General features: G+C 43.5%; 2 protein-coding genes across 2 annotated transcripts in view; both read right to left on the minus strand.

The window, feature by feature from the left end:
• Positions 1-2,971, minus strand: part of mlst8 (MTOR associated protein, LST8 homolog (S. cerevisiae)) — an 8,210-nt gene extending 5,239 nt beyond the window's left edge. The window contains exons 1-5 of the mRNA XM_020460967.2: positions 2,839-2,971; positions 2,199-2,355; positions 1,862-1,913; positions 1,611-1,773; positions 1,443-1,518 (exon numbers count right to left, since the gene is read on the minus strand). Of these exons, the coding sequence (XP_020316556.1) occupies positions 1,443-1,518; positions 1,611-1,773; positions 1,862-1,913; positions 2,199-2,333 (426 nt within the window). The 5' untranslated portion in view covers positions 2,334-2,355; positions 2,839-2,971. The remainder of the gene's footprint in view (positions 1-1,442; positions 1,519-1,610; positions 1,774-1,861; positions 1,914-2,198; positions 2,356-2,838) is intronic.
• Positions 2,972-26,376: 23,405 nt separating this feature from the next.
• Positions 26,377-46,299, minus strand: LOC109870378 (heparan sulfate glucosamine 3-O-sulfotransferase 6). The gene is made up of 2 exons (XM_020460867.2): positions 45,457-46,299; positions 26,377-27,686 (listed from the first exon to the last, which is right to left on the minus strand). Exons 1-2 carry the CDS (start codon positions 45,960-45,962, stop codon positions 27,068-27,070), a joined length of 1,125 nt encoding a protein of 374 aa, XP_020316456.1. The 5' UTR covers positions 45,963-46,299; the 3' UTR covers positions 26,377-27,067.
• Between the last annotated feature and the right edge of the window lie 21,846 nt (positions 46,300-68,145).

Below are 68,145 nucleotides of genomic sequence, written 5' to 3' on the forward strand. Positions count from 1 at the left end.
TACATCAAAGCTGGCACAGAGAGACTGAAAAACAGCTTCTATCTCAAGGCCATGAGACTGTTAAATCGCCATCACTAGCCAGCTACCACCCCGTTACTCAACCCTGCACCTTAGCGGCTGCTATCCTATATACATAGACTTGGAATCACTGGCCACTTTAATAATGGCACACTAGTCACTTTAATGATGTTTACATACTGCTTTATTCTACTGTATTATAGTCAATGCCACTCCGTCATTGCTCGTCCTAAAATGTATGTATCTTTTAATTTTACCCCCTTTTCCGTGGTATCCATTTGTTAGTAGTTACTATCTTGTCTCATCGCTACAACTCCCGTACGGGCTCGGGAGAGACAAAGGACGAGAGCCATCCGTCCTCCGAAACACAACCCAACCAAGCCGCACTGCTTCTTAACACAGCGCGCATCCAACCCGGAAGCCAGCTGCACCAATGTGTCAGAGGAAACACTGTGCACCTAGCGACCTGGTCAGAGTGTACTGCGCCCGGCCCGCCACAGGAGTCGCTAGTGCGCGATGAGACAAGGATATCCCTGCCGGCCAAACCCTCCCTAACCCGGACGACACTAGGCAATTATGCATCGCCCCATGGACCTCCCGGTCGCGGCTAGCTGCGACAAAGCCTGGGCCCGAACCCAGAGTCTCTGGTGGCACAGCTAGCACTGCGATGCAGTACCTTAGACCACTGCATCACCCGGGAGGCCTAATATTTATGTTTCTTAATTCCATTCTTTTAGATGTGTGTATTGTTATATACTACAGCACTGTTAGAGCTAAGAACACAAGCATTGCTACACCCGCAATAATATCACCATGTGACCAATAACGTTTGATTTGAGTACGCTTTGTTTTTGTTTCAACTGCTGATTGCCACTTTAAAGAAGGCAAGGATTAACCTAGGTGTTTATCAACAGTTACAGTACAACCACAGAGTTTCTGAACTCAGAGGCGCAACATTGCAAGACTTCCGAGAACACTTGCGAAACAAACCAGCCTGGGGTTTGAGAAGTCAATGTTGTTCATTTTCTCAAAATCTAAAGGGGCAACCTAGATTTTAGCCAATGTCTTAAAGTAATTGAACAGGTTACTACGCCGACCTCATGAAAGTGACAAACTGAGATTTTCATTTTCGTCAAAACAACTTATATATCGAAGGAGTGCCTTTGATTTGACGGCCTCCACATGCGCAGTTTGGCGCGAGACGACAGTTAGAAACACGTCATTGGGTCTACGCATGAGCCTAGCTAACCAACGTCGCTATGACTTCGCCTACACTTGTGATCATGGATTTATTTTGGAGAAGCAGTTTTAGCCTACCTTCATACTGTATCGTCTTTGGTACAACTCAGACAGTACTGTATCAGTCACAGTGCTCCCTCTAGTGGTGGCATATTTCATTAATCGCTTTTGAGACACTGACTTACCTGGTTGGGATGAAGGCATACACAGTTGATGGGAGCATTGACCTGAAAGATCCTCTGACATTGCAGGTTCCTTGACCTAGGACCAGAGCAATATATGTAGCTTGGTGAGAATTCCATAGCAGGCAGAAACACAGCAGGAAGCGACAGTCGCCATATTATCAAGAGTACCTCAGGTCCCAGATGCGAGCCATGCAGTCCTCTCCTCCTGTGTACATCCAGCGGCCGTCCTCATGGAAGCCCACTGACGTAATGTTCTTACTGACGCCATCATAGTTTATGACCGGGTTTGGGTTGTTGGAATTTAGATCATACATACGAATGTGTTGATAACCTTTGGAATAGAAGAAAAGATACACAGTCAAGTAACATGTTAATGATTATGATGAGTATGGGTGTGAATATCTTATTTCTGCACAAACCTGCAGCAGCAATCATACTTCTGTCGGGAGTAACTTCGAGGGAGTTCACTTGCTGAAAGTATTGGTTAAGAAAATAATTAAAGGCAGCTAAGCTATAATGATTGTGCAATAACAGCCTTAGGATCAAAATACTATTTTTGTTTGAAAATATGTTATCAACATATTGTGCTCACTAGGGGATGTTGTTTATTTAAAAAAAGATCTCTAATCAAGGAGTTGGAGCCTTTCTAAGTTGTTACAATCAACAATGACATGGGATCTTGAAACGAAATAAAGGCAAAACCAGCAAGCAATGTCTCTCTTGATAGATGTGTGAAGCAGGCGAAGGTAAGGATACAGAGTCCTGGTGCTGGACTGTCCTGGTGCATATGCCGCTGTGGGCCTGCCAGAACCGCACTGTGTGGTCATATCCAGCGGTGGCCAGAATCACCGGGTCACTTCCCACTGTCCCCTGACCCTGGTTCACGTTCATGTTCGAGTGCTGTATGTTGTCACTGCAAAACGAGCCGTAAAACAGTGTCAAATATTAGAGGCATTGAAGAGCAATAATGCCAGTGAACAATAACTTTGTCACTGTTACTTAGCTATCAAGTGTTTCTGACAGCACGTCAACAACTTGCCAGACGTAAGCCGAGCTATCCTTTAGTAGCTCTGGTCCATGCGCATGATATGGTGTCAACCAGAGCTACATTTAGTGTTTCTCAAGCACAGTAGTAACATTTTTACTTTGGTGAGTTTCTAAAATATATTAAAGTCAGTCATTTAAAAAATATTCAAACCTCTATGAAATAATCAATTTAACGTGCCAGAGAGCAAGGGCAACTCGTATTGTCATCGCGCGATGGACTAGAGAAAAGTTATCTAGCTATGCTAGCTAGTCGCCTTGTCTATTTAGTTTGTTAAACCATTTGGTGACATGGTTGACATCTAAACAAATCGTGTGCAAATGGCACTAGCTATGAAAAATATTATCTTACCTCCAAGATATGTAATATTTTAATGACAAAAGTGATGTGAAAGCTGTAAATAGCCTTGCTTATGTTTTTTTCCGGAAATACTGTAGGGCGTCTGACTAATAGTTCCCTCACTACAATAAGTACTTTACGCTAGGTTCCGGGATCAAATTATATTGGTTCCGGTTAGCTTCTTCCTTACTGGTTTATTACCACCGCCTACTGGCTTCATATACGAAAATGTGTCTGATAGCTAGGTAGCTCGATATCTTTGTTTATTTTATTTGTTTAAGTAACAATATAATATAGACAAAGGGTGCGTTCGTAAATTCAATCTGGAGTGCCAGAGTCCGCGTTTGTAAATTCAGAGCCACATTGGACGCTCTGACGGAGGAGTAGGGTTGATCCGAGCGTTCTGACCTCACAACGGCAGTCAAGCACCCAGCTAACTGGCTGATGGTGGCTAGTTGGCTAGCTGCTTCCAGACACAAATGAGAGAACACCGCACAATTGGTGGCTGACTAAATACTCTCCCCCCCCCCCCCCCCCCCCCCTCCCCCAAAGCTTGTTCTTTCTCTGTGAATGTAAACAAACACTGTGTAGCCTCATAACATGGTTAAAACAATCATGTTGATAGGTTAGATGTACTTGCATCCTTGTCAATTAATCTGAGAGTGGTTACATTTCTCCAGGCCCATCCCCCAGCTTTTTACCAAAACAGAGGTGGGGCAACTGTTTTGTTATTGTTTCATCTGTGGATTTGCCCTTTAAACAGCTGAATATTATCAAGATATCAAAGTGTCACTGACAAACAGTTAAACAATAGGCCTATAGCAAATGCAGCATATGGCATTCATTTTTCACATGTAAATATCACTTTTTTTGAAATAAAAGGTTAAATATATTAAATGCAGTAGTGCTCAAAGCATGCCATTCCATAAACAACAGAGTAGGGCTGGCAAATAAGTTCTTTGTTTTGGGGTTATGTCCAGGTAAAACAATTTGGCTCATCTATACTTCCATATAAGTCTTATTCTTGAAAATCAAGGGCTATAACATTTATTGGAATTTCTGGAATTCTGATAGACTTTGGTTTTCAATGTAAATATATAATTTAATCTTATTATTATATGTAGAAGAAAGTGATGGGTTAGAAGCCTACATAACCAACCCATAAAGTAAAATGTAACATCCATATGGCCTGCTGTATAAACTTTAACATTGATTTATCCTGCAATAGATGTGGTTCAATTGGTAACATACATTTTTGTCTTATTCTAATGCCTCTTAAGGGGAAAGTAATCTAAAAGTAACTGAATGAATCAGATTACATTACTTAGTTTGGTTAATCCAAAAGTTGTGTTACTGATTACAATTTTGGACAGGTAACTAGTAACTGTAACAGAATACATTTAGAAAGTAACCTACCCAACCCTGCCTAGATGTACATATTACCTCAATTACCTTGTACCCCTGAACATTGACTTGGTACTGACTCCTGTATATAGCCTCATTATTGTTATTTTAATGTGTTACTATTTCCGCTACATTTTTTAAATCTTATTTCCTTATTTTTTTTACTCTGCATAGTTGCGAAAGGACTCCTAAGTAAGCAATTCACAGTGAATTCTACACCTGTTGTATTCGGCGCATGTAATAAAATCATATAAATAAATATAAATAAATAAAATCATGATTGCAAAGTCTCAAATGTAGGATAATACTAATACAGTCATAGTTGTTACATACCAGGCACATCTCCAGACCTGTCATCCTCATCCAAAAGATTCAGAGACCTCGTTGGCATAGCTGAACAGAAGGCTGGCTTCCTTCGTATCTTATGTATCTCAAACATAATCACATTAATTACAGTAGTAGGTACTGCATAAAATGAATAATGTGAACATTAAAATATGCTCTTAAAAAACAATTATCTGCTGTTTCTCAATGCAGAAAAGGCACGTGTTGTAAACAGATATGATCAGTCCAGATGAAGTGATATCCTTACCTGGGTTGACAGTGATTATGGCTTTAGAATTGACTGTAGCTGTCATGCAGTTCCGGAAGCTGTCAAAACCAATCCTGGTATCCGAGATAAAGAGCACTTGGAAGTACAGAGAAAAGTCTAATTCAGTCCAAAACCTTTTAAACAAACAAAAAAACTCACACATTTCCATTGAACAAGTAACAGAGAATAAGTGCCCACTGTATACCAACCTGTTTCTCTTACTGGGGCTCTCTCATGCCGTCCCTGGAAGGGGTGCGTCACCTGAGTGGGTTGATTCACTGATGTGGTCATCCTGTCTGGGTTGGCGCCCCCCCTTGGGTTGTGCCATGGCGGAGATCTTTGTGGGCTATACTCGGCCCTGTCTCAGGATGGTAAGTTGGTGGTTGAAGATATCCCTCTAGTGGTGTGGGGGCTGTGCTTTGGCAAAGTGGGTGGGGTTATATCCTTCCTGTTTGGCCCTGTCCGGGGGTGTCCTTGGATGGGTCCACAGTGTCTCCTGAGCCCTCCTGTCTCAGCCTCCAGTATTTATGCTGCAGTAGTTTATGTGTCGGGGGGCTGGGGTCAGTTTGTTATATCTGGAGTACTTCTCCTGTCCTATTCGGTGTCCTGTGTGAATCTAAGTGTGCGTTCTCTAATTCTCTCCTTCTCTCTCTCGGAGGACCTGAGCCCTAGGACCATGCCCCAGGATTACCTGACATGATGACTCCTTGCTGTCCCCAGTCCACCTGGCCGTGCTGCTGCTCCAGTTTCAACTGTTCTGCCTTCTTATTATTCGAACATGCTGATAATTTATGAACATTTGAACATCTTGGCCATGTTCTGTTATAATCTCCACCCGGCACAGCCAGAAGAGGACTGGCCACCCCACATAGCCTGGTTCCTCTCTAGGTTTCATCCTAGGAGGTTTTGGCCTTTCTAGGGAGTTTTTCCTAGCCACCGTGCTTCTACACCTGCATTGCTTGCGGTTTGGGGTTTTAGGCTGGGTTTCTGTACAGCACTTTGAGATATCAGCTGATGTACGAAGGGCTATATAAATACATTTGATTTGATTTGATTTGGTATCAGTCTAAACTAGCTGAATCGCCTCTCTGTCCCAGCCGTGTGATACAGAGGTTGTTATGGTTACTCAGGGGAGAGGATGGGGATATTGAAGAAGGGGTACAGTGGTACATCTTAGTTCCTATCATACTAAGGGAAAAGATGTGACAGAATCATCAAAAAGCTTCACTTCCAGCCTCTGCCCTTTGTGTCCATCGGCTGTGGTGAAATACTTTGGCTCTGCAATCTAGAGGGCAGAAATAGTGGTTTGGAAAATATTTACAACACTTCTCTTTTTCTTGCTGAATGCTTTTAGTGTTTCTATTACATATGGTACTTATACTGCTGGACATGTGATGACAGGGCCTACACAACCCTACCAGATAGTACCCTACTCAAGACCTACTTTACTCGATGCACTCTCAGATCTTACCGACTGAACGGCAGCAAGTATGTCAATGACATTCCCGTTCAGGCTCTGTCCGTTGGCCACGAATGTCTCCCAGAGAGTCAAAGTCCCTGGAGTTCTTCACAAGCAGGTGGAACAGAGGCAGCATTCTGTTTGTAATTTCTATGTCAGAGCATATTGATAGCTGGGAGTGAGCTTCACTTACCAGCAACCTGTAGAAGCTGAGACAGAGAAACTGGTTTGTTACTTATATTACTTTGAGTATAGTAATGTTTACTACAGTACCTAGGAGTTGAGGGGCAGAATCTGTCCTCTTTCTCAGGATCTTTGGTAGCAACTAAATGATTTTCTATAATAACTTAAGGGGGATCAAATACAGATACATTATTGTAATTATAAATGTCTTAGAAATATCATAAAGACTGACACATTGTATTTGTACATGATCTATAATCTATCTTCATAGCGATATAATTAAATTGAATGTATAATCTCCCCATAGTCTCCTACGCTGAAAGTATTAGACAGTCCATTGATGTATTCATCATTGCCCCACAAGGAGACATTAATGAAATAGTCTGGCGAGTCCTTGATTGTGAAGACAAAAGTGAATCTGTCAAAACCAGTGGCGATTTTAGCATGTAGGTCTTGGTGGGGGGAAAGTGGGATGCATGCCAGCAAAGCCACTACATAACGCTAAACAATACATTCATTCTGCCCTAACAAGCAAAAAGGCAGTAACTGCTCATTTGGTCAAAAATTAGTTTTGGGCATTTTTTGCTACATTAATTACATGCTTAATCATGTGGACAAGTATCCTGCCTCTATTGTATTGTGTTTTGGAGAAAATGGGGGTCATGTTAGCAGTAACTGCATAAAGCTACTGTGAAACAAAGGTAAATAAAATCAATATTTCTCAGTTCCACGCTATGAGCAGTTACTGCCTTTTTGTTGGGTAGGACAGAATTGCACTAGAACGGTGACAAACGGTGCCCACAAAATGTTAGGGCCTATATAAAGCTGTCCCAACAGCAGTCCCAAAATCTTACCACTGCTACACCTGGCTATCAGCAGAGTCTTGTAAGGTAGCGAAATAGTTCCTTCAGCCTCATTTACTGCCTTAAAAAAAAACATAGCTGATGTGGCCGACTTGCTTAAAGAAATGTGGTTTCTAATGGCAATTGAGATGTTCAAACTATGGCATAAGGGGACAACAAGTGGATAAGAGCTAGGACAGATGTAGTCAATATAACTATTTGTTTAGATCTTTTGAAATGTATAGCGTGTAACACCCTGATCTGTTTCCTCTGTGCTTGTCTCCACCCCCTCCAGGTGTCAACCATCTTCCCCATTAACCCCTGGGTATTTAAACCTGTGTTTTGTGTCTGTCTGTGCCAGTTTGTCTTGAATGTTCCAAGTCAACCAGTGTGTTTTCCCCGTGTGCCCGCTTGTTCTATTCTCTTTACTAGTCCTCCCGGTTTCGACCCTTGCATGTTTTCTGGACTCTGTACCCGCCTGCCTGACCATTCTGCCTGCCCTGACCTCGAGCCTGCCTGCCACGCTGTACCTCCTGTACTCTGAACCAGTTTTGACCTTTTGCCTGTCCACAACCATTCTCTTGCCTACTCCTTTTGGATTATTAATAAATATCAAAGACTCAAACCATCTGTCTCCTGTATCTGCATCTTGGTGTCGCACTGTGCCCTTATAAGCGACAAAATTCAGAACTGTGAGTCATTCTTAGTGTTCTCCCTGTACACCAAGTCCAAACCATAGGATAAATAAAGGGGGCATATACGCAGACAATGAAAGCTCTTACAATATTATATGATTACATTTCACTGAAACAGGCCATAGGCTACATGTGCACCACCAAGTCAGAACAGTAGTTAAAATTAAGATGGTAAATATACCAAATTATTAGGGTGAGGCACATGGGCTACTAACATCTCACTACACAACATACACTTAGTATTATTTTCTTAGCTATAGTATATATATCTCCCTGGCATATTGCATCATTTATGCAGCAGTATACAATACATTTTTGGACTCACCTTGTTGTGCTGTGCTCACTTGAACAGGAAGGTGGCGCAGCGGTCCTGCCAGGCCAAATTATGTCATCAAAGTCTGACATTCTCTGGATTTATGGTGCTTTCAAAACAAATGGGAACTCGGAAAGAAAACAAGGTTGAATCATGATGATGTCATTGATCTTCCGGTTGTAGCTCTAGAAAGAGGCCGGATTTACATTCTGAGTTGGATGACCGTTCAAAGCGTATTTTCTCAGTCGTAGCTTGTTTATTCCCGACTTCCCAGTTGTCTTGAACTCACTGAAGTAAAGTTTACAGTTTACAGTTGTTATGAGCGCGGCACAAATCATGCTTCATTGACAGCATGACCAATGTTGAATGTTTATCATTTTAAACTTGGAAAAGAGCCCCTTAATCTCATATTTGGGACCACACAGCCACTGTCACTGATTTCTTCCAAACCACTCACTGTTGAATTTGCGATTTCCAACTTGTTGTGTAATGTTTGTCCAATGGCCGATGAGCACCGCTACATTTTATCTTTAATTTCTCTTCATTATTTCTCTTCATATGACAAGGATTAAAAAGGATTTGCTAGTAGATTGTTGACTTGATTCATGATGATGACTGCTAGCTAAGATTTTGAAAGTAGGATTTTTACATGATCAGTCTAATCAAAGCTACTGTACATATAATGTGATTTGATGTCATTTTATCTGTGGCCAATGATCTTGAGCCTTCTTGGATGGGCACTTCTAATGTAACTCTATGACAGCACCAAAGGGCGAGAATTTTTTAGGTCTACCCTTAGACTTGGTGGTGACGTAGTGTCCCCATGAGTGACAGAACACGAAGGAAATCATGGCGCAACGCTTCGTATTTTCTGCTGGCTTGCCCCACCACCACAGAAAGCACTGAGCTAGGCTGAAACACCTGCATTCTGGAGCTGCCTTCCTTAAAAAAAAAATTACGTTGTTTGCAAATTGATATGTGACACGTATTAATGCCAAAATAACATGACAAGCAGGCAAGCCCCGCCAAAAATAAATGTCTATTTGTATAAATGTTTTTGCTAAAAATTTTGGGCTTTGCCTCACCTGCCATGAATGACGGGTCGCCACTGGTCAAAACCAAAACCTGAAATGATGAGAAAGGAGAGAGTTCAGTTTAGAAACCTGCCAGAAGAGGATACCAGTGAGCAAGTAATAAACTTGAGCACAGTAGACTACAGTGCAGGCATGCCTTGGAGAAAGTCTATGCTTGGGGAGGACAGACAGAGTCAAGAGGCCTCACTGTATTTGATATCAATCATGAATACTTGAAAATGTATATAGACTATTAGATCCCAGTATTCCCCAGTATTAAATTATGGGGTAAATATAATGAAATTGAATCCTCAACTTTTCCTGTCGGGATGGCTTTTGATATCAGTTTTTCCAGCCATGCTCTGAAAAACACAATAGATATTTCAACATTTTGTAAGCTTTAAAATATTTAGCCAAATCAATACAACAGTCACAATTCAAAATTATTGATGTAGTCTTGACAGTTTATTTCACTTCAAGGTATTGATTTTGTTTATGACAATGAGTCCACACAACTTAGGCTACTGTATCAATTGTATCATATCACATATTTTTTTAAATTTAACTAGGCAAGTCAGTTAAGAACAAATTCTTATTTACCCTGACAGCCTAGGAACAGTGGGTTAACTGCCTTGTTCAGGGGCAGAATGACAGATTTTTACCTTGGGGATTTTTTTCAGCTTGGGGATTCAATCTAGCAACCTTTCGGTTACTGGCCCAATGCTCTAACCACCAGGTGACCTGCCACCTGAAACTATGTCTTGTGTTTTGATGTAAGTCAGAAATGGCAACAAACTACTGAGCTTGCCCGTTGTATGCCATTTAAAAAATGTGTATCCTGTTCTAAGGTGGAGAAGCTGCTGAAATAAGATGAAAGGAAAACACACCTGTCTGATATCCAACATGTGTGAGTTAGTAAATAATTACTGGAAAATGTGACATTATTGGCCAAGCTAGCTAACTGCTCTGGCAACTGCTTCCTGCCAGATTACCTACCACGACTCACCTTTGCAGGCTAAAAGCCAGGTGAGGCAAACATTTTCTTGAAGATCAATGAACAAACTATGTCAAATAAACTCAGCAAAAAAAGAAATGTCCTCTCACTGTCAACTGCGTTTATTTTCAGCAAACTTAACATGTGTAAATATTTGTATGAACGTAACAAGATTCAACAACTGAGACATAAACTGAACAAGTTTCACAGACGTGGTTTTCCCCCTGGAATTCTACACATTTTGCCATGGTCGTAGAGAAAATGTTGCAGTTGTAAAGCAAGTTTGCTGCAATTGTACACATTTTATCATGGGGCACTTTAGAAGATTTAGCCATTTTATAACACGTTTCATGGAATTCTACTCATTTTGCCATATGATGGAGAGAAACACTTGCAGTTTTACAGCTAATTTCCTGCAATTCTACACAGTTTTGCATAGAGTGGGGAGAAATGTTAGTATTTTTTAATATGATATCTGAGTGTTAGTGACTAACAAAATCAATGGGAGCCCCCCAGACGGTATTTCGACAATGATTGCTACAATTTTAGATAGCTGGCTATAATTTACTAATCAAAATGTTTTTGCTGATATGGGTGAGTGACTGTCAATGACTGACATAACAATAAAAAAACTACTGATGGACAACCACATGTTGACATTTTGCCCAACCCTGACTTATTTGATAAAACTGTTCCTTGGACACAACTTCCTCTCTGTAATGCTCTTCTCCACCACCCACTTTTCTTGGCATTCATTTAAAAAACAGATAAACATTTATCAGCCGCATCCAAGGACTTCTCACTCCTTATTGAAAGGATTTATGACTTGTGGTTGAGGATTAATACATTCCCTTGGCTACAGACCTAGTCCTTGACATGGAGAATGGGTCTACTGCAGTAGGCTGCTACGTCAATCCAGACCCTTTTGAGACATGACCTTACTGAACTGTCATGATGTAAACCAGCCGGTTTACACATGTAGACTTTAGGCTACCTCAGTAGTAAGTACAGTGTACTTTGTAATAGCCAGACATTACATTACATTACACTATCATAGAGGCCCTAGAGCAGTTTATAGCCAGAGAGCAGTTTATAGCCAGAGCATTAAAAGAAATGGGCTCTATCTTTTTTTACGAGGTAAATACATCTCAATCACTGTCCTGTGTTTTGCAAGCAGCCCAATCCTTATAGACTATGGGCAAACCAAATATGTGAAGGCTATGCCTCTCCATCTTTGACTCACTCAGTTTGAGATTTTATTCTAAATGTTATACTGTAGATCTAGCCACAGTAAGATTCTGGCTAGAATTAAGCTTTAACTTTCAGGTGCAACCATGTTTAATAAACCTTCCAAAGAACGGCCATGCAGAGCAGGCAGCTGTACAAACACAAAACCTACACGAACAATGACGAAACTGGCGATGATGCACAGGTGCGATCTACAAGTAGAATAGTCTGGCACGGCCTGGCTGTTCTGTTCCGTAGCATTGCCATTTGAGATGTTGTCATTACAAAGAGGGGATAACAGCAGTGCCACAGGCTATGGTATTGTCCCTGTTTTGAGACCTAAGATGATCGTACTTGCCTCTCAGTCGTTGGTGTCTGTATTTGATGAGACAGCTGTGACAGCTCCTCCCTTCACCAAATGGTGGGAGCTGCTTTGATACACTAAGCTGGAGCTGGAACACAATACAGTGTGTTTCACAGCTGAATGGATAACAAAAGGTGTAATTGGAATCCACATTGTCAAGTTCCTTACTGTAATCCTTTTCGCTGTGTGTTGTGTTTTTGGATCAGATACTGACTGGTGGTGATTTTCATATGCCGAACTATGTTTTCTGTTTTTAGTTCACGTCGTATTTGAAATCAGGATGTCATACAAGATACGGTGCATTCGGAAAGTATTCAGACCCCTTAACTTTTTTCACATTTTGTAGTGTTCCAGATTTATCATTAAATGGATAAAAAAAAAAAGCCTCATCAATCTACACCCAATACCCCATAATGACAAAGACAAAACAGGTTTTTGAAAATGTATAAAAACAAACAGAAATACCTTATTTACATAAGTATTCGGACCCTTTGCTATAAGAATCGAAATTGAGCTCAGGTGCATCCTGTTTCCATCGATCATCCTTGAGATGTTTATACATCTTAATTAGAGTACACCTGTCGTACATTCAATTGATTGGACATAATTTGGCAAGGCAAACACCTGTCTATATAAGGTCCTACAGTTGACAGTGAATGTCAGAGCAAAAACCAAACCGAGGTCGAAGGAATTGTCCATAGAACTCCGAGACAGGATTGTGTCGAGGCACAGATTGTGGAAGGGTACCAAAAAATGTCTGCTGCATTGAAGGTTCCCAAGAACACAGTGGCCTCCATCATTCTTAAATGGAAGAAGTTTCTCTGGTCTGATGAAACCCACATTGAACTCTTTGGCCTGAATGCCAAGCGTCACGTCTGGAGGAAACCTGGCACAATCCCTACGGTGAAGCATAGTGGTGGCAGCATCATGTTATGGGGATGTTTTTCAGGGGCAGGGACTGGGAGACTAGTCAGGATCGAGGGAAAGATGAATGGAGCAAAGTACAGAGAGATCCTTGATGAAAACCTGCTCCAGAGCGCTCAAGACCTCAGATTGGGGTGAAGGTTCACCTTCCAACAGGGACAACCCTAAGCCCACAGCCAATGTAACCGGTGTGAAATGGCTAGCTAGTTGGCGGGATGCGCGCTAATAGCGTTTCAATCGGTGATGTCACTCGCTCTGAGACCTTGAAGTAGTTGTTTCCCTTGCTCTCCAAGGGCCGCAGCTTTTTTGGAGCGATAGGTAACGATGCTTCGAGGGTGTCAGTTGTTGATGTGTGCAGAGGGTCCCTGGTTCGAGCCCAGGTAGGGGCGAGGAGAGGGACGAAAGCAAAACTGTTACACCAAGACAATGCAGGAGTGGCTTCGGGACAAGTCTCTGTATGTCCAGTGGCCCAGCCAGAGCCCGGACTTGAACCCGATCGAACATCTCTGGAGAGAAAATAGCTGTGCAGCGACTCTCCCCCATCCAACCTGACAGAGCTTGAGAGTATCTGCTGAGAAGAATGGGTGAAACTCCCCAAATACAGGTGTGCCAAGATTTTAGCATCATACCAAAGAAGACTCGAGGCTGTAATCGCTGCCAACAGGTGCTTCAAGAAAGTACTGAGTAAAAATTTGCAATAATTTCAAAAAAACTGTTTTTGCTTTGTCGTTATGGAGTGTAGATTGATGATTGAAAAAAAATGATTTAATTAATCCATTTTAGAATAAGGCTGTAATGTAACAATATGTGGTAAAAGTCAAGGGGTCTGAATACTTTCCAAATGCACTGTATACATAGGCTACTTAAGAGCCTTATGTTATAAATGGCAACATGTATGCTAAAACACCTGTATGTTGTTATATAACAATATGCTATACTATATATCAAATATAGTTTGACAGCTTTGAAGTAATGTTGATAGTAGCAGTGATCAACATTATAATTCCATGCAAAGGCATGTAGGCCGAGAGTCATTTAGGTATTCAATTATCATATTACAAATGAAAACTTCATTAGGCATTTCCTAACAGGGTTTGTGATTCCATTGACTGCACCGAATACTACATTACACAAAAAATAAGTATGTTAAATCTACATGTATGCTAACGTACTATTATTTTGTATTCAACATAATGGAGAATCAACGTTTACTACTATACACTTTAATTCATAATTTGTATGAATTTAGAAATCACATTTATCAACTATTGGATGCTTTGGAATGCTACTTGTGACATTGCTTACATGTTTCATTCTGAGTCAAGCAGGAAATACATAGGCTTTCAAACAGAGGCACTGATGGAATGCTCTGTGATTGGCTGGCCCCTCATCTGAGGGTCGTCTGACTCGGTTCCCATGAGTCCACACCAAGGAGGACTGGAGTGGTCTGCTGGCCCCTGACTATTGACCGTTCACCCTCCTGAACTATTAATCAAACCAGTTAACCTATTTCAGTGGCCTAGAGGGCAGCCATGTTACACCTGACCTGTGACTCTGACCAGCCCAGAGCCAGGTCCATGTTATCCACTGGGACTACAGCAGTCTCTATGGTAAGGCAGAGTCAGAGTTGTCCTCACTCAACCCTCCAGTGAAAGCATTTTATAGTAGGCACAATCTGATGACTTTTGAACACTTTTCCAATGTACTTTTTATCTTGGTTATATGAGTAATGCTGTTATCTGTTATCTGTCACTCCATATACCCAAACAGGGGGAGAGAAACAAAGTTATGGTACAGTCATGTGCCATTTGGAAACTGGAGGGAGAGCTAACTACTTCACATTTCCAGGGGTTAGGTTACAGGTGGAGCAAATAGTTAGAATCCACAGACTAACAATGGAACTATTGTCAAGAGTCAAATCAGTGGTGCAAAATGGTAATACACTGACCACTACATCGATGCTGTAGAGTTCAAATCAGTGGTGCAAAATGGTAATACACTGACCACTACATCGATGCTGTAGAGTTCAAATCAGTGGTGCAAAATGGTAATACACTGACCACTACATCGATGCTGTAGAGTTCAAATCAGTGGTGCAAAATGGTAATACACTGACCACTACATCGATGCTGTAGAGTTCAAATCAAAGCAGAAAATCTAGCATTTTACAAGCTAGAATGGGTGTGTGTTTCTAAAGTGGAAAAAGTCTCAAGTACAATAGAGGTACTCTATGTATACTTCTCTCCAATATTCCTAACACCTGTGCAACTGCTTTTCTTTAAGCCTACAGTAGCCATTTGGGCCTACAGTATAGTATGTAGCCATTTGGGCCTACAGTATAGTATGTAGCCATTTGGGCCTACAGTATAGTATGTAGCCATTTGGGCCTACACTATAGTATGTAGCCATTTGGGCCTACAGTATAGTATGTAGCCATTTGGGCCTACAGTATAGTATGTAGCCATTTGGGCCTACAGTATAGTATGTAGCCATTTGGGCCTACAGTATAGTATGTAGCCATTTGGGCCTACACTATAGTATGTAGCCATTTGGGCCTACACTATAGTATGTAGCCATTTGGGCCTACAGTATAGTATGTAGCCATTTGGGCCTACACTATAGTATGTAGCCTTTTGGGCCAACATTATAGTATGTAGCCATTTGGGCCTACAGTATAGTATGTAGCCATTTGGGCCTACAGTATAGTATGTAGCCATTTGGGCCTACAGTATAGTATGTAGCCATTTGGGCCTAATCCAGCTGAGAGCTTTAGTAGAACAGTGCTCTCTGTCTGTCGTCTATCAGGTTCAATAGACCTGGTATTATTTTGGCGGAGGCCTTATTAATCATCTTCATAAGGTGCTGAAGAAAACCAGTGCGGAGGTAGAGAGCAGTGACATTACGCTGCATGATGTCAGCAATCAGCACATCAATGCTGAGACCTTAGCTGGTCTACTTTTAGTGAGTGTGCTTGTGCATTTTGCATTATGCATGAGTTTAAACCAGTTTAAACCAGTTTAAACCAGTTTAAACTGCTTTCACCTCACTCAATATAAAACTCCAGCTTGAAATGCAGTGACTGCCTCTCAGAGATTTACCTAGAGATTTCTCATCTGTTTTCGTCTTTACTCTGGAAAGACCCAGTGCAGTATTTCACCAGCATCAAAGGTTCACCCGGTCTCTATCTGAGATGCATTCAGAGTCAGAACAGATCATGTTTAGGTTTGTTCTCCTCAGAATCGGCCTTGACAGACAGAACTATCTTGCTCCGAGTTTGACCCCAGAGTTCTTCATTTTCTCAATAAAACAAGCCTTTGAAGTGCCAAATCAGAAGGAACACACATTTGTTAAATTATATTTGTGAGAACATTTTAAACAGAAGCTGCATGTGCTCCGCTGAACAATGAGTCCATTTAGTTTTCGAACACAAAAAGGGGGGTATGAAGTGGGACATGGTGAGTTCAGTTTCATGGTGAGTTGGGCTCTTACAATAATTACACCGTTTATGAGCTGATTCGATATGCTAGCGTCAGTATGTAACATGTTTGAAAATAAGATTTTTTACGTGAATCATATTTGTGTTATTGTGCATTAAGCTGCATAAGCAAAATCATGTGTAAGCCACTCTAAACTGAGGCAAGATGCACCCAGACATTGTGTTGACGCCCACATAGGGTTAAATACATAATGATATGAAGGTCCCTTAACCTATTGGTATTCAGTATTTCTAGCATAATCTGTCAATCACCCGAGCAACGCTATGGAGGGTTTTTCTCTGCATTTACTATAGATCTCTGCTGCCTGTCAACCTCAGGGGAAGATGTGCTCCTCAGGGGTTGGTTAGGTGGAGTCATTCAGTTTCACTGTTGATGTATCACACCAGCCCAAAACACCATGAATCTCCCAAGGATATCACATCTTTAGTCCCGGCTATCCATCCAGGTCTCAAGTGGCTTATTGAAGGTGGACGGTATCGGATTCTGTGGTACACTGGAATTAATCCTGAGAGAGCATCTGTGAATCTGTTACTGGTAAGGTTGTGAAAATGATGGTAAAATATGGAATCCTGTAGTAGCATCGATATGTCCCTCCTCCAAGAACTAAATGTCTCACTAATTCGCCCTTTTCAATGACACATTGGCTTCTTTCAAATCCAACTCTGCTATTAGACCGAAAGGGTCGGGCTCACCCGTCTCTTTCAGTTAATCTCCTGCTGGATGGTATGCTGGTACTGGTCATTATGTCACATATGGTAGCAATCACATTCTGTTATAGGCAACCCTTCATGAAGCATTAATAACAGTGTGGCTTGGGTTTTAATAAAAAAGTGTGGAACGAATTATGGACTTATCCCATTGAAGTAGAGCACAAGTGTGGCCAAAAGCCATTCCAGGGATTGGAGAGATGACAGAGTGCAGGAATTTGACTGGTGGAAGAGCAAGGCTTCCCAGTAATTACTGAGCAGGCCCTTGGGATTCGTACAGTGGTTGGGGGGAGAACACACAGCAAGTCTATCGACATCACAGACACAGAACTGACAGCGAGTCTACAGACGTCACAACCCCTACTACTGCAGCAACACACAGCATATCTACAGACATCAGAAACACGGAACACACAGCGAGTCTACAGACACCACAGACCCTAGACAGGCTCCTCAGAATATAACAGGCCCCTCAGAATATAACAGCCCCTCAGAATATAACAGGCCCCTCAGAATATAACAGGCCCCTCAGAATATAACAGGCTTCTCAGAATATAACAGGCCCCTCAGAATATAACAGCTCCTCAGAATATAACAGGCCCCTCAGAATATAACAGGCCCCTCAGAATATAACAGGCCCCTCAGAATATAACAGGCCCCTCAGAATGTAACAGGCCCCTCAGAATATAACGGCCCCTCAGAATATAACGGCCCCTCAGAATATAACAGGCTCCTCAGAATATAACAGGCCCCTCAGAATATAACAGGCCCCTCAGAATATAACAGCCCCTCAGAATATAACAGCCCCTCAGAATATAACGGTAAGCGGTGACAAGTGAAACCAAATTTGTGGGTGGGAAGAGAAGACCTGACCCCTGTCCCTAGAGCGAGTGACGTCTCTGTCTTTCAATAAGCCCCTACACACACATACCACCCCTACTCACTGTGCCAGTGAAAGTGAGGTTTCTAGTGGGTTGGCAGAGAAGCGGCTGCCCCTGGACACCTCTGTCCTTAAATCAGCATCCATTATGTGAGGTGACAGGTTAGATGTACAGCACGGTAGGCTGGGGCCCTGGCTCCGCTATCCCTCATAGACTGTCTACATCATCTTGTATTTGGTCCCTAAATGTAGTATTTATGTCTTGCTAAGTGTCACATCATAGTTGGTTTCCAAATTGACCTTCATGCCACCCTGGCTGTATGGATCCTTGATGCCAGTATGTTATTGCTTTAGACAACTTCTAGTTTCCTAACCAAATAAGGCAAAAATATGTTGCTCATTTTATTGTCACGTTATTAGATAACGTATCACCAGGCGTGTAGTCACAGTTAAATCTATTGAAGTGAAGGACTATAGTGAATCTACTGTGAATTACTTACTGTGATGCTTGTCTTCCATTACACTGTAATGACGGCAATTTAGCACTTCTGATGAGCTATCCCATTACTCAGATGGGGCTGTGGCTACTGTTCGGTCTTACCAACTGGTTCGTCTTGAGTAAGAGCAAATGCACTGCTCTTATTAACAGCACACTCTCTGTCTCATTGATTTCCATTAGTCTGAACACACCAATACGTCAGCTTGATCAACTCAGGCAAGATGCAACAGAGTATGCAGTGGTTAGAAATACATGGGAATGCCAGCCTGTGTGAAGATACATTTATATGGTTAGAATACACACACACACACACACACACACACACACACACACACACACACACACACACACACACACACACACACACACACACACACACACACACACACACACACACACACACACACACACACACCATCCCTTCTCCATATCCCCTTATCATCGGGAGCCCATCAATATCACATTACCTGTTCTTTTAGTTGTGTATTGATCCCAGCAGGCCCTGAGCCTGGCCATGTGTGGATTAGGACATGCTCTATTACCTGAACCTGACTGTCAGATAGTGGCCTGGACACTGGACAGCATCATGGTCACAGGCTGCTAGCTGCTGATCGATCGCTGGGAGTGTGAAAGGTCTCTGATTGCAGTGTGTCTCGTCTCCATGGTGTAGATGGTTACCTATTGTCTCTGGAGGAGTTCTCTAAAACCCCTTGGCACTAGTCAGTGTTTTACAGTGGGCTGATGTAGTTTTAAGATACTCCATAGTCAGGGTTCTAGGTAGCTAGCCTATATGCACATTGCAAATGCGGCCATAGCGTAATGCCAGAGTTTAATGTCAGTTTAAACAGTCTGTTTACAATTTTGTGTGGTGAAAGGATGTCATTGCAATTGTCTGTCTTTGGGCATCTGGAGTGATAGTTAAAATATTGGGCAATTAGTATTCATATATTCAGTTTTTTGTCTTTGTCAATGTCTGGTTTTTCTCATCCCTCAAATCACAGAATGTCAGAGTGATCTATTGTCTTTAGGGAACAGTTGGCCTAAGGCTGACTTTATTTCCAAAGTATGACAATGGCAGACAGAATGGTAGACAGAAAGACATGAATAATAATTAATTGTACCCTCGGTTCTCTTGTCATTTTCTTGACATCACAAACTGTTTAATGGTGAAGCCAATTGTTTCTGATCCTGATGGTTGTTGATGATGTCTATGAACATTATCATTAGGCGTGTGTGTGTGTGTGTGTGTGTGTGTGTGTGTGTGTGTGTGTGTGTGTGTGTGTGTGTGTGTGTGTGTGTGTGTGTGTGTGTGTGTGTGTGTTTGTGTCTGTCTGTCTGTCTGTCTGTCTGTATTTGACAGTGTGTGGTACAAATCTATGAAGTCTACTTTCCTCAATCCAGTGTCCCCCTCTCCAGAGATGATGATACACACACACACACACACACACACACACACACACACACACACACACACACACACACACACACACACACACACACACACACACACACACACACACACACACACACACACACACACACACACACACACACACACACACACACACACACACACACACACACACACACACACACACACACACATACACACACACACACACACACACACAGACACAGACACACAGACAGGCAGGCAGCAAATCCACTGCTCCAAGGCCATATGTGACACGGGTCTTATTGAATATCGTCATAAAACTCTGACCCCCAATCAGCCTCTCACACAAGCACTTTAATATTAAATAATGAGAGTTGGGTAGGTGTTCTCTGCTATAGTTCAGGCCCTGGGGGCTAGAGGTACAATATATTGCCTGTCTTTTTCTTGACCTAGAGATGTGGTAATGAACCGAAGCCAAGGAATGCCCACAGGAAGTGGACATTGTCTCAGATTTAGTCACTAATCACTGGAGAAAATACTTATTCAATGTGAGCAGAGTGTCAGCATTTTGAATGGGCCTGCCCATTTTGTCTGGCGATCTGTGAGGATAAATATGTCGTATATTTAAAAAAAACATGATAAAATTAACATACACAGGAGAAGACATTTTGAATGAATCATCTTTGACTTCTACACCATCTAGTGAATCTAGTAAATTGAAAACACTTAAGTTTATACAACTGGCACTGAAGTGACCTCACTGTGTTGTGAATTAGTTTAAACATGCCCCTATGTCAGATCCCCAGTGTTCTGCTTCATCCACTGAATGACCTAGGGGGCTCCCTCTCTCCTTTCCTCCTCTCTCCTCACTTAGATGGAAATGAAGTGGCGGATAGCTGATCAGGCACCATGTCTCCCTCCTAAGAGAGAACAATAGAGAGGCCATCCCATCCAGACCATAGAACGTTAGTCTGAGGCATCACCTTCCATCCACTAGACCAGAGGAGATCTGACTCCCTCTCCAAGGAACATTGAACATCTGTTAAGTGGCATTGGATCTAATTTACTTTTTGGAGGGTGACCAGTTTTGAAAGGGGAGAGGGAAAGGGGGTGAGGGAGCCCCTTGTTCCCTCTGAGCAGTGCAGGGGGTTTGTAGTGGGCAGAGTACAGGACAGGTGGTGAGCGTAGGCTTCGGAAACATCCATATAATCACAGGCTGAACACAGAGACGGAGGATAGTAATAATAGGTACTATAGGGAAGTGAAGCCACTCAACCGTTCTAATGAACAGACATTGTCCTCCTAGCTTACACACACACACACACACACACACACACACACACACACACACACACACACACACACACACACACACACACACACACACACACACACACACACACACACACACACACACACACACACACACACACACACACACACACACACACACAAGGCAATCTGTCTCTGGGCATTAGTTTTGCTGTAGTTTCAGATGGAGAGGGCAGAGATCTTTAAAATGCACTGAAGAGGTCAGAGGTCACTCATGAATATCCACTCAGGGGTAAGCTTCATTTACCGTTAATGACTCTCCCTGAGGGCGAGCTGGCTGCTCCACTCTCTCTCTCTCCCTGCTTCATCTCATCAAGGTTTGAATCAGCTTTTATCATCAATTAACTCAGATCCTCCTCTTGTCTGATGATCTGTTGATCCCTGTGCTGATATTTCTCCGTAGCTCTTACTTCCTCTTTCTCATGTCATTGATTCCTCTTTTAACGGTCAGTGAAGTAACCAGGCAGGCTGATATCATGGTCATGAAACCCCAATGTCCACTGCTCAACATATGGACAAATCAATGAGAGGCCTTTTCATTAGACAAGCTGTCATCAGGGAGCCAATAACAGCGGAAATGGCAACGGCAGTGCAGGATTCAGTTGTTTCTTTCTTGGTTGATTTATAATTACAGCAGATGTTTGACTGACTTTCTGCTTTTGATCAGCTAATTATAAAGGAAACACGGGTGCTAAATAATATTCTGTTGCATGAAGGAATGTGATCTTAAGTTTCCACCAGCCTTAATGTTGTAATTATAGACTGGAGTCTTCAATGGAGAGAAGGAACCCTCATAATAAACACATCATCAGAGAGACATATTTGTTTGACATCTGCTCAGACTGCCATGTTCTTGCATCTGGAAGGGTACACGTCTTGAGGCCAGTTTCGATCTGGCCTACTTGTCTGGGTGCTCTGAATGTGGCTCTTCTTGTCCATAGTACATTTGACCTGTGTCTTAAAACACTTCACACATTGGCCATAACTAACCATAAACACCTCCAAAAGAGATAGAATACCTGACATGTTTACAATGTGGTATGTGTTTAGGATAGAGAGGATGTCGAACATATCCATTATAGTACAGGTATGTCTGTCTGACGGGGACTACTCATGACACTGCACAGATGTTAAAGAGCAACAGTTGACTCAGAAACACTGTACATCTAATTAGCATGATCCTTAAAATGAAATGTAGTTGACCTCATGTCCTGTATTCTATTCATTTCTACGACATGTACAGTGGGGCAAAAAATAATTTGCAAATAAATTCATAAAAAATCCTACAATGTGATTTTCTGGATATTTTTCTTCTCATTTTGTCTGTCATAGTTGAAGTGTACCTATGATGAAAATTACAGGCCTCTCTCATCTTTTTAAGTGGGAGAACTTGCACAATTGGTGGCTGACTAAATACTGTTTTGCCCCACTGTATGTTCCTGTAGCACATGTGGAAACCGGTGAAAGAATACCAGAATGCTTTACAGTAATGTTCAACAGCCTACACAAAAATATCACATTCAGCCATAATATATTAGAAAAATTTATCTCCCTCCAATTCCTAACCCTCAATATTTCAGACAATTAATCAGACTGCATAGTCCAGAACATTCTCAAGATATTTGTCACTTCCTCCCTGTCTCTCTGAGAATAGCCTGGCCCGTAGAGGGTATATGGGTCAGAGAGGTGACTTGATGGTGGAATGCACTCTCCCCATGAACTCCAGGCTCCAGGGTCACCAGGGCCAGATCAGACTCCCACAGAGAGGGCTCTATCCTGGACCAGGAGAGACCGAGGAGTGGGCAGATGCTCTAGTCAGTTGAGGGGTGAAGAGTGAAGACTGTGTATGGCAACTCAACCAGGGAAAAATAATAGATTTGACCTATAGTATGTGGACACAATGATATATGCCCCTATATTGAAGGCTGCTATAGATGGTGAATACTGTTATTGAGATGAGTTTAATTAACATGAATTTCCATGACTGAACAAACCCTAAACAAACCTCTAGTCCAGTACCTGTCTTGGTGACGGTGACATGAATTTTGACCAGTTGGTCACAGTTTGGAACCATTGGGCTGGCATTGTAGTGGCCTCTGAACAGTAATAATAGTCTTGCCAAATGCCCCTTCCTGCTACAACAGCTGCTCTAGAAGACTGATGTAAGCTAAACAGTGTCCATAACAGGCAGGCAGGCACTCCGGAAGTGAAGAATGAGGATTGGATTAGCAGCCCTTTGTGATGTCTGCCACCTATTACAATTCATACGAATTTCCAACAGAGGAGGACAGCATTCTTCTGTCTGTTCCTTATAATGTCTTGTGTTGAGGCAGAGTGTCCATGGCAGGCAGACAGGCAGGCTGGCCTGAATTGGCAGCTACTTGACCTCCACTGCAGCTACTTGACCTCCACTGCAATGGTCACTAATCACTTTCATCTGAGGTGATCTGAGGGCTGGGGTGACTTCCAGGCTCCAGCATTATTCGTGTTGGCTTAATCCCTGGAACATGGGCCTTATTCACAGACTATGGCTAAACAGTAGTTAGGCGTTCACAGGGAACACTAGTGAGATGTATGGGGAGAGGTGTATGAGGAGACATCTCAGGACCTGCCTATAAAAGCGTGCTCTACGTACCTTGCGTTGAGCCTGTCTGGCTGTTTGCATATTAATATGTCCGAGCCTCAATGCAATGTATCCAGTCAACTGGTGAATAGATGGCTATCTGCTTTCAGGGCTCTAGTACTGAAACATAAAGGGAGCTTTTAGCTGGGGGAACTCTCAAATACATTCCCCTTTTTCTCTTCTCTCCTCTTTCATGAATGGAATCCTCTGACCTTCAACATTCTATACCCAAAGAGCAACAAGCCACTATTGTTGCTGGTTTTAGTTGTTGTATTGTTATCATTATTTTTTTTTTACCTTGTTCCCCTCTTGTTCATTCCCCCTCTTCATCCCCCACTTTTACATTGTTGAACCTTGGCCTGCCCATTCTAATCACCAGGCTCTCCTTTTTAGTACAACCAATGATCGAAAAGGGGATTGTCAAGGCAATTTTATCATGTATCAGATACCTTAAATCCAGTAAATTCACAGTGTTATGAGATAACTAGATTATAGAAATAGAGGGACTGATGGCAATGAAATGAACATAGTGTTCACAGTGTAGTATGACGTTGTGTACATCAGTGGAGGCTGCTGAGGGGAGGAATGTTCATAATAATGGCTGGAACAGAATTAATGGAATGTTATCAAACACATGAAAACCTGTCACACCCTGATCAGTTTTCACCTGTCCTTGTTATTGTCTCCACCCCCTCCAGGTGTCGCTTGTTATCCCTGGTGTATTTATCCTTGTGTTTTCTGTCTCTCTGTGCCAGTTCATCTTGTATGTTCCAAGACAACCAGCTTGTTTTTCCCATGCGCCTGCCTGTTCTATTCTCTTTACTAGTCCTCCCGGTTTTGACCATTGCCAGTTTTCTGGACTCTGTACCCGCCTGCCTGACCATTCTGCCTGCCCTGACCTCGAACCTGCCTGCCACGCTGTACCTCCCGGACTCTGAACTGGATTTGACTTTATGCCTGTCCACGACCATTCTCTTGCCTACCCCTTTTGGATATAATAAATATCAAAGACTCAAACCATCTGCCTCCCATGTCTGCATCTGGGTCTCGCCTTGTGCCCTTATAAAAACCATGTGTTTGATACCATTCCATTCACTTCATTCCAGCCATTATTATGAGCAGGACTCCCCTAAGCAGCCTCCACTGGTGTACATACTGTACAGTATGTGGGTTGTGTTAATTCTGTGTCTATATCTTGTCAGTATATTCTGTTTATTGTGGTAGCACTATTTCACTGAGTCAAATTCCTGTACATGCAAATGTATTTGTTGAATAAAGGTGATTCTGATTGAAATAAGTTCTTCATGACTCCATAAATTAGACACCAAATGAATGAAGTATAAACCACAAACAGTCAGTAAGTATATTCGTATGTAGGCCAGTAGAGATAAGGCTCCAAATCACAGGACAAAATCATATCCTCATACATTTCTACTTAGGCCCTACATCGATTAGATGTGTATGAGCGATAAATCACAAGTTAAATAATACTTTACAAATGTGTGACAGCGTCCTGTGTCCGACCCTGGCCTAAATCACTGTGACAAGGGGACATGGTACGTATAAGCACATATTCCATAGTCTATAAACTAAACAGGCAGTTATTGATTCAGCTCCCTTCAGCCCGGGTCCCGGAGGTTGAGCTTGCAATATTAACGGATCCTCTAAAATAAGGAGTATATCCCAAATGGCATCCTATCCCCTATATAGTGCACTACTTTTGGCCAGAGCCCATATAGTGCACTATATTGGGAAGCACCCAGGGAGTACGGCTGGGCCTGGGCGGCTCCACTGGCCAACGCCGTAGCACTGGGGTGGTCAGCAGTTTATGGAGGCGAGGCATACAGGTCAACAGAGCGTCAGGGGTCAAAGATTGCCATCCCAAAGGTCTCCAATGACCCCGGCCAATTGATTGCTTACACATGAGAAAGCTTCCTTGCTGCGTTAACTTCAAATTTTGCCCTGGAGGCTACAGGGCCGTATGACCACCACCTACAGGGCCGTATGACCACCACCTACAGGGCCGTATGACCACCACCTACAGGGCCGTATGACCACCACCTACAGGGCCGTATGACCACCACCTACAGGGCCGTATGACCACCACCTACACACACCACCCTATCATGGCCTTTTTTGCCTTTACCTCCCTTCTCACCTCATTTGCTCACATTGTATATAGACTTGTTTATACTGCATTATTGACTGTATGTTTGTTTTTACTCCATGTGTAACTCTGTGTCGTTTTATCTGTCGAACTGCTTTGCTTTATCTTGGCCAGGTCGCAATTGTAAATGAGAACTTGTTCTCAACTTGCCTACCTGGTTAAATAAAGGTAAAATTAAAATTAAAATAAATAAATAAATCGGCCTTCCCTCTCTGTGGTCTGGTGTGACTGAACAGTGTATCATATGGTGTGGATATTTCATCGAAAGGCATTTCATACTGAAATGTTGATTTATATGATGATAAAAGGATGTCTATTTTAGAATAAAGGCTTTAGTAATATCAGCATCTTTAAATACAAAAGTAGTAGATAAAACATCTCAAACATTGTCATTTTAATAAATTATGCTTCCAGAAATGTACAGTCAAGGAGGGGTACAGTTTATGAGTTTGGTATGAAACAAACAATGAAGAAAGATAAGGGATACAGATATAGCATATACCACAATTCTCAATAGCATAACACTTGCAACATAAATAATAGCAATTTTACAGCACACAGAGTAAATCAGTAATATATTTTGTTAACAAAAAAATAGTACATAGTCCAGCATTTATACCAGCAATAGTCTTCTGCATTGTTAAAAATAATGTCACCTAAACATCTTTGAGATTGCATTTTCAAACATGAGAATGGGATAACAGTAAAAATGATCTGTCATTAACAAAATTATTTTAGAAATGCACTTGTTTTATTGTAGTCTAGTTTATTGAAATAGTATTAGCATATTTGGGATGAATATTTGGCTCGTGGAGCAGTTTTGTCAGAATATCAATTTTTTATTACATTGCAGCGACACAACAATCATACTAGGAAAATCACATCTGTTTATACAAGGAGATTTAAACCCTCTCTTTAAAAACCAAAATATACTAGTCTGTCTGTTTCCACCAGTCCCAGCCGAAGTCACGAGGACCTTTCATTTGGCAAAACCTCAGGTTAAGTGGACATTACAAGGCCTGTAGATCCTCTGGAGACACATGTCTATGCTCTATCCCATCCCATTTCCATCAGTCCCAGCCAAAGTCATGGCCTGTCATTTGGTAAAACTTCATGTTGAATGGCCTATAGAACTCCCTGAGCCTGAGCAGCACCTCTGGAGAGATCTGTGGATGAGGCCTTCCCTTAGACTTCCCCAGACAGCGTGGCCTGCTGCTCCCCTCAGGCTTCTTCAGGCAGGGGAAACCCTTGGTCTGGTTGAAGTAGAAGTGTTTGTCCGTGACCAACCTCTTCAGCCCCAGGAAGTCCTGCACCCTGCCCATCTCCCCGGCCGGGTCCGTCACCAGCCGCTCCCCGCTGACGAAGAGGAACTTCGAGAGGGGGAAGTAGCGCAGCCAGTTCTCCAGGTGCTTGGCGTAGATCCCGATGCGCACGGCGCTCCAGGAGGTGTCGATGAGGCCCGTGGTGGAGTTCCGGAAGGTCAGGCTCTGGAAAGACGGAAGGCCGGGTTGTTTGGACAGCGTCTGGGTGTAGTCGGACACGGCCCGGGTCACGGGGTCTCGGACCACCACGATCAGCTTGGTATGACGACTCAGGGCGAAGAGACGCCGAGGAGCCTCCTTGGTGACGAAGTAGCTTGGTGTCTTCTCCATGGTGATCTGGCTTTCCAACGTCCGGGGCATCAAGTTTCTGAGAGGAGAGGAGAGGAGAGAAGAGGAAAGATTTGATTAGTGGTTCCCAAACATTTGGTAAACTGACATACTAACAGCTTCTGGGAATGCAACAAACTTTAAGACCTTTGGAACCTGGTTTGTGTGTCATAAACACGACCAGATCTGTTTCCACATGTTTAATATTGCAACATTTTATGGAATATGGATATTCCATGCGTCATTGGAGGGTTCCAACAGTCCCCTTTGATGCTCCCCAGCCTTGAGGGCTTCTGATTTAGCTTTGTAATTAGTTGGTTAGGTCTGTGATTACATCAATATAAACATCTACATTAGACGCTGGCCTCGCTGAAATGCATGTCAGATGGAGAGGAAGTCAATGAGTGGGTGCTTAAGGGAAACCACAAAACCATAATAACCAGTGAAAAGTCATTTCCACAGGACTTCCTCCTCCTTCACAAGCCTGTCAGAGCATCTCTGAGAGCTAGGCTGAGAGCTAGGCTGAGAGGTAGGCTGAGAGGTAGGCTGAGAGCTGGGCTGAGAGGTAGGCTGAGAGCTGGGCTGAGAGCTAGGCTGAGAGCTAGGCTGAGAGCTAGGCTGAGAGCTAGGCTGAGAGGTAGGCTGAGAGCTGGGCTGAGAGCTGGGCTGAGCCCAGGCTGCCTGGACAAATAACAGTGCATTCGAAAAGTATTCTTACCCCTTGACTTTTTCCACATTTTGTTACGTTATGTTTTTTTTTAATCCCTCATCAATCTACACACAATATCCCATAATGACAAAGCGAAAACAGGTTTTTAGAATGATTTACAGAAGTATTCAGACCCTTTGTTATGAGACTCGAAATTGAGCTCAGGTGAATCCTGTTTCCATTGATCATCCTTGAGATGTGTCTACAACTTGACTGGAGTCCACCTGTGGTAAATTAAATTGATTGGACATGATTTGGAAAGTCATCATTGAGGGAAAGATTAACGGAGCAAAGTACAGAGAGATCCTTGATGAAAACCTGCTCTAGAGCGCTCAGGACCTCAGACTGGGGCGAAGGTTCACCTTCCAACAGGATAATGACCCTAAGCACACAGCCAAGACAATGCAGAAGTGGCTTCAGGACAAGACTCTGAATGTCCTTGAGTGTCCCAGTCAGAGCCTGGACTTGAACCCAGGCTCAAGTCCAGGCTCTGACTGGGCCACTCAAGGACATTCAGAGTCTTGTCCTGAAGCCACTTCTGCATTGTCTTGGCTGTTCGAACATCTCTGGGGAGTCTTGAAAATAACTGTGCAGCGAGGCTCCCCATCCAACCTGACAGAGTTTGAGAAGAATGGGAGAAACTCGCCAAATACAAGTGTGTTAAGCTTGTAGCCAAGAAGACTCTAGGCTGTAATCAACAAAGTATTGAGTAAAGGGTCTGAATATTTTGTATTTTTAATACATTTGCAAAAATGTCTAAAAACTTGATTTTGCTTTGCCATTGTGGGGTATTGTGGGGTATTGTGGGGTATTGTGGGGTATTGTGGGGTATTGTGTGTAGATTGATGAGGGGGAAACAACTATATAATCAATTTAAGAATAAAGTTGTAATGCAACAAAATGTGGAAAAAGTCAAGGGGTCTGAATACTTTCCGAATGCACTGTATACCATACCATGCACTGCCTATCGTATACCACGGACACTGCAATAAACTCCCCAACAGACCAGCACCAGTCTGACTCTACTTTAGCCAACAAATGAGAAATAGACCTGCACCCAGATTAGCAGTAAAGAATCTGATGATGAGCTAAAGAGATGAAAGACAGTTAATAGTCTTCAAATTGTTTTATTTAAATTTTATTGAACCATTATTTAACCTTTAAAAACATGTCCTTTAGCAGCTGGAACCTAATGTTGGAACACTATTTAAAGTGGAATCCCAGAAGTTCCATTTTAGAATCCTAAGGACACAAAACAGGAATCCTTCCAACTCTCCTCAGAAAAGGACCACCTTCATTTAATTTAAAATGAGGGGATTCAAATCTCACGGCGGGTTTATGTTTTAGAAATCCAAGCATGAAGGAACGTTCCAACTCCTCAGAAAATCCCTCATTTAATTTCCACGGATGGTTCCCCCCGTAGCATAGCCATGTGGTAGAGACTGAGGTTGAGTCTCAAATGGCATCCTATTCACTATAGTACGGTGCACTAGGGCTCTGAACGGAATTTGTGCAATCTATAAGGAATAGGGTGCCATTTGAGACGCATTCCAAAAGCTGTCATCAACGTGGTTGGTCTCTGGTCTCTAAATGCAGGGCTCTGGCCTGAGCTGTGTGGGGAACATACTCCTCTCTGATCCAAATCTGACATCCCCACCACGAATGTGCCATGAAGCTAATCCTGAAAACATGGCTTATGTTTTTACAACAGACCGCCTCTTTTTTTTTTACTACAGACTGGGTATGAGTGGATATGAGGATCAGGTATACAGACAACACTCATACCACAGTAACGGAATCTGTTAGGTGTTAGGTTTTTAGAGAGGATCTACCTCAATTGGATCTCCTGGTTCAATAAGTAAGAGTAATAAATAAGTAAGAGAAAAAGGAAATCCTGTAGATAACGTTCCATTGGCTCACCCCAACTAGGCCTATAGCATGTTGATATTAATATTACAATGTAAGAGGTCAAATAGTAACACAGAAAACCTCCTTTCAAGAGCAACAACTCCACTGGGATTCAGCTTTAGAGGGACATATCTCTACACATTCTCTCCTGTCTTCCTCTGTTCTGAACAACTCCCACGGTGGCTGATCAGTTACATAGGACAGCATTGTGCTATAATTCTATCACTTCATAACTCTGTTCATTTCAAGATATAAAGGAGACCCTTTTCTTTACAACTACCACTACAACTAAATAATTATACTTATTTAATTTGATACTTCTTTTGCTCTCTTTTGCTCTCTCTAATTATTTTGGCCTGCCATACGGAGGTGACAGTCTGTTTGTGTAGTGTGTACTCAACAGCAACTGAATGTTTAATTCTGACCAAACAGGCTAATGGCATCCATGCTGGACTGTCCCGGCTTCCATTGCCATCATGTTTAAATTCTTTATTTAAATGTTTTATTTATTTAACTAGGTAAGTCAGTTAAGAACAAATTCTTATTTACAAGGATGGCCTACCCCGGGCCAAACCCAGACGACGCTGGGCCAATTGTGTGCCGCCCTATGGGACTCCCAAACACAGCCAGTTGTGATACATCGAACCAGGGTCTGTAGTGACGCCTCTAGCACTGAGATGCAGTGTCTTAGACCACCGCGCCACCCGGGAACCCCCAAAACACTGTCCTGTAATCACGAAACTCTCTGGCTACAACACAAACCCAAGTGGGAGGGAGGGAGAGACACACATTAACCTAGCCAGCCTTATCTCACAGTATTAAAGTGAGACCCATATACTAGAGTATATACCTATTCAACTGCTGTTGTGGTTCTTTGTCAAATGTTGTTGCTCTCTGTATGGTTTCCAACGGCAGCCAGATTAGCGGAGACTAGCTAAGTGATCTGCTGTTTGTTTTAATCACACCTTAGCCTAGTGGTAGCACTGTTAGCATCTGGAGCAAGAATGCAGGTCAGAGGGTCCACAGATGTGTGTTTATCTCTATAGACCTGCTGTACTCACCGTCTGGGTGGCCCTCAGCTCTATTAGGCCCTGTTGTAAAATACCTCAGGTTGATAGGCTACTGTTTATGACCGTATTGTAGGGACTGAACTAAGTACACCAACCTGAGTGTGTGTCAATGTCATCTCAAAAACAAGGGGAAAAGACAAGCTACACACTAATTGTGGAAACTATAATGTTGACAAATATTGACTTGATCGTTTTTGTACTAAGTAGGTGAGCTCGCTCGTAAAACGCAGCATCTGGGCATTAGCATGCGTGTGTGTGTAGGGGCGTCATGCATCTCCAACATCTGAGGGAGCACAAAGTACGTGTGGATGGCTGTGGGGTGGAAGAGAATTTTAGCATTTTTCAAACACCTCAAACAGATTGACACACGCACACGCACGCACACCCACACACACGCGCACATGCACACACACACACACACACACACACACACACACACACACACACACACACACACACACACACACACACACACACACACACACACACACACACACACACACACACACACACACACACACAAAGTGCTCCAACCTGGGCTTCTAACTCTTATTTGCCTTCCCAGTGTTAGCTCTCCTCTCCCCTGTGTGTCATACAGTAAGAACCCATGTGTGTAAACATAGGACAGGAGCTTTGATTTAAAAGTTGGCCACACTCTCAGAAGAACACACCTAGACACACCCACCCACCCACCCAACGCACACACAAACACAAACATATGGGCATGCACGCACACACCCTTATGCCCTTATGCAGGAGCAGCAAACACTCTGCACTGTTACCAGCAGGACAGGCTGAGGTTCTCTGTGTGTGTGTCTGTGTCTGTCTCTGTGTGTGTCTGTGTGAATGCTCATGCATGCAAATGTTTGTACCAGCATGAGCGCGTGTGTGAAATGCAGTAGAAGATATAAAGAGTTGTTGCTGGGTAGGAAGGGTTTTCCCTGTTGGTCCCCGGACTCAGACCCTGTATGCTGTGATCTATCTTGACTCTGTGTAACTTTACTCTGTGACCCCCGCCAGACCCCTCTGGGAGAGGACTTTGTCCTTTCCACCCTGAAGGTCAGAAGCAGACACTTGTGATTCAGTGTGTGAGACCATCGGGCCCACGGGGGATGCTTATAACGCAAGATGTCTTCAGCTCAGCATCTCTCTCTCCCTCTCTCTACTTGTTTTATCAGGGATACTTCCATAGGACATTGCAAGTTACATTATGAGTACACACAGTGTGCAGGAATGTTGAGAAGACATTTTGTCAACCAATTCCCATCACTGGGGGACTGCATTTCTGTCACTACAAGTTAAATGTCATCTGGAGGCTTAAACACAGGGCATGTTGCCTCTGAGAGCTGAGACATGCCTTTGACTCTTTGTCCCCTGCGTTAGACTCAGTACTCTGCAGAGAGAGAGGCTTGTCATTCCTGGGAGAAGAAAATGGAGGCCTCAGGAGTTAGTGAAGAGTAATTAGAAGTCAAAGTCAGCAGGAAACAACAAAGAGACCAATAAAATGTGTGTGTGTGTGTGTGTGTTTGTGTGTGTGTGTGTGTGTGTGTGCTCGCGCGGTACAGTAGCATAGCATAGTAGAGTCTAATGTTGTAACGTACACACCAAGGCTGTCGGACTACACTCCCACGCTGGTTTCATACAGCAGCCAGAGAGTGGTGAGAGTTCTATTTGTTGAGGAGGTTTAGGCCTACATCAGTGAGGTAGGTCGGTAAGAAAGACCTAAAGAATGTGTCTACGAGGGGGAAAAGTGAACATGACTGTTAATACAGAGATTATTACAGCAGGCAACTTTGAGAAGAGTCAGTGGGAAGCGGTCTCACAGTTTCCTCGGGAGAGATAATGACAGTGTAGAGAGAGACAGAAAGAGAGAGAGAGATGACAGTGTAGAGAGACAGAAAGAGAGAGAGACAGAGAGAGAGAGACAGAGACAGAGCGAGAGAGACAGACAGACAGAGACAGACAGAGAGAGAGAGAGAGAGAGAGAGAGAGAGAGAGAGACAGACAGACAGACAGACAGACAGACAGACAGACAGACAGACAGACAGACAGACAGACAGACAGACAGACAGACAGACAGACAGACAGACAGACAGACAGACAGACAGACAGACAGACAGACAGACAGACAGACAGACAGACAGACAGACAGACAGACAGACAGACAGACAGACAGAAAGGGGGAAACAGCTCAAGCCTCCAGACTGTCTACTGCAGGATAAAGCCTGACATTCCAACTCCAGAATTAAAAAGAGAGAGAGAATTGGAGAGATAATAGGGTGAGAGAGCAAGAGACGGGAGACTATGTGTGAGAGAGAAAGACAGAAAAAAAGTGTGTTCCTTGCTGTAATTGCACCCCTCCGTCTTATCGAATGGGAAAATCAGCCTGTGTTCCTGCCTGGCCCACAGTGGGTTAGCTGTTAGCTGTGCAACTTTATCAGTGGGTGACCATGGGCCAGGGGCCCACACCCTGAGATGAACAGATGAACAGACAGACAAGAGGAGGAGGAAGAGAGAGATGGACAGATAACTGGAGGGTCTCTTCCTTCCTCCTTCCTCCCTCAGCCTGTGTAGTTGTGTAGTTACTGTAATAATTAGATTGGTTAACTTACTTAGAGGGTTTCAGTGTGAAAGCATGCACTGCACTGTAGTCATTCTTTACAAAGAACTACAGAAACCCTGTTTTTAAGAGAACCTCCACCTTTAAAACAGTACTGTACTTCTTGTTCTGAATGAATATTTCACAAGGGCTTCTAATGATTCTCTGAGCCAGGTTGAAGTGTGTTTTTCTGTGCACTTCATAAAAGAAAAGCCCTTTGAACCAAAGTTAAACATTATCATCTAATACTATACATCAAATCAAATCACATTTTATTGGTCACATACACAGGGTTAGCAGATGTTAATGCGAGTGTAGAGAAATGCTTGTGCTTCTAGTTCCGAACATGCAGTAATATCTAACAAGTAATCTAACAATTTCACAACAACTACCTTATACACAGAAGTGTAAAGGAATGAATAGAATATGTACATATAAATATATGGATGAGTGATGGCCGAACGGCATAGGCAAGATGCAGTAAGTGGTATAAAGTACAGTTTATACATATGAGATGAGTAATGGGTATGTAAACATTATATAAAAGTGGCATTGTTTAAAGTGACTAGTGATACATTTACTACATCCAATTTTTTATTCTTAAGTGGCTAGAGATTTGAGTCAGTATGTTGGCAGCAGCCCCTCAATGTTAGTGATGGCTGTTTAACAGTCTGATGACCTTGAGATAGAAGCTGTTTTTCAGTCTCTCAGTACCCTCTGGAGAGCCTTACGGTTGTGGGCGGGGCAGTTGCCATACCAGGCGGTGATACAGCCCGACAGGATGCTCTCGATTGTGCATCTGTAAAAGTTTGAGTGTTTTTGGTGACAAGCCACATTTTTTCAGCTTCCTGAGGTTGAAGAGACGCTGTTGCTGTTGTGACTTCTTCACCACGCTGTCAGTGTGGGTGGACCATTTCAGTTTGTCCGTGATGTGTACGCCAAGGAACTTAAAACTTTCCACCTTCTCCACTACTGTCCCGTCGATGTGGATAGGGGGGTGCTCCCTCTGCTGTTTCCTGAAGTCCACGATCATCTCCTTTGTTTTGTTTACGTTGAGCGTGAGGTTATTTTCCTGACACCAAACTCTGAGGGCCCTCACCTCCTCCCTGTAGGCCATCTCGTCAATGTTGGTAATCAAGCCTACCACTGTAGTGTCATCTGTAAACTTGATGATTGAGTTGGAGGTGTGCATGGCCACGCAGTCATGAGTGAACAGGGAATTCAGGAGAGGGCTGAGAACACAGTGTTGAGGATCAGCGAAGTGGAGATGTTGTTACCTACCCTCACCACCTGGGGGCATCCTGTCAGAAAGTCCAGGACCCAGTTGCACAGGGTGTGGTCGGGAACCAGGGTCTCAAGCTTAATGACGAGTTTGGAGGGTACTATGGTGTTAAATGCTGAGCTGTAGTCGATGAACAACGTTCTTACACAGGTATTCCTCTTGTCCAGATGGGTTAGGGCAGTGTGCAGTGTGACTGCGATTGCGTCGTCTGTGGACCTATTGGGGCAGTAAGCAAATTGGAGTGGGTCTAGGGTGTCAGGTAGGGTGGAGGTGATATGTTCCTTGACTAGTCTCTCAAAGCACTTCATGATGACGGAATTGAGTGCTACGGGCGATAGTAGTTTAGCTCAGTTACCTTAGCTTTCTTGGGAACAGGAACAATAGTGGCCCTCTTGAAGCATGTGGGAACAGCAGACTGGGATAGGGATTGATTGAATATGTCCATAAACACACCAGCCAGCTGGTCTGCGCAGGCTCTGAGGACGCAGCTAGGGATGCCGTCTGGGCCAGCAGCCTTGCGAGAATTAACAAGTTTAAATGTTTTACTCACGTTGGCTGCGGTGAAGGAAAGCCCGCAGGTTTTGGTAGCGGGCCGTGTCGGTGGCACTGTATATTCCTCAAAGTGAGCAAAGAAGCTGTTCAGTTTGTCTGGGAGCAAGACATTGGGGACCGCGACGGGGTCCACGTGCCAGTCCACGTGATCGAAGCAATCTTGAAGCGTGGAATCAGATTGGTCAGATCAGAGTTGAACAGACCTGAGCACGGCGTTTCCTGTTTTAGTTTCTGTCTATGAGAGGGAGCAACAACATGTAGTCGTGGTCTGATGTGCCGAAAGGAGAGCGAGAGAGGGCTTTGTATGCGTCGATGAAGTTAGAGTAACAATGATCCAGGATGTTGCCAGCCCGGGTCGCGCATTCGATATGCTGATAAAAATTAGGGAGCCTTGTTTTCAGATTAGCCTTCTAAAAATCCCCAGTTACAATAAATGCAGCCTTGGGATATGTGGTTTCTAGTTTACATTGAGTCCAATGAAGTTATTTCAGGGCCGTCGAGGTGTCCGCTTGGTGGGGATATACACGACTGTGATAATAATCAAAGAGAATTCTAGGTCAGGTGAACAAAAGGACTTGAGTTCCTGTATGTTGTTATGATCACACCATGACTCATTAATCATAAGGCATACACCCCCACACTTCTTACCAGAGAGATGTTTGTTTCTGTCGGCGCGATGCGTGAAGAAACCAGGTGGCTGTACCGACTCTGATGACGTATCCTGAGTGAGCCATGTTTCCGTGAAGCAGAGAATGTTGCTTTCTCTGATATCTCTCTGGAAGGCAACCCTTGCTCGGATTTTGTTGTCAAGAGACTGGACATTGGCTAGTAATATACTCGGGAGCGGTGGGCGATGTGCCCGTCTACGGAGCCTGACCAGAAGACCGCTCCGTCTACCCCTTCTGCGGCGTCGTTGTTTTGGGTCGCCTGCTGGGATCCAATCCATTGTCCTGGGTGGTGGACCAAACAGAGGATCCGATTCGGGAAAGTCGCATTCCTGGTCATAATGTTGGTAAGTTGACTTTGCTCTTATATCCAATAGTTCCTCCCGGCTGTATGTAATAAGACTTCAGATTTCCTGGGGTAACAGTGTTAGAAATAATACATTAAAAAACTAAATATTGCAGTTTCCGAAGAACGCGAAGCGAGGCAGCCATCTCTGTCGGCAATGGAGGTGGATAGCAGGAGGTTGGTGGCACCTTAATTGGGGAGGATGGGCTTGTGGTAATGGCTGGAGCGGAATTGGTGGAATGGTATCAAATACATCAAACATATGGTTTCCATGTGTTTGATGCCATTCCATTTGATCCGTTCCAGCCATTATAATGAGCCGTCCTCCCCTCAGCAGCCTCCACTGCTATACATCATGCTGCATTCCTCTTTCCCCAGCGTCTGCTACCGTAACACTGTTGGTGAGGGAAAAATAATAATAATAATAATAATAATTTTTCCCATGAATTACCTACCTTTTCCAAATGAATTGAAATTACAAGTACACCTCAGAACTCTCTAATGGACTTCAACCATTGGCCATCTGGTGTCTAACCAACTCTAGACCAATGAGAAGACTCAATACTGGACTGCAGTGAATGCCACTTCCTAAATTGTTAAATGTCCCACTCCTTGTGGTTGTAGCCCATCCTTGACTTGTTTTAACTGAGGAATGGGATTACAGTTGGCAGAACACAGGGCCTGCAGCTGCTGGGAAAGATAGTGTTTGTCATTAAGGGGCCAATCCTGACCCAGTAAATTGTGTGTGTGTTTTTGTGTGTAAGAGAAAGAGAGTCTCTAAAATACACAGCACAACAGAGAGAGAGAGTCTCTAAAACACACAGCACAACAGAGAGAGAGTATCTAAAACACACAGCACAACAGAGAAAGAGAGAGAGAGAGAGAGAGAGAGAGAGAGAGAGAGAGAGAGAGAGAGAGAGAGAGAGAGAGAGAGAGAGAGAGCGATGTCGGCATGTGAGAAAGCATTTATTTGGTTTTCAGATTTCTTTTTTTGAACTTCCTAGATAATGTTCACATTCCGAACTGAAAAGGACAGAGTTCTCCTTCAGACAGATTTCTCATTTTAATCAGTCACATTTCCTCACAATTAAACATAACTATTGTCCAGGAAACCAATTTGTGTTACATTATTAAAGACAACCCATAAAATGTTTCCTTATCTGCTTTTCATAACAAAGGAAGGTGTGTTCCTATGATTCCTGTAGCGAGTCTACTCGCTACTCACGCTCTCTCCACTTCACCCTCACCCTTCTGCCCTCCTTACCCTCTTACCCACCCAGCCAGACGGTCAGTCGGTCAGTCAGTTATTAAACAGAGATGGTCAGGCAGGGCAGAAGGCAGAGGCCACGGCTGAGACAACAATACACACTGAGCTGTCAATGATTTACCAGCCTCTCCAGACAGGCTAAAACAGAAGATGGTATGCTGGGTGATGTGGGTAGAGGGTCAACCTAAAGGGTCCTGGGTAAAATTATGCGCCAGACAGCTCCTGGATGAATTATAATCCAAAACTGCCCTTGTTGATAGACTAGAGCAAATAAGCAGACTCTGATTGGGACTGGGCCCTGGTTAAGATAAGTTTAGACAGTTTGAAGTGTAGGGATTCATCCCTTGTGTAACTAAACAGAGCAACTCTGGTGTTGGTGCAAAAACAAAGCTGCCCTTTTCAACTGTCACACTTGTATCACTATCCTACAGTCGCTACAATGACTAGGCCTACTACAGTCTCTGATAACTAAAATGTCATTAGTCCACAAATTTATAATCACAGCTTTACAGAAAACAGAAGACATTTCCCTCTGGTTTTCGGCGCTGACTGGGGGTGTATTATGATTCCAAAAAGGTGTAGTGCTATGTGAGGTTGTTATAGCTGTGACATCCATCTTGCTGTGACAGGGACATGGGAGGATGAGGTCGGGAGGGACGGAGTGGGGGATCATTTTTTACACTCCACCAAACATAAACCCTAATCAGTCACTGTAACCTGGGAGTCGTGTTAGAGACCTGCAGGCTGACAGGAACCCAGGCTACTGGATCAATACTGTCATAGTTCTGTTGCTCTATCTGGTTCAAATTGATTAGTTTATAATGAGGGGAAAGAAGGTAGACTAGTGAAAACATCCCTGGGTTAGTCTTACATTATTATAGTAAATGAGCATCCAAGTAGCCTACATCTGCTAGTTAAAAAATAAACATGCCTTTTTGTCACACTGAGCTTAGAAATCTCCACAACAATATTAATATACAGTATGTGCGAATGCTGCGGAAATTGGTCAACTGTATAGGGAGCACCGTTTTAACTAAGTCCTTTTGAACTAATACATTGCCATGTAGTTCTATTCACTGAGCAAATGATCAGTTAGCTAATCATGTATATAGACCTAATTAGGTTAGGCATCTGGCTATTGAGGACATTGATTTGGAATAGGCAGTCCCTTGTTCTATCACACTAAGAGGGTTGGAAAGGAAGTCCGATGGACTTTTTCATTCGTCCAATACTAAATACTCATATTGTTATCATTTTCACATCTCCTATACATGTCCCTTTATTTCATTAACTATCATCTGATTGGATAGGGCATAACATACGGAAGGTGAAAGATCGTCCAATGACGAGCTGTCAAAATATTGAGTTGGGCGATTAGGTTTTTCTCCAGATTGAAAAGCCATACCCATCCCAAACCGATTGATCAAATCATGTTTGATTATTCAGTTATATTTTCCCCATTTCTTTTTGCATATTGACATCCGTCTTGAAGACATTCCTTTGGTGTCTTGAAAGCATGCCATGCATGTACACCGCCATAGCCTGAAATAATGACACAGACTAGCCGACCAGTGGACCTTGTCAGGGAAACAAAGTCTCCTTTGTTCAGTCCAATTCTATATATTTGATTTATTTCAGAGACACTTTGACCATGAAAGGCCCTCCCAAAATCTTTTCGTTGGGCCAAAGAACTCTCTCTCTCTCTCTCTGTCTCTAACACTACTTCAAAACTTTAAAAATGTGCCTGGGAATTCGGCAGTTAAGAAATAAGAGCTGGACATTCCTGTCTGCATACTGTGACCAATGCTACACTGAATTATGCAAGAAAATATACTTCTGAAGAACCTTGTCCCCCCAATCCCCACACGTTTCAAAGTCTTCACAGTATGTATAGGGTATAAATGTCGGTGGTTGAAGGATCAACGACACCTTGTCAACAAGATTGAATATTCAGCAGTTAAGGAACCTCCCCTGCAGTGCCCTGGTAAAGGTACCAACAGCTGAATCAATAGGAAACTCTAGTTTAACAGATCAATATTGGAAATGACATCTACAGTATGTCTAATGGATATTCATGGTGTCATGAAAAGGTGTGGTTTAATGGTGGATCGCAGAGTAGAATGGGGAGAGGGAGATGTGACACTTGACTGGGTTGGATCTCAAATGCTTAGGCTACTTGCACACACGCAATGGAAACACACACACACACACACACACACACACACACACACACACACACACACACACACACACACACACACACACACACACACACACACACACACACACACACACACACACACACACACACACACACACACAGAGAGAGAGAAAGAGTAGAAAGAGCTAAACCCTTTAAACATGTTCTCTCCCACAAAGCCACATAACCATTTCCAAATGCATCGAGAGGCCAAGTTTTTTCCACATATAAGCATTTCTTCTAAAACAATTTTCCAAATGCTTCTTTTTAACATGTCCATGTGTTTTATTTGGTAACTAACTGAAGACAGAGGACAGTGTTCCTTTTCAAACTCAAAGCAGTGTAACAATACACTTTGAAATTAAGAGCTCTGTCAAATTACATAATGTTTAAGTGATACTTTCAATGTCCAGTCTAAATGCTTTATGCTGCTGTCTTAAATGGTGCCTGGAGTGGTTCCAGTCCAGATATGAATGTATATCCAATGGGTTTTTACTTAATTCTATGTCAATGTGAATAGCAACACTTTATAAAATTGTCCTTATGCCACAGAGTTACTTTATAACTGATTTGGTAACCAGAATATTATTGGTCAGCCGCACACATAAAACAGCGATTGAATTGCCTTGAAAGGTCCGATTCTGTTTCCTATCAGTTACTAGTATAGTTACTGTGTAGTTACACAAGTTATTATACAAGACATCACAATCCCTTGCGTAATACCTTGGTTAAAATCAAAGACCCCATCAATTATGATACAAGGCCTTTCACACAAAGGAGAGAAGAGTGGAGGGAGGTGAGAGGGCGGAGCTGGTAATGATAAGGGATTAGACTGACTGATCTGGGTGCTTTGACACTAGTCTCATTACTCCAACACAGCACTACATACTTCGACTTAGATAAGAACCAATAAACCATCACACACTTAGGCACAGATCTAGGATCAGCTTTCCCTCCCCAAATCCTAACCTTTACCATTAGTGGAAAATACCCAATACTGACTTTAGATCAGAGCCTTGGCTTGGGGCAACTTCACCCTACACTGACAAGCTGGTACTCCACAACGTGATGTCATCTCTGTTTCCCTGAGCTGTCTGAGCTAATGCCTGACCTGTCATTACAGCAGGCCAATCCACACAGTGTTGACAATGCCTGTCGTCAGATTAGGAAAGACTAAAACCACATTTGTGAGACAGAAGAGAGACTAGAGAGCTGCTGTGCAGCTGCAACAAAGCACTACATGGACTGTGACGGTGTTAAAAGATGTGTTAGAAGGTCACTGGTCTCTCAACACCATCAAAGGCTGTAGCCAGTAACTGTTGTAGTGCCACAATGTAGGCTACTACCTAATCATCTGCCTGGCCTCACAAACTACACTGAATAAAAAATATAAACACAAAATGCAACAATTTCTAAGATTTTACTGAGTTACAGTTCATATAAGGAAATCAGTCAATTGAAATAAATTCATTAAACCCTAATCTATGGATTTCACATGACTGGGAATACAGATATGCATCTGTTGGTCACAGACACCTTAAAAAAAGGTAGGGGCGTGGATCCAAAAACAATGCATCGCAACACATCTCCTTCGCGTAGAGTTAATCAGGCTGTTGACTGTGGCCTCTGGAATGTTGTCCCACTCCTCTTCAATGGCTGTGCAAAGTTGCTGGATATTGGCGGGAACTTGAACACGCTGTCGTACACGTCGATCTAGAGCAGTGGTTCCCAAACTTTCATAGTTGAGTACAATCAAACAATCAACCTCCGGGTGTGTATCCCCTCTAGCAATTTCGATGAGGCTCTCTTGTTCAGATATCGGTAAGTGGACTGGAGGCAGGGCATGAAAGGGATAACGAATCCAGTTGTTTGTGTCGCCATTTAAGGAAAGTACCTGCGTAATTGCGCACCTAGCTCACTAAGGTGCTTCGCTATATCACATGTGACATTGTCTGTAAGCTTGAGTTCCTTTACACACAAAAAATCAGACAATGATGGAAAGACCTGTGTGTTGTCCTTGTTAATGCAGACAGAATAGAGCTCCAACTTGTGAAAATTATGGTCAGTTAAGAAAACTTTAAGCTCGTCTCTCAGTTTAAAAGAAAATGTGTCAATACTTTGCCCCTTGATAACCAGTGGACTTCTATGTTGTAAAAGCGTTACATGGTCGCTGCCCATATCATTGCATAATGCAGAAAATACCCAAGAGTTCAGGGGTCTTGCTTTAACAAAGTTAACCATTTTAACTGTAGTGTCCAAAACATCTTTCAAGCTGTCAGGCATTCCCTTGGCAGCAAGAGTCTCTCGGTGGATGCTGCAGTGTACCCAAGTGGTGTTGGGAGCAACTGCTTGCAAGCGTGTTACCACTCCACTATGTCTCCCTGTCATGGCTTTTGCGCCATCAGTACAGATACCAACACATCTTGACCACGAAGTCCATTTGATGTCACAAAGCTGTCCAGTACTTTGTACTGTCCAGTACTTTCCTTGTTTCCAGAGATTTGCAGAAGAGGATGTCTTCCTTAATTGACCCCCCATAAATGTAACAGACATACCATGAGCTGTGCCAGACACGCCAAATCTGTTCACTCATCCAACTGTAATGCATATAATTCACTGGCTATAATTCACTTTCGAAACATCTCCTGCCATGTCACTGATGCATCATGAAAAGTGATGTTTGATGAAGGCATTGTCTGTATAGTTTTGTGGGCCTTTTCCGCCAGGATTCTCCCAGGCATATCCGCAACAGCAGGAAAAATGAAGTACTCTACAATAGTATGGGGATTGCCTGTCCTAGCCACTCAGAAGCTCACGATATGAAACACTTCTGACAGGCCGCCCCCAGGTGGTGAGGGTAGGTAGCAACACATCTGCCACGCTGATCCTTAACACTGGAGCTCCCCAGATGTGCGTGCTCAGTCCCCTCCTGTACTCACTGTTCACCCATAACTGCATGGCCAGGCACGACTCCAACACCATCATCACCGACAACGATGAGAGAGCCTGTAGGGAGGGGGTCAGAGACCTGTCTGGGTGGTGCCAGAATAACAACCTATCCCTCAATGTAACCAAGACTAAGGAGATGATTGTGGACTACAGGAAAAGGAGCACCGAGCACGTCCCCATTTTCATCGACAGGGCTATAGTGGAGCAGGTTGAGAGCTTCAAATTCCTTGGTGTCCACATCAACAACAAACTAGATTGGTCCAAACACACCAATACAGTCGTACGGCCCAGTGTATCCGGTCAACGTACCAGACTGCCCATACGTCTCCTCCCTCCAGTGATGATCCATGGCACGAAGCCTCCAGTGATGATCCATGGCAAGAAGCCTCCAGTGATGATCCATGGCACGAAGCCTCCAGCGACGTCCTCCAGTCCGGAGCCTCCAGCGACGTTCTCCAGTCCGGAGCCTCCAACGACGTTCTCCAGTCCGGAGCCACCAGGGACGTTCTTCAGTCCGGAGCCTCCAGCAACGAAGGTCTCCAGTCCGAAAGCAGTATATCAATTGCGTCAGGCTCATTAGAATCTGCCAGGATTCTGCCAGTCCGTGGTGAGTAATCGCAGTCCTGATGTCCAGAAGTTATTTTCAGTCATAAGAGATGGTAGCGGCAACATTATGTACAAACTAAGTAAAAAAATGAGTTACAAACAACGCAAATAAACAAACAAAAAAACACAATCGGTTGGGAGAACGTAAAACGTCTGCCTTCTTCTCCGGCTTCTTCTCACCAGGTCAAGACCCAGGTGAGAACGAAGAGCTCGCAGATGAGCTTCCCTGAGACGGCTTCTGATAGTTTGTGCAGAAACTCTTTGGTTGTGCAAACCTACAGTTGCATCAACTATCTGGGTGGCTGGTCTTAGACGATCACACAGGTGAAGAAGTAGGATGTGGATGTCCTGGTCTGGCGGGATTGCACATGGTCTGCGGTTGTGAGGTGCTGCCAAATTCTCTAAAACAACGTTGGAGGCGGCTTATGGCAGAGAAATTAACATTCAATTCTCTGGCAGCAGCTCTGGTGGACATCACAATTGCATACTCTCTCAAAACTTGAAATATCTGTGGCATTGTGTTGTGACAAAACTGCACATCTTATAGTGGCCTTTTATTGTCCCCAGCACAAGGTGCACCTGTGTAATGATTATGCTGTTTAATCAGATTCTTGATATGCCACACCTGTCAGGTGGATGGATTCTCTTGGCAAAGGAGAAATGCTCACTAACAGGGATGTAAACAAAGTTGTGCACAACATTTGAGAGAAATAAGCTTTTTGTGCGTATGGAACATGAAACATGGGACCAACATTTTATATGTTGTGTTTTATATTTTTGTTCAATAGATAGTAATTATAGTGAAAAACAGTACAGTCAGGTAACTTGCATTAGACGTATGTTACACTGCCAATGCTTAGGAAGAGTACTGTACATCATTATAGGCATTTTTCTGTGTAATCCTTAGTAAAAAAAAATAATAGGTGTATGCTTGGAGACTTTCATCCCTCCATTGATGCTGTTTCCATTTGTACCCAACGTCTGCAATATTCATGAACAGACTGTATTGATTTCTCCCTCTTCTTGGCTCTGTGTCACATCCTTATGTGCTCTCTTGCCTTCTTCCTAACCAGGTGATATGGGTGACATGTGAGGGCTCCCCAGGGACACACACAGGGACAAACACTTAGAAATGCAGCACATCACGTCAACAAACAGCATTTTATTGGCAGGGAACTGAATACCCCGTCGAACCAAGGGGCTCTGAGAGAGGATCCTTATTTGGCGTTAGGGGATATTAATGAAGTGACACTGAAGTAAGCAGGGGAAGATAGGAGCCTGTTCAGGAGAGTTGATCAATGGCAAAAATAAGGCACCAAAATATACACCTGATATACAGTAAATCCACAGAATATTGTTCTCTTTTGGTGGCTGTGATGACAGGCAGTTTCACACAATATTTTGGGATGAATTATAACTAAATTATGACTTGTGATTTACCAAGCACCTATGTCACAGTGCAATAACATGATTTTACCTGGGTATCAGGTCATCTGCATTGACTGATTCAAGTGAAATATTAGGCTATTTATTATAGAAAATCATATCTCTTTCCATTTTTTGGCCATGTTCAATATGTTTTCACTACTGTAAATGAAAGCATACAAGAAAAAAACAGATTGAATTCAAATTCAAAACAGCCCTTACTCTCCCTTACCTGTACCATTCCAATCCGTTATCATAGAACCTGTCGAAGAAGTGGGGTTCGGCGCCCACAGCTCTGACATCCGGGTGAATGCGCAGAAACTCCAGAAGCGCGCGCGTGCCTCCTTTCTTTACTCCGATGATGATTGCCTGAGGAAAAGTTTTACTACCATAGTTATTGGCTATAGAGATGTTGTTATCCGGTCGCAGTTCGTTATCATTGCCCTGCATGAGTGAGTCAACACTGTCAAAGCCGGGGAGTTCGCGAACAACCGAACCGGGAGAACTGTTCTTGTGCGGGTCGAGCTTTTGTTGCTTCAGTTCATCATTTAGGCCTAAGATTTTGTTGATAAAAGTTGTCTGTTGGTCGTATACAGGTCTAGGTAAGGATTCTCTGTACCCAGAGAGACAGTAAAATAAGTAAGTGAAAATGATGATCATGGTAAGGAAGACGGAAAGTTTGGACTGCGCCTTCAGGTGTCCAAAGTTGAACACAGCTCTCCATTTGCTACATCCCATGAGTCGCTATACTGAGCAGGAGGGTAACACGCAGAAAACATGCCTTTTAAAATTAGATAAGTTCAATGCGTTTTAAAATAAAGATTAGGCCTGGTTTTTCTTTATAAAGTTACCCATAAAAACATCGTTCTTGATGAAGTCGTGCCATTACGCACTTAAAAAAAATCCATGAATATGTTTGATCATCCACTTCATAACACATAACTCTAGTTTAAATAAATATTTGTAGGCCTAACTGTGTCAATGTCAACTTGTCCAAAGTGCACAGTGCTCAGAGAAACGGAGTTTGTCCCCTCTTGCTCCCTGCTCCTCTCCCTTGGCTCGCGCGAAGCCCTCTGGCCCCCATCACCAGACTACAGACACACCCCTTTCCTTCTGGGTGTGAATCCACGCCCTGTTGGTCAAATTCCCTCCTTTACATTTTCAGCCATGATTCTGAAAATAACATGAATAACTGGCACACTGAGATAAATCACAAATAATAATGTGATTGAATAGCTTTTTAAATTACTATGTAGGCTAATTCAAGAATATATAGGTATCTTCCAAGAAATAATCATTTGTTTAGAAATATGGTGTTATGCCATTTAAATGTAAAAAGGATCATTAAAAAATCTCTAGATTTGTCTATGTGAAGTGTTGTTTAAAGCCCTCTGTTTGGGGCTTACTGCGGTCAATGTGTCTGTGTGGACTGTGGGGTAGGGGTTACCCCCTGTCCCCACCCAGGGCTGTAAAAGGGGCTATACCCTATGGAGCCACCTGTCTGTCTGCTAGCCCTCCTTGGCCACACACCCTATGGAGCCAGCCTGCCCAGCCATGACACACAAATGAACCTCTTCCTGCTATAACAGGGCCAGACAGGTGCAGTCAGTGGTCAGCTGGAGGTCTGTGTGTGACCAGCATGCTGTATAAACAAACCTTCTATCTCTCTTCAGGAGACAATGGTGAAAATGCAGACAGACAACCATCAGTTTCTCTCAGGTCAACTTTCTCACGTCAGCGGCCTACAGCCAGAGCAGTGTAGCTAGACTACAAGATGCTGATGATCATACTCGGCAGTAATTTTAATCTGTGGTATTACATATTCTTTCATCAGGTAGAATGCAGTAAGTATTGGAGGAAATCAAAGTACTCGAAACCCAGCCCAGCTGCTGCTGATAAAAGCAACAAGGAAGTAAATGAGTAAAGAAAACAAGTGGAGTAAAGGACTCCTGAAACTGGATCTCTACTACAATAAAGACGTTTAGTCAAAGGGCTAGGGTTTCCTCTGTTACCTGAGTAAGGCTGGAGGATGGGCCAGTAAAGTTGATATTACCACAGACATTACCAATCAGCATGGTTGAAACTGAACACACACATACACACACACAGTTAATAAGATGCAGACTTGATAGTTAGTGAACTTAGAGGGGGGGGGGGGGGGGGGGGGGCGGACTCTAATACATGTTTAAGAAAGGAACAGCAATTAATGACACATTTATTTAAAGGCGGAAATAATGCTTGAACATTCATATATTTTTGCCTGTCCTTGTTCAATCTGTGCTCCTTGTGTCTGACTGGAGCCCATCAGTCCATAGTCAACTCTACTGTGTTGTATTGGAGGCATGCTGTAGTGATAATCAGACTTGTGGAAGCCCATTTCAGACTGATCTGGACAGCCCATTTCAGACTGATCTGGACAGCCCATTTCATTTGAATGCTTCCTTTCAGACTCAGTTTTCTCTTCATCAGCTACCAATGTCATACATCCAGTTCAGATAGAAGATGAGACAGGGATGTTTAGTGTATTTTGTAACTCATTGATGTATAAAAGCGAGCCGAGATCTCAGAGAGGAGACCGATAGTACGCTGTATGAAACATTTTACTTATGATGTAGCCCCCCGAAAACAATTACTGTTAACATAATGTGTGAGAACTAATCATCAGCACATCTGTTATCGGCAGAAGACTGTGGTGTTGTTGGGTCTACCATGTGAGCAGAGTGGAAAACAAGCCTCTGGTGAAACAGTCTGACATGACAAAATGAATTATTGTATTAACTGATAGGTGTAGCACATGCCAATGCAAAAATGGTGTTGTTATAGAATGTTAAAGTTCAGCAACATCCTTTTGGGATTTCAAAAAGAGGAGATAGGGTCAGGGATTCACTGATGTCAGGTAGTGAAGACTTTGACCTGTTGGTTGGAAGACAAATGAGTCCCTACATGACAGCCCATCTACACTGAGTGGACAAAACATTAGGAAAGCTACACACATGATACACACATATACCTGTGTGTATCAAGAATGGTCTACCACACCCAAAGGACATCCAGCCAACTTGAGTCAACATGGGCCAGCATCCCGGTGTAACGCTTTCAACACCTTGTAGAGTCCACGCCCTGATGAATTGAGGCTGTTCTGAGGGCAAAAGGAAACATTGCATGCACAGTTTGAGCTACTCTAGGAAGTGACGTTGCAGGCTAGCTCAGTGCTGCCCCCTCTCATGGAGTAGCTGAAGTTTAAGGCCGACTGAGGTACTGCAGACTGCCATTAGCCACAAATTATCCTTCTAACTTTGTCTGTGTGTGATTTGAAAGGAATCGGTTCAAGGACATACATCTGGTGAAATAGAAGCAATTATTGGTACCATGATTGTGTTTTACATTTTTTTTATATCCACGAATATTGACTACGAAGATTGAGATTTCCCCATTCACTATAATGGGGGATCCTGTTTTTCTGGAAACAATGCCTGCAGTACCGTGGTCAGTCTTTAACTGGAAATCCTCAATGCGAGGGGGCAGTCATTCTCCCCTGATTGACCTGTTACTCTTACCTAAATGATTTAGCTCACTGACTCTTTGAGTACTCTTCCATATTGATCTGTTTTGAATGTTGAAAAACAGCAAGATTTGCTTCTCTGTTCTTTGGTCAAACTGATAAATAATACTCAAATTAAAATATGTTTTATGGTCAGGTCAATTGCACACACGCACACACACATGCACGCACACGCATGCACGCACACTCACGCACACACACAGTGATACCTCCCGTGTTGAATTCCTACCGACCTGTGTAAGGTGCTAGGTGTGGGAAAGAAAACGGCTGCTTGGCAGCAGATTATTATGGTCTGTCGTCCTGGGTAAGTACCTATGACGATCTGCCCTGGCTCTTCAAAGAGAGGATCCATTTCAACCGTCTCCTCGGCTCAGATCCCCTCAGGCTTAAAGAGGATAGACACAACTAGAGACTTGTTTTATGATCATACTGACGTGTTATTGTTTACAGAAATATAAACGTTATCGCTTGTCGTGTCATGAGGAGCCAGAATCCTCTTTCATCCAAGCTGAAAGTGACATTGAGTTGGAATGTATGGATCAGGGCTTGGGAAGGAGGTGGCAGACTACCAAAAGGTTCCTTTTTGTGATGGAAAAATACTTTTCTGTTTCAGCATAATAGCTTTTGTAACGATCGTCGTAGGTGGAAGAAGGTGAAGACCAAGGTGCAGCGTGGTACGTGCTCATAATATTTTAATAGAACACTGAAAAATACAAAAAACCAACAACGTGAACGAACGAAACCGAAACAGTTCTGTCTGGTACAGATACGAAACAGAAAACAGCTACCCACAACTCAAGGGTGAAACCAGGCTGCCTAAGTATGGTTCTCAATCAGAGACAACGATTGACAGCTGCCTCTGATTGGGAACCATACCAGGCCAAACACATAGAAATACAAACGTAAAACAAAACATAGCATGCCCACCCCAACTCACGCCCTGACGAACCTAAAATAGAGACATAAAAAAAGGAACTAAGGTCAGGACGTGACAGCTTTGTTCAATGCTTTAAAGCTTTACACAATGGTTTTAGCACTTCACTGTCTCTGGTGAGACTGTATGAGCAACACTTCTCAAGTTTAACGTTTTGAAGAGGATGACAGATAGTGAGCTGGTACAGTTGTCCCGTAGGAGAAAGACAGTATTGTGTCTATATAATACAGGACTACAGGAGATACAATGCATGGGGCTATCTGCTGAAGAGGTGCTCTTGAAACCTATTGAGTCACCTGGAAACCTATTGAGTCACCTGGATGGAAGGTCTGTGCTGGCCTCACTCTGAGGGACAGTAATCACATGCGCGCGCACACACACATACACCTAGTGAGCCCTTCTGTCACAAGGGATCATACACAGGCACCACAGGACAAAAGGGCCCATGACACATCATGCTGAACCCGACAGCTCATCCCTTTCAAGGAACCGGAGCCTGCTGTAATGAAGGAAGAGATCTGGCTGCTCCCTGGCTGTTTATCCAGCAGAGAAAAGACAGTTGTTGAAAGGTGCAGCCGTGTCCTATCAGCTTCCCCTGTTCTCACAGTCCTCTTTAGAAAACATCAAATCAATATCATCACCCCCCTGAGGTGCCGATGGCAAGGGCTGCACCGAATACAGTGAAACCAGAGGGAAATATCCTTGTGGTAACACCTAAGTGAACTTTAGTGTGTCTCTATAAACTTTAGTGTCTTTCCAATCTCTGAAAGATGTTGTTTTCATTCAGCTTTAACAGTAGGCCTATGTAGATTTCATCTATAATGTCATGTAGAGCAGACTTGCCAACCATGTTTGATCAAAACAGCTGAATAGCAAACGAACAAACTGCCTCTAAACTAACGAGTCTCTTCTAATTATGGAGGGGAGGTACTGAAGATCCCAGCATCCTCTCTCTCTCTCTCGCTCTCTCACTCTCTCTCAGCCCTAACTGCAGGGCAAAGTAGTGCGGTTAGCTGGCTAAGTATAGTTATCGCAGGGCTAGCAGGCAAGCAGCGCAAAAATGCTTCCAAACGAGAGCAGCTTTCAGGGTATAAGTAAGTGCCAGGCATGCCCATGCAGGAACATATTCCTGCAAGATGTGAGAATTTTTGGAATAATAACAAATGTTTATCAGCCTGTGAAATTATAAAAGATGACAAAGAGGCCGTGGAGGCAGCTGCTGTGGGGAGAGCCAAGCTGATGCCTGACCAACCACCATTAATGGCTTTACTGCACTGCATTGTGGTTATGTACCCTCATTGTCTCTAGTAAAAGGAGAAGGGGTGAAGTTGCCCCCTGAGATGTTCCCGTTTACTTCTGGTCTGATTGTTTCACCGTACTCATTATTCACTGTAAACTAATATGTATAAACTTAATGTAAACTGTTTGAGATCAGGCTTTAGGTTTGGAAAGAGAAATAGCTGAGACCATCAGCTGGGTTATGCTGAGTGAAAACAGTCAGGGTCTCATGTTAAAACAAATACTTTGACCATGATTACTGGGTTAAGTCCTTATAAAACTGACATTCTATGTAGGGACTGGGGGGAATGCACAGTGGTCTTAAATTCAAAGTTGAGTTTTTCTGTACCAACACCATACCGTGCTGTCAGCAGCTTGTCACAACTAGAATCTGAAATCTAACCTCATTCCTTTGATTGGGATAAGATATCCCCTCAGGTGTGATACAGTTTGGAGATCCAGACACAACATTGGGAGAGAACCACTGGAAATCTCGAGGCCTGAAGTACATCTCTACTGCTGCTGCTGCTGCTGCTAGATGGGAAAAGCAGATGAATGAGACAGAGTGGCACATTTTCAGCAGTTACAGGAAGACTATGTTGGTATTTCTATCATTAGTCCATTGTCGATATAGTCCCAACATGTTTTGCTTGTCAGCACGCAAGTTCCCAAGATATGTAACTTTCAAAATGCAGAAATCATCCCAGTATGATACATATAGCATCATATGATGCTGCGTTTTGCAACATACGGGGATGATTTCTGTATTTTGAAAGTTACATATCTTGGGAACTTGGACAACTAAATATGGACAATACGCACTCCCAGGAACGATGAAATCACGACGACAAGTCAAATACAAAAACAACCTCAGAGGTAACAGAGCATCTGGCCTTTAGTCTACAGGAGTAAGCAATTAGCCCAGCGTTGATAGGTTGTTATCTGAAAGGTGTAATTCACCGTGATAAGACCACCCGTAGCAACCTGCAGTGAACAGCATATAGACCCACATGAAGTGTGTGAAGTGTACCACGTATACTGTGTGTGTGTGTGTGTGGCTGTTTGTGTACCTGTCTGCCTGCATGCCTGTGTATGTGTGCATGCATGTATGTACACATGGGGTCGTTCTTGACCTGATATTTCCCTCCTGCAACAAATCTGACCACTTAGCCTAAGCTCAACAATACAGTGTGCATTTCATGTACATTACTGCATAGTGGGACACATACAGAGACAATCCCAAACCACTTGATGATATGATAAATGATGTCATCTATGGAATAAGGAGAGGCCTGTAATCATGCTGGTCTCTTCTTCGTCTGTGATGGCTTCCACAGAGAAAGAGAATGTATCACAAACCAGCTTATCCATAAATAAACAGAAGTGTCCATTGGTGGCTAACCCTTTCAGAGAAACTTCTAGAAACCAAAAAGCAAATAAAAATGAGGAACAAGACTGAGATTTATGTCAGTATGTTTTTCTTTGGAAAAGAGCTAATGTATCTCTATGTTTGATATTTCTAATGTGATTACGTGATCCTGATTCTGCAGGACCTTGGGTGTATGAGTTCTATGATAAAACATAAATATAAATATATTTTTTAACTATTCTGAGCCTATTCAACAGCTTGACTCAACATCTTGTCAAAGATCAGAACAGAAATAGAGCTACAAAATGTATTTCTCCTCAGTAAAACTCCCACAAACGGCACCCTATTCTCTACATAGTGCACTACTTTGGACCAGAGCCCTATGGACACTATATAGGGAATAGGGTGCCATATGGGATGCAGACATAGTTCCAGGTCCCTGCAGAGGGAAGGAGGAGATAACCTGATTAAATAGTTTCAGGGCCCGCATCGCCATGGTCTAGGACATTGTTTCTTTTGAAGTCTTCCCCTGGTTCGGTTGATGTGTTTCAAGGTTATCTCTCTCATAGGAAAGATAACACTACAGGACAGGAATCAGAGGTGATGTTTACTAACATTCACTACCACAGCCTTCCTCTAAGTAGTGATAGGATGAGGCAGCGATACAAGTCTAGCAGAAGCAACTCTGGAAACACAAGCTATTTAGTCTTGAATGCATTGAAAACTATTTGTATTTGTATTTATTATGGATCCAAGGCATCAGCTACTCTTCCTACGGTCCAGCAAAATTAAGGCAGTTATACAAAATATATATATATATTTTTACAACACATACACAGATTTCACTACACACTGTATGCCCTCAGGCCCCTACTCCAGCACTACCACATATCTACAGTACTAAATCCATGTTTATGTGTGTGTATAGTGTGTATGTTATCGTGTGTGTGTGTGTATGTATGTGTCTGTGCCTATATTTGTGTTGCTTCACAGACCCCGCTATTCCATAAGGTGTTTTTTTAGAATCTAATTGTACTGCTTGCATCATTTACTTGATGTGGAATAGAATTCCATGTAGTCATGGCTCTTTGTAGTACTGTGCACCTCCCATAGTCTGTTCTGGACATGGGGACTTTGAAGAGACCTCTGGTGGCATGTCTTGTGGGATATGCATGGGTGTCCGAGCTGTGTGCCAGTAGTTCAGACAGACAGCTCGGTGCATTCAACATGTCAATACAAGTACAAGTAGTGATGAAGTCAATCTCTCCTCCACTTTGAGCCAGGAGAGATTGGCATGCATATTATTAATATTAGCTCTCTGTGTACATCCAAGGCCCAGCTGTGCTGCCCTGTTCTGAGCCAAATGCAATTTTCCTAATTCCTTTTTTGTGGCACCTGACCGCATGACTGAACAGTAGTCCAGGTGCGACAAAACTAGGGTCTGTAGGACCTGCCTTGTTAATAGGGTTGATAAGGTAGAGAGGCGCTTTATTATGGACAGACTTCTCCCCATCTTAGCTACTGTTGTATCAATATGTTTTGACCATGACAGTTTACAGTTCAGGGTTACTCCAAGCAGGTCCAAGGATGTGCATAGTTCACCAAGCAAATAATGTGGATATATACAGTATACTGTATATATAATTAAAATGTTGATAATATATTACCTACAGCATATACTGTGCATGTTGTATATTACCTCCAACTGATCTGTGAACTGTGTCCCTAACTCACATCCTATAGAGACGAAACATCCTAAGACAAATAGACTGTCACTAATATGAAGGATCAACCACAGCCACAACCAATCTCTACCAGAGATAACAGAACTCTTTTGATCCTTCCTCCAACTTCAAGTTCCTTGACTTGCACATCACTGAGGACCTGAAGTGGTCCCACCACACCGACACCGTGGTGGAGAAGGCACAACAGCGCCTCTACAACCTCAGGCGGCTGAAGAAATTCGGCATGGCCCATTAGACCCTCACAAACTTCTAGAGATGCACCATCGAGAGCATTCCATCGGGCTGCATCACCGCCTGGTACGGCATCACATGGGGCACGCTGCCTGCCTTCCAGGAAATTTACGCCACTCGGTGTGAAAGAATGGCCAAGAAGATCATCAAGGACCTCAGCCACCCGAGCCATGGTCTGTTCACTCTGCTACCTTCTTAGCAGACAGAGACGGCACAGATGCATCAAAGCTGGGACCAAGAGACTAAAAAACAGCTTCTATCTCCAGCCAATCAGACTGTTGAACAGTCATCACTAGCTGGCTACCTGCCCGGTACACTGCCCTGTGCCTTGAGACTAATGCCCCATGTACTGTACAGAGCCATTTATTGCAGGTCAACTCATATTCTGTTTATATTCTCTTGTTTACATCAAATCAAATCAAATTTATTTATATAGCCCTTCGTACATCAGCTGATATCTCAAAGTGCTGTACAGAAACCCAGCCTAAAACCCCAAACAGCAAGCAATGCAGGTGTAGAAGCACCGTTTACATACGGTGTATGTATATACTGTATTCTCGACATAGCTCATCCTAATATACATAATGCACTACTGTACATACCATTCTCTTTTCCAAATGATATACCTTCTATACACACCACGTATTTATATTCTGGATGTATTTATATTCTGGTCCATACACACCACATATTTATATTCTGGGTGTATTTATATTCTGGTCCATGCACACCACATATTTATATTCTGGGTGTATTTATATTCTGGTCCATACACCACATATTTATATTCTGGGTGTATTTATATTCTAGTCTATACACACCACATATTTATATTCTGGGTGTATTTATATTCTGGTCCATACACACCACATATTTATATTCTGGGTGTATTTATATTCTAGTCTATACACACCACATATTTATATTCTGGGTGTATTTATATTCTGGTCCATACACACCACATATTTATATTCTGGTCCATGCACACCACATATTTATATTCTGTGTATTTATATTCTGGTCTATACACCACATATTTATATTCTGGGTGTATTTATATTCTGGTCCATGCACACCACATATTTATATTCTGAGTGTATTTATATTCTGGTCTATACACCACATATTTATATTCTGGGTGTATTTATATTCTGGGTGTATTTATATTCTGGTCTATACACACCACATATTTATATTCTGGGTGTATTTATATTCTGGTTCATGCACCACATATTTATATTCTGGGTGTATTTATATTCTGGTCTATACACACCACATATTTATATTCTGGGTGTATTTATATTCTGGTCTATACACACCACATATTTATATTCTGGGTGTATTTATATTCTGGTCCATACACCACATATTTATATTCTCGATTCTGACAAATGCTCACTCTATATCTACTCTGGATTGTTAATTGATCCCATTTGTCATTTCTTTATATAGTATCTTGTTTAGGTTTTTTGATTACTTGTGACATTTACTGCACTGTTGGAGCTAGTAACATAAGCATTTCACTGCACCTGCTATAACACATGTAAATCTGTGTAAGTGGCCAAGTGACTCCATATTTACTGTGGCCTTCATGTACTCTGCAGATGTTCAGTTACACACATAAAAGCATGATGCATTCTGTGTGAAAACACACTGGGTGCCTTTACACTAGTATGACAAGCATATTGTCAATATAAGTTCATTTGAATGTGTGAGTCTTTATATGCACACACAGTAGTAGAGTGCAGTGTACGGGCCAACTTAGCCTTCTTGTAATAAAACTATGATTAAATCCACTTCATGGACACAAAGGCGATAAATCATCTTGTTCCGTTGTCGATTTCTAACTTCATATCAAATCCGATATGGATTTGAAACATGTCAATACTATTTTCTTTGACTGTGAATTGACCATTAATCAGGCACAGCCTGTCCCCTGTATCATAGTATTTGATGCATTGCTGAGTGTGTGTGGTCTTGAGGGACTATGCGGGTTACATGGGACTATGTGGTGCGGTCTGGGGCAGCATGCAGCATGTCAGAGGATGAAGATGGATGTGGCTATACGCCAGCCACCCATTGGGGGAAATCGAGGCTAACGCAGCCCAGATGTGGTGTGATCCTGTCCCATTTGACAGGTGAGGGTCCCTGCAGGCTTAGAATGATGTGGATAGAGGGGTATTTATTTAATCCAATAACTACCCCTCTGTCCACTGTCTTGCTAATTAAAATGTTGGCGGAGTAAACATTTTCTAAAACGTTCTAGAATATTTTAGCATGTTAGTGAGATTAAAAATGACTGTAGGAATTACTAAAATTGCAGTTAGGATTTCTCTACTCAGACTGAAAGCCACCAACTGCAAATTGAGAAATCATGTGACTAAACTGAATAAAAAGAAGAAGAAACAACACTATGAAACAAAGATAAATGATATAAAGAATGATATTAAAAAGCTTTGGATCACCAAATTTTGGGCAGAAAGGCAAACTCCACTCCATCATTCATTGAATCAGATGGCTCATTCATTACAAAACCAATTGATATAGCCAACTACTTTAAATATTTTTTCATTGGCAAGATTAGCACATTTAGACATGACATGCTAGCAACAAACACTTACACAACACATCCAAGTATATCTGACCTAATTATGAAAGACAAGCATGGAAGTGTTTGGAAAAGGTGAAAAAGTGATTGTTGTCTATCAACAATTACAAGCCAGAATTATAGACTTTCAGCATGTTTATAGGGAAGGACATTCAACAAGCACAGCACTTACACAAATTACTGATGATTGGCTGAGATAAATTGATGATAAAAAGACTGTGGCAGCTGTTCTGTTAGACTTTAGTGCAGCTTTAGAGATTATCAATTATAGTCTGCTGCTGGAAAAATGTATGTGTTATGGCTTTACACCCCCTACTATATTGTGGAGAAAGAGTTACCTGTCTAACAGAACACAGAGGACATTCTTTAATGGAAGCCTCTCCAACATAATCCAGGTAGAATCAGGAATTCCCCAGGGCAGCTGTCTAGGCCCCTTCTTTTTTCAATCTTTACTAACAACATGCCACTGGCTTTCAGTAAAGCCAGTGTGTCTATGTAAGCTGATGACTCAACACTATACACGTCAGCTACTACAGCGACTGAAATGGCTGCAACACTTAAAAAGAGCTGCAGTTCGTTTTAGAATGGGTGGCAAGGAATAAGTTAGTCCTAAACATTTCAAAAACTAAAAGCAACTAAACCTCAACTAAATATTGTAATGAATAATGTGGAAATTGAGAAAGTTGGGGAAATTGAGAAAGTTGTGGTGATTAAACTGTTTGGAGTAACCCTGGATTGTAAACTGTCATGGTCAAAACATATTGATACAACAGTAGCTACTGTAAGATGAGGAGAAGTCTGTCCATAATAAAGCGTTATTCTGCCTTTTTAACAGCACTATCAATAAGGAAGGTCCTACAGGCCCTAGTTTTGTAGCACCTGGACTACTGTTCAGTCGTGTGGTCAGGTGCCACTTAGGAAAATGTAAATTGGCTCAGGACAGGACAGCACGGCTGGCACTTAGATGTACACAGAGAGCTAACATTAATCATATGCATGTCAATCTCTCCTTGCTCAAAGTGGAGGAGAGATTGACTTCATCACTACTTGTGTTTGTGAGAGGTATTGACATGTTGAATGCACCGAGCTGTCTGTTTGAACTACTGGCACACAGCTCAAAGGAGATGATCGTGGACTACAAGAAAGTAGGGCTGAACACGTCCCCATTCACATCACCAACAAACTGTCCACTGTCTGCAGCAGCTAATGGGGATCCATAATAAATACAAATATAAACACGTCCCTGGATGGGTGGTGTGGATATACAGATGTAGGATCTTAATTTGATCACTCTGTTCCTTCAATGCAGAAAAATGTAAAACATGTAATGTCTTTAAGGTTTAAAAAGGCATCTGAAGTAATAATTTCCACTTTGAAATTTCAGGCTTGATTTTCCCTTACAAAAATGTATCAATCCATACAAACATATCCATTAATTATAATCCACATAATAATTCACATTTTCTGTTGCTGCCAGATTATTTTCCTGCTGTAGCATACTGGCTCAAATTAAGATCCTACATCTGTCTGTACACGCAGGTGTGTAAATACCCTTAGTGTAGCTACCCCTATGGGACAAGGCATTTCCGTTTGAACGTTTACAGGTGTTTTTAACGGCAGTAGTCAGACAACAGAGTGATTGAACTCTCCCATGACGACGGCATTGTATGTATGTGTGCGTTTATGCATGTGCGTGTGTGTGTGTGTGTGTGTGTGTGTGTGTGTGTGTGTGTGTGTGTGTGTGTGTGTGTGTGTGTGTGTGTGTGTGTGTGTGTGTGTGTGTGTGTGAATGATGGAGTATGCGGGTCCGTAGGGCCCATGTACGCGAATAACCAAGACACACCTGCTGTCTCACTGCTAGGGTCAATGACTATTTGTGTGTCCCTGTCCTCAATGATACCCATTGGACAAAAGCAGCTGCGGTGTGTACTGTAATAAGTACAGTATAAGCGCATCAAGTACATATTCCTGTTTTTCTGGTGTGTAGCTAAGACTTTCACACTTCTCTGAATGTAACCTCTGTATCAAACATTAACCTCATCCCCCCCACTTTACCTGCCATGTATGTGGCGTGTTAGATGTTCAGGGACTGTGGTTTCAGATGAATGCATGACAAGTCTTTGCTCTGGTCAAGTTCATTAACTCAGGTTCAGCATTGTCCTCAAATCACCTTCAACTCAAGTCCTGTAGATGACTCTGCTTTAAGAAGACTGAGAGAGTTGCATTGTAATGACTAGGGCAGAAAGTACTACTTAAACAATGGAACTTGACTCACATGCATACAGTATTCGTGGATTTTACTGCTAAGCAAATGTAGATTTACATAATATTTTACACATAACAGTTACAGGTAATATGAGGTTAAATCCCTGTGGCTAAAATGTCACTGATCTCGGTGTGAAGAGCTACATGTCAGAGCACAACTGGTCGTCTACGTCTGCCTCAACAGAATACACTGTTCAAACCCGTTTGTGTCTTACCTAACAGCTTTGTGGTCGAGGCGCATACTTCTCTGAGGCAGCCAAAACATTGCTTTGTGTCGGTCTGGGCTGCACTACCCAGGATTGTGAAGTGATGTCTGGTTTCTTCAGCTGTACCCTGATTACACATTTCTGCTGCCCAGTTATCTAACGTTCAGATCATCCTGTGTGTGTGTGTGTGTGTGTGTGTGTGTGTGTGTGTGTGTGTGTGTGTGTGTGTGTGTGTGTGTGTGTGTGTGTGTGTGTGTGTGTGTGTGTGTGTGTGTGTGTGTGTGTGTGTGTGTGTGTGTGTGTGTGTGTGTGTGTGTGTGTGCGTGTGCATGTGTGTCTGCGTGTGCGTGCACATGTGTGTTTGTGTGAATGATGGAGTATGCGGGTCCGTAGGGCCCATGTGCACTAATAACCAAGACACAGCTGCTTTCTCACTGCTAGAGTTGGTGACTTTATTTGTGTGTCCCTGTCCTCAATGATACCCATTGGACAAAAGCAGCTGTGGTGTGTACTGTAATAAGTACAGTATACGCGCATCAAGTGCATATTCCTGTTTTTCTGGTGTGTAGCTAAGACTTTCACACTTCTCTGAATGTTACCTCTGTATCAAACATTAACCTCATCCTCCCACTTTACCTGCCATGTATGTGGAGTGTTAGATGTTCAGGGACTGTGGTTTCAGATGAATGCATGACAAGTCTCTGCTCTGGTCAAGCTCATTAACTCAGGTTCAGCAGTGTCCTCAAATCACCTTCAACTCAAGTCCTGTAGATGACTCTGCTTTAAGAAGACTGAGAGAGTTGCATTGTAATGACTGGGCCAGAAAGTACTACGTAAACAATGGAACTTGACTCACAGTATTTGGTGCATTTGACTGCTAAGTAAACATATATTTACGTAATGTCTTACACAGTTTCAGTTAATATGAGGGTCAATCTCTCTGGCGGAAAAAATGTCACGTAGCTCTTCACACCGAGATCAATGTCAGAGTACAGCGTGGCACCACTGGTCGTGTATGTACTTATGCCACAACAGAATACACTGTTCAATCCCGTTTGTGTCTTACCTAACAGCTTTGTGTTCGAGAGACAGCCAAAACATTGCTTTGTGTTTGGCTGGCCTGCACTACCCAGGATTGTGAAGGGATGTTCAGTCTCTTATAGGACGAGTCATGACTGGAATACATTATACACATATAAAGTGGGTAAAACAGTATGTAAACATTATTAAAAACATTTAAGGATCGGAACCTTAATCTAACTGCCTGTAGCTCAGTACCTGAAGCAAGGATATGCATATTCTTGATACCATTTGAAAGTAAACACTTGAAGTTTGCGGAAATGTGAAATTCATGTAGAAGAATATAACACATTAGATCTGGTAAAAGATAATACAAAGAAATAAATGTGTTATATTTTTTCTTATTTAAAAAAAAAAAATCTTTGACATGCAATACATTCAGATATTATTTACCTTCAGAGGTGAATGTATCAAACCAATTGCCGTGATAAAAGTGTTGTGTTGTTGTGCACTATCCTCAAACAATAACATGGTCTTTTTTGCTCTAATAGCGACTGTAAATTGGACACTGCAGTTAGATGAACAAGAATTTAACATTTCTGCCCATATAAGACATGTCTATGTCCAGGAATTGGCTGTGTTTACAACGTCATTCTAGTCACATTATTGCATATTGAGAAACAACTGTCCTGGTTTAGGGACACCGATCCCGCAGAGGTGTCTGCACCTGTACTGTCTCCGCCTTCTAGATGGTAGCGGGGTGAACAGGCCATGCCTCGGGTGGCTGAAGTCCTTGATAATCTTCTTGGCCTTCCTGTGACACCGGGTGCTGTAGATGTCCTGGAGGGCAGGCAGTGGGCCCCTGGTGATGCATTGGGCTGACCACATCACCCTCTGGAAACCCCTGCGGTTGCAGACGGTGAAATTGCCGTACCAGGCGGTGATACAGCTCGACAGGATGCCCTCAATGGTGCATCTGTAGAAGTTTGTGAGGGTTATAAGGGCCAAGCCAAATTTCTTCAGCCTCCCGAGGTTGAAGAGCTGCTGTTGCACCTTCTTCACCACGTTGTCAGCAGGGTAGTAGTGAAGGGTAAACGCACGTAAGACACCATTTACGTTACATTTTTATTTGTGAAATAGATCTTACTCACTTTTTATTTTGTTAATGATTGTTTACCCATTTATTATTGCGTTCCCAGCATTGATCAACGCATAGAACTGAAACATTCTTGAACAAATCAAATCAAAATTGTATTTGTCACATGCTCCGAATACAACAGGTGTAGACCTTACAGTGAAATGTTTACTTACAAGCTCGTAACACCCGTCCCCAAAAAATTAAGAGGAAAAAAATTAAAGAGCAGCAGTAAATAACAATAGCGGGGCTATATACAGGGGGTACCGGTACAGACTCAATGTGGAGGCTATATACAGGGGGTACCGGTACAGAGTCAATGTGGAGGCAATATACAGGGGGTACCGGTACAGAGTCAATGTGGAGGCTATATACAGGGGGTACCGGTACAGAGTCAATGTGGAGGCTATATACAGGGGGTACCGGTACAGACTCAATGTGGAGGCTATATACAGGGGGTACTGGTACAGAGTCAATGTGGAGGCTATATACAGGGGGTACCGGTACAGAGTCAATGTGGAGGCTATATACAGGGGGTACCGGTACAGAGTCAATGTGGAGGCTATATACAGGGGGTACCGGTACAGAGTCAATGTGGAGGTTATATACAGGGGGTACCGGTACAGAGTCAATGTGGAGGCTATATACAGGGGGTACCGGTACAGAGTCAATGTGCGGGGGCTATATACAGGGGGAACCGGTACAGAGTCAATGTGGAGGTTATATATAGGGGTACCGGTACAGAGTCAATGTGGAGGCTATATACAGGGGGTACTGGTACAGAGTCAATGTGGAGGCTATATACAGGGGGTACCGGTACAGAGTCAATGTGGAGGCTATATACAGGGGGTACTGGTACAGAGTCAATGTAGAGGCTATATACAGGGGGTCCGGGAACAGAGTCAATGTGGAGGCTATATACAGGGGGTACCGGTACAGAGTCAATGTGGAGGCTATATACAGGGGGTACCGGTACAGAGTCAATGTGGAGGCTATATACAGGGGGTACCAGTACACAGTCAATGTGGAGGTTATATACAGGGGGTACTGGTACAGAGTCAATGTGGAGGCTATATACGGGGGGTACCGGTACAGAGTCAATGTGGAGGCTATATACAGGGGGTACCGGTGCAGAGTCAATGTGGAGGCTATATACAGGGGGAACCGGTACAGAGTCAATGTGGAGGTTATATACAGGGGGTACCAGTACACAGTCAATGTGGAGGTTATATACAGGGGGTACTGGTACAGAGTCAATGTGGAGGCTATATACGGGGGGTACCGGTACAGAGTCAATGTGGAGGCTATATACAGGGGGTACCGGTGCAGAGTCAATGTGGAGGCTATATACAGGGGGTACCGGTACAGAGTCAATGTGGAGGCTATATACAGGGGGTACCGGTACAGAGTCAATGTGGAGGCTATATACAGGGGGTACCAGTACACAGTCAATGTGGAGGTTATATACAGGGGGTACCGGTACAGACTCAATGTGGAGGCTATATACAGGGGGTACTGGTACAGAGTCAATGTGGAGGCTATATACGGGGGGTACCGGTACAGAGTCAATGTGGAGGCTATATACAGGGGGTACCGGTGCAGAGTCAATGTGGAGGCTATATACAGGGGGTACGGTACAGAGTCCAATGTGGAGGCTATATACAGGGGGTACCGGTACAGAGTCAATGTGGAGGCAATATACAGGGGGTACCGGTACAGAGTCAATGTGGAGGCTATATACAGGGGGTACCGGTACAGAGTCATGTGGAGGCTATATACAGGGGTACCGGTACAGAGTCAATGTGGAGGCTATATACAGGGGGGTACCGGTACAGAGTCCATGTGGAGGCTATATACAGGGGGTACCGGGTACAGAGTCAATGTGGAGGCTATAACAGGGGGTACCGGTACAGAGTCAATGTGGAGGCTATATACAGGGGGTACCGGTACAGAGTCAATGTGGAGGCTATATACAGGGGGTACCGGTACAGAGTCAATGTGGAGGCTATATACAGGGGGGTACCGGTACAGAGTCAATGTGGAGGCTATATACAGGGGGTACTGGTACAGAGTCAATGTGGAGGCTATATACAGGGGGTACCGGTACAAGAGTCAATGTGGAGGCTATAATACAGGGGGTACCGGTACAGAGTCAATGTGGAGGCTATATACAGGGGGTACCGGTACAGAGTCAATGTGGAGGCTATATACAGGGGGTACCGGTACAGAGTCAATGTGGAGGCTATATACAGGGGGTACTGTACAGAGTCAATGTGGAGGCTATATAAGGGGGTACCGGTACCGAGTCAATGTGGAGGCTATATACAGGGGGTAACCGGTACAGAGTCATGTGGGAGGCTATACAGGGGGTACCGGTACAGAGTCATGTGGAGGCCTATATACAGGGGGACCGTACAGAGTCAATGTGGAGGCTATATACAGGGGGTCCCGGGTACCCATGGGCTACAGGGGGTACGGTCCAAAATGTGGAGGCCTATATACCGGGGTCCGGTACAGAGTCAATGGTGGAGGCCTATATACAGGGGGTACGGTACAGAGTCCAATGTGGAGGCTATATACAGGGGGTACCGGGTACAGAGTCAATGTGGAGGCTATATACAGGGGTCGGTAAGCAATGGCAGGCTATATACAGGGGGGTACCGGTACATGACTCAATGTGGGAGGCATATACCAGGGGGTACGCGGTACAGGAGATCCAATGTGGAGGCTATATACAGGGGGTACCGGTACAGAGTCATGTGGAGGCTATATACAGGGGGTACCGGTACAGACTCAATGGTGGAGGCTTATTACAGGGGGTCCGGTCACAGAGTCAATGTGGAGGCTATATACAGGGGGTACCGGTACAGAGTCAAGTGTGGAGGCTATATACAGGGGGTACCGGTACAGACTCAATGTGGAGGCTATATTACAGGGGGTACCGGTACAGAGTCACTGGTGGGAGGCTAAATAACGGGGGTACCGGTAAGAATCAATGTTGGAGGCTATATACAGGGGGTACCGGTACAGACTCAATGTGGAGGCTATATACAGGGGGTGACCGGTACAGAGTCAACTGTGGAGGCTATTATACAGGGGGTACCGGTACAGAGTCAATGTTGGAGGCTATATACAGGGGGTACTGGTACAGAGTCCAATTGTGGGAGGTTATATACAGGGGGTACCGGTACAGAGTCAATGTGGAGGCTATATACAGGGGGTACCGGTACAGAGTCAATGTGGAGGAGGCTATATACAGGTGGGGTACAAGTACAGAGTCAATGTGGAGGCTATATACAGGTGGTACCAGTACAGAGTCAATGTGGAGGTATATACAGGGGGTACCAGTACAGAGTCAATGTGGAGGCTATATGACAGGGGTACCAGTACAGAGTCAATGTGGAGCTATATACAGGGGGGGGTACCGGTACAGAGTCAATGTGGAGGCTATATACAGGTCGGGTACCGGTACAGAGTCAATGTGGAGGCTATATAATTACAGGTGGTACCGGTACAGAGTCAATGTGGAGGTATATACAGGGGGTACAGTACAGAGTCAATGTGGAGGCTATATACAGGTGGTACCGTTACAGAGTCAATGTGGAGGCTATATACAGGGTGGGGGTACCGGTACAGAGTCAATGTGGAGGATATAACAGGTGGTACAGACAGAGTCAATGTGGAGGCTATATACAGGGGTACCGGTACAGAGTCAATGTGGAGGCTATATACAGGGGGTACCGGTACAGAGTCAATGTGGAGGTATTATACAGGGGGTACAGGTACAGAGTCAATGTGAGGCTATATACAGGGGGTACCGGTACAGAGTCAATTTGGAGGCTATATACAGGGGGTACCGGGTACAGAGTCAATGTGGAAGGCTATTACAGGGGGTACCGGTACAGAGTCAATGTGAGGCTATATCAGGGGGTACCGTACAGACTCAATTGGAGGCTATATACAGGGGTACCGGTACAGAGTCAATGTGGAGGCTATATACAGGGGGTACCGGTACAGAGTCAATGTGGAGGCTATATACAGGGGGTACCGTACAGACTCAATGTGGAGGCTATATACAGGGGGTACTGGTACAGAGTCAATGTGGAGGCTATATACGGGGGGTACGGTACAGAGTCAATGTGGAGGCTATATACAGGGGGTACCGGTACAGACTCAATGTGGAGGCTATATACAGGGGGTACCGGTAACAGAGTCAATGTGGAGGCTATATACGGGGGTACCGGTACAGAGTCAATGTGGAGGCTATATACAGGGGGGTACCGGTACAGAGTCAATGTGGAGGCTATATACAGGGGGTACCGTACAGAGTCAATGTGGAGGCTATATACAGGGGGTTACCGGTACAGAGTCAATGTGAGGCTATATACAGGGGGTACCGGTACGAGTCAATGTGGAGGCCTATATACAGGGGGTACCAGTAGCAGAGTCAATGTGGAGGCTATATACAGGGGGTACCGTACAGAGTCAATGTGGAGGCTATATACAGGGGGGTACGGTACAGAGTCAATGTGGAGGCTATATAACAGGGGGTACTCGGTACAGAGTCAATGTGGAGCTATATACAGGGGGTACCGGTACAGAGTCAATGTGGAGGCTATATACAGGGGTACCGGTACAGAGTCAATGTGGAGGCTATATACAGGGGGTACCGGTACAGAGTCAATGTGGAGGCTAATATACAGGGGGGTACCGGTACAGAGTCAATGTGGAGGCTATATACAGGGGGTACCGGTACAGAGTCAATGTGGAGGCTATTACAGGGGGTAACGCGGAACAGAGTCAATGTGGAGGCTATATACAGGGGGTACCGGTAAAGAGTCAATGTGGAGGCTATATACAGGGGGTACCGGTAACAGAGTCATGTGGTGGCTATATACAGGGGGGTACCGGTACAGAGTCAATGTGGAGGCTATATATAGGGGTACCGGTACAGAGTCAATGTGGAGCTATAACAGGGTACGCGGTACAGAGTCAATGTGGAGGCTATATACAGGGGGTACCCGGTACAGAGTCAATGTGGAGGCTATATACAGGGGGTACCGGTACAGAGTCAATGTGGAGGCTATATACAGGGGGTACCGGTACAGAGTCATGTGGAGGCTATATACAGGGGGTACCGGTACAGAGTCAATGTGGAGGCTATATACAGGGGTACCGGTACAGAGTCAATGTGGAGGCTATATACAGGGGGTGGTGGTACGGTACAGAGTCAATGTGGAGGCTATATACAGGGGGTACCGGTACAGAGTCAATGTGGAGGCTATATACAGGGGTACCGGTACAGAGTCAATGTGGAGGCTATATACAGGGTGTACCAGTACGAGTCAATGTGGAGGCTATATACAGGTGGTACCGGTACAGAGTCAATGTGGAGGGCTATATACAGGTGGTACGTACAGAGTCAATGTGGAGGCTATATACAGGTGGTACCGGTACAGAGTCAATGTGGAGGCTATATACAGGGGGTACCGGTACAGAGTCAATGTGGAGGCTATATACAGGGGGTACGGTACAGAGTCAATGTGGAGGCTATATACAGGTGGTACCGGTACAGAGTCAATGTGGAGGCTATTACAGGGGGTACGGTACAGAGTCAATGTGGAGGCTATATACAGGGGGTACAGGTACAGAGTCAATGTGGAGGCTATATACAGGGGGTACCGGTACAGAGTCATGTGGAGGCTATATACAGGGGGTACCGGTACAGAGTCAATGTGGAGGCTATATACAGGGGGTACGGTACAGAGTCAATGTGGAGGCTATATACAGGGGGTACCGGTACAGAGTCAATGTGGAGGCTATATACAGGGGTACCGGTACAGAGTCAATGTGGAGGCTATATACAGGGGTACCGGTACAGACAGAGTCAATGTGGAGGCTATATACAGGGGGGGTACCGGTACAGAGTCAATGTGGAGGCTATATACGGGGGGGTACCGGTACAGAGTCAATGTGGAGGCTATATACAGGGAGGGGGGTACCGGTACAGAGTCAATGTGGAGGCTATATACAGGTGGTACGGTACAGAGTCAATGTGGAGGCTATATACAGGGGGTACCGGTACAGAGTCAATGTGGAGGCTATATACAGGGGGTACGGTACAGAGTCAATGTGGAGGCTATATACAGGGGGTACGGTACAGAGTCAATGTGGAGGCTATATACAGGGGTACCGGTACAGAGTCAATGTGGAGGCTATATACAGAGGGGTACCGGTACAGAGTCAATGTGGAGGCTATATACAGGGGTACCGTACAGAGTCAATGTGGAGGCTATATACAGGGGGTACCGGTACAGAGTCAATGTGGAGGCTATATACAGGTGGTACCGTACAGAGTCAATGTGGAGGCTATATACAGGGGGGTACCGGTACAGAGTCAATGTGGAGGCTATATACAGGTGGTACGGTACAGAGTCAATGTGGAGGCTATATACAGGGGTACCGGTACAGAGTCAATGTGGAGGCTATATACAGGGGTACCGGTACAGAGTCAATGTGGAGGCTATATACAGGGGGTACCGGTACAGAGTCAATGTGGAGGCTATAT

Source organism: Oncorhynchus kisutch, linkage group LG25, assembly GCF_002021735.2.
Source record: "Oncorhynchus kisutch isolate 150728-3 linkage group LG25, Okis_V2, whole genome shotgun sequence".
In the NCBI taxonomy this organism is placed as follows: domain Eukaryota; kingdom Metazoa; phylum Chordata; class Actinopteri; order Salmoniformes; family Salmonidae; genus Oncorhynchus; species Oncorhynchus kisutch.

What these genes read in the sequence shown, in the direction of transcription:
- LOC109870378 (XM_020460867.2), bottom strand. Translation starts at nt 45,962, where the DNA reads ATGGGATGTAGCAAATGGAGAGCTGTGTTCAACTTTGGACACCTGAAG. An exon ending in AACGGATTGGAATGGTACAG is followed by an intron (nt 27,687 to 45,456) that starts GTAAGGGAGAGT and finishes CTCTCCTCTCAG; the next exon opens with AAACTTGATGCCCCGGACGT.